Source organism: Ptychodera flava, chromosome 3 (assembly GCF_041260155.1).
Source record: "Ptychodera flava strain L36383 chromosome 3, AS_Pfla_20210202, whole genome shotgun sequence".
NCBI lineage: Eukaryota > Metazoa > Hemichordata > Enteropneusta > Ptychoderidae > Ptychodera > Ptychodera flava.
The window spans coordinates 45,012,698-45,084,786 of NC_091930.1; the positions used below are offsets into that span (position 1 = coordinate 45,012,698).

Sequence of the window (72,089 nt, forward strand, 5' to 3'; positions counted from 1 at the left end):
CTCGCCCTGCAGTGACAACATTGACGCTGAAGTCCTCCTGCTCCCATTCTCGTTCCTGTTTAGGTGCGGATGGTTCAAATCTATAGGGTTGTAAACCCTGGACATCACCTATAAAGTGCTGTCCGCCGTCTTCTTCATCGACGTGGGCATTCTCAGTCACACTGACTTCACTCAAGCAGTCATCACTATCATCATAGTCATACGGAGCATTGTCGCTCGAACAAGAGGCCATCATTGGTTCAATTAGTGACGTCACAGCTACTTGCGCCTGAAACGAGGCAATTTCCGGAAAATGTGGCGATGATCGAACAAAAAACGTGAAACTTTAGCGCTTTTTCGTCAAAATAACACGATATAACAATCACGATACCGCTCAAAAATGATTAATTCTGTTTAAAAATATTTGTTTTCTCAATGACATTTTCGATTACAACCAGAGCTAACGTATAGGCCTGATATTAAACGAAAAAAGCCTCAAAACATGGCGGGCCTTGCACTTTAAGTTTCCACATATGATGTATCCTGTATTGTCTGTCCTTTCACCTCCTTGAAATATATCTCTCACTTTCCTTGTCGCATCCACGGTGTTGGAAAAGGCTATGGAGAATATCATGAGTGTCCATTGTCTGGATTCTTCAATGCGAAATTGAAAAGGCACCAGGTTACCTGGCTCCCGTGCGAAATTGAAGCCTTGTGTATCGGAGCGGCCGTTAAACACTTCTCACCATTCATTATCCAATCAGATCCTTCGCGGCCGATACAATGCGTCGGTACCGGCAGTACATTATTGTACTCTGTGAAACTGTATCGTCGTATACAAAGACCATGATTATCGACAATGAACAACATGCTCAAATCCGCAATGCCATTGTTGTCCTGTGTGCTGATTTACGCCCCCTTTGTGATAGCACGCTCCCCATACGTATCGACTGTGGACCAGGACTTTTTGTGCTCTCGATTGACCCAGTACCGGCAGTACATTATTGTACTCCGTGAAACTGTATCGTCGTTTACAAAGACCATGATTATCGACAATAAACAACATGCTCAAATCCGCAATGCCATTGTTGTCCTGTGTGCTGATTTACGCCCCCTTTGTGATAGCACGCTCCCCATACGTATCGACTGTGGACCAGGACTTTTTGCGCTCTCGAATGAACCAAAATTGAAGACACTAGGCATTGAACTTGACCTTGGTAATGTAAAGAATGTCAACAAGAATCCTGTCGCTGAAAATGCTATAATCTAGTATATTTATTTGGGGACAGAGACAAGACTCGTGCTCGTGATAGATATCTAGTCACCAGTACCTCAGATAACCGTTGTAAACTTCGTAAATTCACGAAGTCACAATTCCGCTCGAAGGAATACGACGTTCGCATCTCGGGTTGTTACACTGTCAAGCCCGCAACGCTGGAGTAAATGAGAGGGCCGATTCGAGGTCTCCATGACAATGACGATTTTGAGCCTGAACATCCCTCTGCTGTCACCAGCAAAGTACCAACTGCACTCCGTCCTCAGCCACAAATCATTGCCTCACCTACAACCCTGGCAGAGAACATTTCTCCACCAACACCACCACCACTGCTCACTATGCCACTTGACCAAGTTCAGGATATGCCCAGTCAGTTATCACAAAATCAACACAATAATGCTTCTGAGGTTGTTACCGACTCAACTGCAAATCCACCTCCCGATGGTCAGCCTCGCCGTTCCACAAGAATCAAGAAAATGCCTCAGTGGCAAGTTTCTGGTGAATAGATCATGGAATAACTACACCATAAGGCCATAATAATGCCTATATTGGGGTGTGAGCCAAGCGCCGCTCAACTTTCATTTTCAAGTGCTCACAGATGTCTTCATCCGGATTGCATCTTCCCTCTGGACCTTTTTGTGACTTTGCATGCGTCACTGTTTGTTGTTTGGTACTTGAGTTTTGCCTTTCATGTGTTTTGAACTTTTGACTTTTTTCACACTAGAGAGGAGAGAAAAATGGAGAGATAGTCACGCCAACACACGTTCAATTGTGTTGAGGTTCTATAGACCTTCGTTTGTTTGTTCGTTGTTTGTGCTCTCCCGTTTTGTACTTTCTGCCTTGTCCGCCATTAAAGGTTCGATCGTACGGAATTGGTTTGTCTTTATTGCCGCACCATGTAATGTCGACTTGGTAGCAAATGTATATTTGCTATGTCAGAGTGCCAACTGTGGGCACTTGGCTATGGAGGATACCACGAGTGCCAATTGCGGGCACCATGTAATGTCGACTTGGTAGCAACTGTAGATTTGCTGTGTCAGAGTTACAATTTTGTGGTAACCTGGCTATGTACTTGGAGGATACCTTTGTGTGCCTGGCAATCAAATTTTGTGGTATTGTATTTGTCACTTTATGTTAGAGTGCCAACATTTGAGGGGCACCTGTCTAAAGAAATTTGTGAGAACTTGAATCTTGAGAGTGCCGATTTTTGACACCTGACCTTCGAAGTAAGTTGTATCTTTCAGTACCTCCATTGTTCTATGTATAGTACTTGTACTGGAGTGCCAACATTTGGGCATATGGGTATCGAGATTTATAAAGAACTTAACACTGAAAGTTTCTATTGATTAGCTCCGTGTATTTTTTATTGTGGCAAGGGTTAGCTATTTGTTGCTGTATTAGAGTGCAATTTGGAACATGTCAAATGTTAGCAGTATGTAGTATGCAATTTTGGCATTTTGTCGGCTTAAGCTGTTGTGTTCCGGTTATGGGCTAACTTTTGTAGACAAGTGTAGGCAAACGAGTTGGTAAGTTTTGTTATAGATTAAGTTGCAAGTCGCTAGGCTTTTGATGGCATGATTTGTTGAATGTGACCTCTAAGGAGTTTTGTGTCCTTAAACGTGATGTTGGAGGGTACTGTCAGTAAGAGGAAGTAAGAATACAGACGTGTTGTCCGCTCTTACATAGCCCAACTGGCCATATTCTTGGATTGTTGTTTGACGACCAATGTTAAGTACTTGGTGTCCTTTCCATGGCGTGTCGGTTTGCATAATATCTGAACTCTTGTTGACGACCGGGCAGGTGTGTGACCTAACCCCACCAAGGTAGTATGTTGTGTGTTCATTTCTGGGTAAAAAATAAGTCGAAAACAGTGTACACGTTTAGTGTGTTGTGCTCAATGCAAATATGTTCTCTAAAGATCACCTGACTTTGTTTTTTCATTACGGCACGGTACCTGTTTTACAGGGAGGTTGAAAATAGGCTCTTTGCAACCTGTCATTTACATTGTATTGTTTTTATCGCGGGAAGTATTAATAAATTGATAAAAAAGACGTCGACTCTAATAAAGTTCTGTTTAGTACTGAAGTCTTGCCCTATCATTAGCAGTTTATGCCACCTATTTTAAATATGGATGCTCAGGCAATTTTGAATCATTCTAGACGTTTGAATTACAGTTGGACTACGCTAGGGGCGCCCCTAGACAGCTTGGCATGGTAGATGTTACCGGTAGTACTTCCGACATTTTGTTTCCACATGGAAGACGTTTGCCAAACCGGTTGACCTGTTATTTAAAAATTCAAGCAACTTTGTGGCTAGCGAGCTACAAAAGCATGCTGGTTTTCTGCGATTAATTAACTGAATATATTGTGAATAAACTCTTTGATTTGATAAAGACATGAAATTGTCACATGTATCAGATGTTGAACACCCCCGAAAACTGTCTCGAAGTCGTGCTCAAAAATATTCAAGATGCGAGAGAGCATTAAAAATCTAGATTAATTGATGGGATTTACTGTCGTCTTTGATATCTCTTTACATGACCAATACTGTTTGAGGATGATATTAAAGTCTCTAAGAGTGTATACGAAAATTCTGTCTTATTTTGTGACTTGAGTAAGTTGAGAGCGTACAACATTCACATTTTGACCCCAATAGAGAATACAATGGTAACATTATTATTGAGAGGGGTGATAAGGCTTTAAATATTATATTATTGAAAGACTTAGCACGCGGTGAAATTATTACGCCATATGTAAACTAGTAATGAATATTCATGAAGACATGATATACACTCGGAGGCAGATGGTAAGTAGCTGTCTTTCCTTGGCCATGCTGCAAGGAGGAGGAGAAGACGGAAAGCCTTTGTGTTCTGGTATATTCTAAAGTATAATAAATTTCGATGACCATTTGAACAGCCCGCCCACCCTCCGACCTAGCTAAAGAATATTGGCTCATTCCGCTGAAGTTACCAACACTCACATCCCGATCTCGATACTTAATACAATGGTAATACTATTGAGCGGAGTTATAAAGCTTTCAATAAGTAACTGACAATCACAATGTTTATGCAAGTTTACTGGGCGGTCATCAAATATTAGGTCGGAGATTAAATTAGCACCTGTGAAGCCTTTACTTGTGAGCATAGAGACCTTGCACGACCAACTGCCATTACATGCTTACACGTATGCAGAGAGAATGTTGAAACTTAGAAGATGACTACATAAATAATGAAAGCTTCTTGTGTGGGCATATTAAGGACTTCTAAAACATTCTCATTTTATTTGCTATTGACCAATCGCAGGGACAGCTCAATAAGGAACTTTAGGTGAGCCTAAATAGTGTAAAGCAGGGCAATAACAAAACTTGGAACCACACCATTTTTGAAAGAGGTACGCCGATACATATTTAGGGAAAGGCAACTATAAAATCGGCCAAGATGAGCCTGACATTTTGAACATTTAATGTTGCCTGTTTATTAACATTGTTATTTTTAAGACAAGATAGTATAATGTTTTTGTCCGTGTTTCATGAACACCAAAGAAGGAGTTTAATTTGAAATATATACACGACATAGCCACACAGGACTACGATCTGTGTATTATATAAGTTTATGCTGATGTCATATCCGACAAGACGGTCATAGTTTGGAATACCAGATTCAAACACATACTTCACTGAGTAATAAGCAATAACTCCTGCTGCATGTGGATATACACCAAATTTTGTTACATTTCGCTCCATATAGCACTCGCCTATCGGCTCGTGCTATATTGAGCGAATCGTACCGAAATTGAGTGTATACCCGACTGTGGCGGGGGTTAATGCTACTATATTATATCAACATGTGTATCTTTGATGTCTTATTTGGGTATTCTCGTCACATTAAGGCCAAGAAAAATAAAGAGTTTGTTCCTCATCCTAGACATAGTGCAAAAATGATGCGTTGACGTTGGGATTTTTCTTCTCATTTTTTTATTCTTTAACCAACAAGAACGCACAAAAAACATGAAAACGACATAGCAGAGATAAATGCACAGCAGTGCTGCTTTAGCATTTTTTGTATAGCAACAGTTCTGTGGTTTGACTTTTAGTACAGCAATGCACAGTTTTGACAGCGTAATATAACAGTGACAAATCGCATGCATGATTAATAGACGTGATGGATTGGTCGAGTTTGGACTAAACTTGGCCAATCCACAACCTCAAAATGAGCATTGGAAATTTTTGGAATGGAAAAAGTGATTTACACAGGAAAAGCAATCATTCACCAGTTATTTCATATTACTACTCACCAAAAAACTTTAAGTTTGCTTGATATGATGATTTTTTTTGTTTTATTTTGGGGATTTTTTTATTTGCTCTTCTACAGAAATACTGAAACCACTGAGTACTGAAACTACACAATATTCTTGACTAACACGCCGAGATAATACCGTTCATTTGCGATGTCAATAGAGGCAATCTGTTCACATATTATTTATCAGTCTACCGTGTAGCTTCTCTTCTGTACGTGTACGCCAAAATAAATATTAGAAATCTCTAATGCCAATACACCAACCAATCTACCAAGATGTCCGGCACAGTAAACATTGTCAAGTGACCTTACATATGTAACAGCATGACACAAACAGGGCCCAGCTACATGAAGTTATATTAGTGTGTTTCACATTTTCGCTCATTTTTACAGCACCAACGTTCCATATTCATTGCTTCTGTTCATTACCTTTCTATTTGCTGTGTTTCGTTCATTCAATCCTTTTTATGTATGATATTACACTTCGTTTCAGTATTCCTTATGATCCTATTTATATTGATCATCTTATTGATTTCGTGATTGTACTATTTTCGGGATAGCTCTCACTTATACTCTTGCTAAATAGGACCGCTTATTCCGCTTTCGGGACCAGCTATATCTCTTTCATTCCAACAGAAAATTTGATGTCATCTCAGTTTGTCAGTGCCTCTTGTCTTTTAACTTCAATCAGATCACTGACGGAATTAAAGACTGAAACGCGAGATTAAAGACAACGCCTTAACCCACAGGGGACACGTGCTTGTTGTTTATTTGTGTCTGTTTGTTTGTGTGTATGTTTGTGTTTGTTTATTTGTTATTTTTAATAAAATAACAGCGAAAAGCTGTTTTGTTAATATTTGTCAATAAAGAGCAGTTTATTTGTTTATTTGTTTGTTTATTTATTTATTTATTTTATTTGTTTGTTTGTTTGTTGATACGTATTTCCGATGGTTAGGGTTAGGGTTAGGCTTAAGTTAGGGTTAGGGTTAGGGTTAGGGTTAGGCTTAAGTTAGGGTTAGGGTTAGGGTTAGACTTATTCACTCCCTTATATATTGAGACAAGGGGAGCAACTGGGATTCCAACATCTGTATTTTCAAGTCAAGAAAAACACACCAAATAAATGCCGGACAATTGAAATATTGGGTTTGTGGCAGCATCATGTCCTGTACTTACCACACCTATCCTTTAATTCGATGGAAAGGGCAAAAATCGGCGATATTTAGCATCTTCCTCCTTTGATTCGTACAGTTTGTACGGCAAAACGTAAGTGTCACACTTTGGCGGGTTAGTACGTCAGTGAATTTCAATTGGACCAATCAGATAGCTTGTTAGCCCTGCCTTGGCCCGAACTGGAGACGTTACCGTTGTGGGGCTCGAACCAGGATGATTTTACTTTGGCGCATTTTGCCATGTTCATTTTCCCTTTACGAATCGGTTTTCGACAACTTTGTATGCCGCAACATTCACTTTTGTCTTATGAGAAGAAGGTTCCACTAGAGTACTTCAACTATACATCTGTGCGAAACGCACTCATTCTAATCAGTTCGTGAGATATACGAGCCTAAATGGAAAAACATGAGCGTAAACCCGGAAGTAAACAAATACAGAGAGACCGTCGCCACGCCACGGTTGAATTTCCGCGGCTTGAAAAGTTGTTCTTGGTATTGGTTCAATTCTAATAGTTTTCTAGCAATCGAAAGTAAACTACGCGCAGTAACCTTCCAACTACGAACAATACTGTACTCGTCCGAGTATACTATAAGCCCCTGTTCGGCAACACTGAACGGTGGTAAAAACTATGGAGGGGCTCGAGCATCCCATTTTTTTCTGCCACGACGCTTAACTTATGCTAATTTTATGCACGATTTTTTCGACTCCTCTTGATGTGTCTATCGCTTTCCAAATCAACTTTATCCAAAGGTATTGATTACACAATCTCTGAATACAGAAGTGACATTTTGGTAAAATTTCAGCGTCGAAAAAACCCCAAACTCGAAACAAAGACGTCATGTACATGTATGCTGCTGATCTGAGTGTATGTGAACTGGCATGGCATGCATATTGCCTACACGGAAAGGAAACTCAATATTCCTGTATCAACCGTATACATCTTGTGAAAACAACAAGATAGCAGTGATTGTAATAGTCACCAGGAAAAAAGCTTCACAAATGAAAGGATAATTGCTTCAAACAAAGCAACTGCATGTTCAGAGATGAAAACAGAGATCGTGGCCGTCAATGAAAATAAACTATGGCAGACGTGTGTGAGATTATTCTATTTAGGCGACGGGGGTGAGCAGGGTCAAAGAATCAAGAAAGTACTGGAATAAAGGTGTCATTTTCCTTACGTTGCTGTCAAGGGAGCTCGAGTTTCCCATTGTTTTTACATCTTTTAATGGTTTCTTTATTATTTTAAAGTATGATCCGTTGTCACGAACAGTGACTAAACGACTTTTTTGTTGCATTCTCGATATCTGCGAACACGTATTAGTCACAGGCACGACTGCATCTTGCTGTGGTATAGTCGCTTGAGAACTGGCGTTCGCGTAGTGTTGTGAGTCTAACAAGCTGCCTGATTGGTCCGATTTGAATTTCTCTGACGTACTAACCCGCCAAAGTGTGACACTTACGTTTTGCCGTACAAACTGTACGAATCAAAGGAGGAAGATGCTAAATATCGCCGATTTTTGCCCTTTCCATCGAATTAAAGGATAGGTGTGGTAAGTACAGGACATGATGCTGCCACAAACCCAATATTTCAATTGTCCGGCATTTGGTGTGTTTTTCATGACTTGAAAATACAGATGTTGGAATCCCAGTTGCTCTCCTTGTCTCAATATATAAGGGAGTGAATAAGCCTAACCCTAACCCTAACCCTAAATTAAGCCTAACCCTAACCCTATCCCTAACCCTAACCCTAACTTTAACCTAACCCTAACCATCGGAAATACGTAGCAACAAACAAACAAATAAACAAACAAACAAATAAATAAAATGCTCTTTATTGAGAAATATTAACAAAACAGCTTTTCGGAGTTATTTTATTAAAAATAACAAATAAACAAACGCAAACATACACACAAACAAACAGACATAAATAAACAACAAGCATGTGTCCCCTGTGCTTAAACAAGACGCTGAGTAGGTGTATTTTGCTACATGCCATCACCATCGATTTAGAGATAAACCATCCTTCTCCCAACTCGGCTCAACACTCATTGCCTTCATAAATACTGATTAGCTTAGATTGATTTTATTACATGTCTCGATGTCAGTGCAAATCAGTGCACTAATTTGAATAGGAATATCCGGGGAGTTAATGGGCTTTGTGAACCATTTACTAACCGGTTTCCATAGTTACCCGGTCCGATGTAGCCCTTCGACGTTTTCGACGTCGAAGCAGACGTATAATGCTGCTGTTTTGACTTTCGTCAAAATCTGTTTGTTGTCGGTTGACAATGTAACTAAATGTCATACAGAGTTAACTGTGAAGATGCATATATTAAAAATAGTATTGTCTAAATACATGGGTTTATGTGCCATCGCAGCAGGAGACAATTTGTCCTCCTGAAGTCGGGCAAATTGTCACCTTCTCTCGGGCACATAAACCTATGTATTCAAGCAATAATATGTAATATTACATCTAATGTCAGGCAAAGTTGGCCATATATTTGCCCCAGTCGACCATGTGCCGAGGTTAGCTTTGGGAGTTGTGGTACTTGGTGGTATTACGGCATGATGCGCCTGTGTGACAAATATTTGGACTCAAAACCTATACTATTCTTTTGTGACATACCGTTTGTGGAACTCGTTTGAAAGATTTAGGATGGAGAAGCATTATCACCTTCTCAGTTTTTCGAAAATAGGAATAATTTTTATCACGATAGAGTAAACACAGGGATAGATTTCGATTATCGATATATGTTAAGTAATTTGTTGAATCTGTCACCAAATGTTGCACTATGAACCCTGACCTTTATTCTTGGTTTTAGTAAACTGTTTAAAGGTATACAGTCACCTGTAATCTAAATATGCCCGTATATGGTCAAAGGGGCGTTCCTTGGTATTCAAAACGCCCATGTGAGGGCGTTGTTTTTAAAAAGCGGCCACCCACTTAAAATCTGTGATTGGTTAGATTTTCTCTTTTCATGGTAACTGCGGCAAAATTGGAACAGGTGACAGTATTCCTTTCATGGTTCCCCTGAGGAAACATTGAATAAAAGCTTTTGAGTCTTTGACTGTCGATTTGCATACTATCTTAACGTTACCAAATATTACAATTATGCTCATTCAGAAACTATTATGTATGTAACTTTCTACTTTGGTGAAATTGTGGTACAGTGTAACATCTTGAATGCATGAATGACCGTATGTATTAAGGATTGTGTGAAAAATTTATTATACTTTAATAACATATTTGTCAAAGAATGCTAACGCTCTAAATGGTCACATGTCATAACTAATCTCGCATCGTAGATGTCACAGACAGGTGACGCGCTAATCCACCCCACGCCTCTGCGCCTCTTCAGATCTTCGCAAACGACCGAAAATTGAACACTGCTAACATCTGCAACTTTTTTCATGACGACAGGGAGAAGGAAAACACGAACTTCTATCAAACGATGCGTGCGTTCAGTCGTTTAGCTGTTTTGAGCCTATTTACCTTCGGCTATATCTGGTGGCAGTTCCCCCTGAAAAATCATGGCGGGCAACTGAGGAAGCCCAACATCATCTTCATCCTCGCAGACGATCTAGGTAAGTGGATTAAATAGTGCGGCAACATACATCGCATATCCAAACATGCTAACCTGTTCACTGTTATTTCATTTATCCAGACGAAAATAGAGAAAAGTTTATTCGGAAATGATGGGGCACCGTGAGGCAATTAAAGGGTACCCGACTCACTATCGGAGGATGGTGAGTCCGGGACCCTGTAAGTCCAGAGCAACGGACTCACTGTCAGAGGATGGTGAGTTCGAGACTCCAGCATGGTCTTCTACACTGTACTCCTCATTGCTCCATTGGTTAGTGGGTTATGGGTATCTCGTCCTGTACTTTGGTTCGCCTGTCGGATGAGTAATAAAATAAAATAAAATGTTCAAACAATCACAATTCAAGTTTCCATAACATTTTCATTGGAGTTTATTGTGATCGATTTTACATAGTGCAAACATCGTCAAAATACATACAGATATCCCCTTTAGGTTGAAGTTGTATTTATATTCAGAAAGCATCTCTCTCTCTCTCTCTCTCTCTCTCTCTCTCTCTCTCTCTCTCTCTCTCTCTCTCTCTCTCTCTCTCACGAACGATATATTGTTTCAAAGTACAGTTAGAAAATTAGAACATTGTTAAAAAGTGACAGCTGAAATATAGTCCTAGTGATTGAAGTACATTTCAATGTTGATTCAACGCTGAACTGTGCTTTGTTAAAATGGTCAAAAATTAAATCGAAAAACATCTAAATATTTTAATTTTGTATCACATCAAATTCGGACGTACTTTTCTCGCATATTCATCAAACGTTGGGTGTTTTCTCTTCCAAAGACTAACAACTACGCCATCATTTAATCTGACGATGTAATCAATCAAGTTTGCTTCGATCGATTACGTTATGTGTCATTTTAACAAAATTAATGTTAGCAATATTGAAAATATAATAATACGCCATGACGAATTCGTCGTAAAGTCTGATCAGGACGGACAGACAGACTGATTTGTTTTTTTATCAACAGCATTGCATTTTTTTTGTTCCTGCAACCCTTTCGGTAATCTTAGTTAGATACATGCCATAGTTCTGTTAAAATATCCTACACCCGCTGCGTAAGGTAGTCTGCGCCTCGAAAGAGAAAGACTTTAATTTTTGCTCAAACTTTCCTCGATGAAACTTTCAACCATTCTCTTAGGAAATCTAGAACAAAAAAAAACAAGGGGTCACCGTGCAAAGTTTTGAACTAGAGAAAGAAATTACCAAATATACCGATATTTGAGTTGCGAAATAGCCGACATCCCTGTGTAGACTCTATGGGGGAAAATACAATTTTCGAATTTTGAAAAAACTATAAAGACACTTCTACATCAGAAAAGAATTGCAAAATTTGAGAGATAACATCTGCTCTCGACGCGCATTCTACCTCGGTGCAGTCGGTGAGTGGACCGGGAAAGAGTAATTTGATGAAACCTTGTATTGCATAACGTTTTCAGTGCGTTTTTACAGGCATTTGGGATATAAGCTGTGATATAAGACTGGAGGCCTACTACTAACGATATTTCGATAGTTTATAGGTGCCCGAAAGGGTGTCAGTTCTATAAATGGTAGCTTATTATCTCAGTGTTGATTAATCAAGGCGATACCTGTAGTTTACGTCCATTTTAAAGCAGACTGTCACCTGATTTACTGCATTTTGTCAGATTCCTTCGCTGCTGGTGTGAGCTCACTTTTATGAGAATGCATTTATTATGTGGTACCCTCGGCTGTTTACGATATACTAGCTATGCAAGCACAGCCTAGTATATCATCCAGCGGCACATTGTAACGGCAAAAGTGATGTCAGTGTACCTACACTGGAGGTAAGCGTACGGGCAACTAGTCTGTGATGAAAAAACTATTGCTACTATGGCGTGCATGATATGAATACGAGGCATCGCGTGTTGCCAACAAGTCTGGAAACGATTTCACGTACATTCACGCGAGACAAGACAAAAGACGTGCAGTGGATCGCAACTTCGCAAAAGTTTGTATCTGTCCGAATTACCATGCATCACTTTTCAGTGCAGTTTACGAATTGATTCCTAATCAAAACGCAACCTGGAACGCTTCAAATCGGGTCGCGTCAGTGTTTTATGACATCCGTCAGAACAAGGAAGAATTGAAATTTCAAGGTTGGTGTGGGTTAGTTGGTCACCAACAACAATGAATAACTCGGCACATCGACTGGCGATTCCGAGCTATTGTTATTTTTATTAATGCACCATACTCGCATACGCCTGCATCGTGATATGATATACTGTACTGTACTTGTGTACTTATACTAAATGGTTCTGCAACGCTTTGTTAAGAGCATGTCGTGTTGCATAGCCATTTTGTTAACCTTACACGATGTGACCCTCTTACAAGGATAACGTTTCCACACTTCTATCCGCTCTACTGTCCTTGTGTAGGTCTGCTGTCAATTATTTCTTTAAACACTTCAAGGCAAATTTAGGCATTTCGTTGCACAAAGTACTCAAACTGCAACAGCTGCGGACAGTTTTATCCCCCTTCTCTATATGTTAACCCCGTTCAGTCTTTCCAGGGGTAAACATGTTCATATAATAATAATTCTTTGTATCGTATGTCTGACAGCTCGACGTAAAAAGTTTATCATACCTATTTGTACAAAGGATCGTGTACCGGGATTCTATGCCCGCTAAAATCAGAGCAACTAGGCGAATCAAAAGTATAGTAAGTATTGAAGTATGATATATTAGGATATTTGTAAAATGTCTATACTTTTTATTTTAATCATACTGGCAACTATTCAATCTGCCCGCAAACACAGCCTGATGCGCAGTGTTGCTTTTATCTTTTATTCATAATAAAAATCATTTCCAACATTGAAATTCTTATGTTATGCTGAAAAGGGTTCTCAATTTAGCATACTGAAATGTTCCTGCAACACACCAACACACGACAGCTGCCACTAACGGACACCAAGAGTGCTAGATTAGGTTACCAGACAGGAATCATTACCTTATGAAAAGTTGTTCAACAGTACCGTAATGACTAAGGTCTGTGGACGTTCATTTGTAATTACTATTTAGGTGTATGTTTTCCGTAACCTTAACACTAATCTGCAATTAGTCTGCTGCACCAGACCTTACCTGGCTTAGTATTAAAATATCGGCAAAATCAGTATGTTAGTGAAACATACATTCAAGCGTTGTTCACCGTCAGGTCTTTCCACTACATTTAACGGCTATCAGTAGACAACGCCTGCGAGATTTTAGTTGTTTTCAAATTCCTGGCCACTGCGACGGTGTGGGGAAAATCGATCCCAGATTCTCAGAAATCGTCCCACATTCTGTAGTATATATTACACGAGCTCTGATTGGATGATAAACAGTCTTTTGTTCCACGTGCAAAATATTATCCAACGGCATGATGAGTAACAACAGACCGGAACTACAAAGTAAGCAGGTCAGAGTACAGTGGCAGACGACAGCATTGTCAAGAATTTAGATAATTTTCCAAATAACTGGTGGACATAGGCCACTTGCATACCCATTTTTTTCCGTTTGATATCTCGTCCGTATTAAAACTTTATGTATCGGCAGTGGAACTCGTCACAGAGTTCGCATTTGTGACGTCTGTGGAATGCTAGATGGCCACGGAGTAGGATAGTCGTTGATACGCTTTGTCATTCACTGTTTCCAGTGTGAATTTAACGCAGTTTGTGTTCATGTGAGAAAAAGAATCTCACACACCAGGTACCTTGGGTCAGATTTCTCACACTCGTTTGGGATACTTTGTCTCACATTCCGAGTCGTCTGCGCCCTTGTTAGACAAAATATCCCTAATTCATGTGAGAAATCTGATCCCAGGTCCCTTGGGTAGTTAGATTCTAGTATTATCAATGTATGATAGTGTGGAGTTATGTAGAATTATAGTTATAGTTATAAAAGTTTTTTATCATCATTCAACTTACCAGAAATGCAGTTTTAAAACCTACACGAGAACCTTTCTTTTCACTGATTGAATTGTTAACACAGGTTATCTTTTGGTAATCAAAGTTAACATCTTCAGTCATGAACAATAGCTGGTGATTTGCATATCTGATCCCCGAAATAAAAGAGTTCAGACAAACCCATCGGTAAATGCATATAAAATAAGCTGGTGAACAATGATTTTCACGTGTTGAAACAGTCTCTGGCCGGACAGTATCTTGCGGCAATACTCGGCATGGACCCTCTTGCACTGCTACGTTAATATCATTAAACTATTATGGTATTGTATGCAACTGCTTGTGGGTGACAGGTATACAGCTGCATGACCATTTCGTACACTGCACAATAATAATAATAATTTTATAATAATGATGATAATAATAATAATAATAATAATAAGAAGAAGAAGAAGAAGAAGAAGAAATAAATAACCTTTTTGACAACGTTTGTCAATTGATTCGGGCGAGAGGGAAGCCACCCCAGCAGGGCAAAGTCTCGCAAATTAATAACCTGTTTTTTTCCGATTTTGCGAATAATTAAACGTAAATGTTTAACACATTGCCCCTTTATATTATTCATGCTACCAATTACCAACAATAACCACTTAAACCAGATAGTAAACTTTCGATAAACAAGCATGTCCGCACGTAAGGTCATGTTTAATTATTCTTGTCGCTTTGTATCGGCAGTGGAACTCGTCACAGAGATTTGTGACGTCTGTGGAATGCTAGATGGCCACGGAGTAGGATAGTCGTTAATACACTTTGTCATTCACTGTTTCCAGTGTGAATTTAACGCAGTTTGTGTTCATGTGAGAAAAAGAATCTCACACACCAGGTACCTTGGGTCAGATTTCTCACACTTGTTTGGGATATTTTGTCTCACATTCCGAGTCGTCTGCTGCCATTGTTAGAGAACATATCCCTAATTCATGTGAGAAATCTGATCCCAGGTCCCTTGGATAGTTAGATTCTATTATTATCAATGTATGATAGTGATAAAGTTATGTAGAATTATAGTTATAAAAGTTACATAGAATTATATCATTGTTTCAAATTTGCTAATGCTTCGTTCTGATTGGACAAGGGGTCGCGCCGTCTATGATAAAATTCCAGACTGAGCGCTAAAGGGCCATTTAATTTGCATGAAATGTTACGTTTATAAAGGTGTAGCTGGAACAATCGGCAGCAGAACTAATTGAATAGTTAATCACATTATTATAATGAAAAGAACAGTATCAACGTGAAGCAATTGCTTTTAAAAATGCCTTAGTATAAAATTAACCTTGCGCCTTACTATATTAATTTTATTTACGTCACTGTCATAGCCGAGCACGCTTGAAGCGTATCTCTCTCGTTATAAATAGTTGGTCTCCGTCGCGGCACTTGCGTTCGACGAGGGCTCATCACATTTTACTGTGCTTTTTACCAATTTCACAATCTACAGAGAAAAACAACTTTCAAATCATAATTCAATTATAATAGCAATAAGTCCTTTGACAGGCCGGTTGTGGGTGTAAATCGCCCAATGCAGCTCTCGACTTGCGATTGGTACCATATGTCGCGCATTATGCCATAATGTCGGGAATAACCAGCTGCAGCGGGATTTATTGCTTAAGCATAAAACCAACGGATACTCAGTGTCCCCAAATATTATCAATATCACATGTTTGCAAGCCAACAAATACATATTGTGTAGAGAAGGTTAACCTTTGCAAAATTGGATTTATTGAATCCCATGCAATGAGGCTTTGTCTGTTGCCATAAATCATAGGGTTTTAAGTATGGCGTTTAAGTAATTACCATCACAACAGCCTGGCAGTGGAGATGATGTTCACATACACATCGTTACTCTGCACGGTGACCAAAGTGAAAAGAGTGCTATACTACCAATCTTACGTAAAACAGCGAAATATTTCTGTGTATGTAAACAATTTGTGAAGGCTTTGTCGACCTTCCAACATCTAGGTATTTTATTTGCTCCTTGCTTGTTCATATGAATACACAATCCAAGTGAATGGCCTAGCATCAAACTGATCTGTCACTGTTCTCTCAAATGTTAACTTGTTAATATTCGGCGCTATTCCAGTTTCTCCCATACATTATTGTCGTAAATAAGGAGACTTTTATAGGTTTGTCAGAATTAGAATAAGTACAAGAATACGAAGCTAAAAAATTTACACTAGTGCAGGGTCTGGTCTCTTATTCATGTTACTAAAATGCTGTGATACTCTTATATATTTTGTCAAATGATGATTCAATCGTCACTTTTTGTTAACCTGCAGAATTTTATATCGAACCATTGAGTAATAACGATATTGAGAATGGAAAAAGGTGAACCGTCATATATGGTTGAGAATCCGGGTGAATTGAGAATTGGCAGTATCTACTTTCAAGATGAGGCAAGCCTATTTCTTATGACTATTGTAAAACATTCTTCCTTTTTCACCAATATTGGTATACATACATAATATGTACAGTGGATATTTTCCCACAATAAAAGAAAACTCACCATATCGTCCATATCGATGCAACGCATGTTCAGACATGTGAAAAATTACCGGAAGGAATTGTCCTGTCCGTCCGACTCTTTATGTATTCATGTAAATTAGCAAAGTATGATATTAGCCATGACGTAGGACTATCAAGTGCGGTTTTCCTCCATTGCCGGGGAGAAGAAGTTCATGGATGTGCTTACTGATCCTTATCGATTAGGATTAGCTGATGACCAGTCTGGTTCCAAGTCCATTACGCTTGTTTGTTACCAGTGCTGTTACCTGAACAGACAATGAATTTGCAGGGTTTTTTGTCAACGTTCAATATATCCGATTGATACTCCTTCAAATGGAGCCAGATTGCCGTTGGGCAGAGCATCATGGGAAATGTGACATTCCACTCCGAAAATTAATGACAATTGCCCTAGCGTAACTATCATTGGCTGGATACATAAATGATGATGAATTATTTTGTTTTAAACTTGCTGAAATCGTTAGGTTACAAATTGGCCAACGACACCCAAATTTTTCATAGTAGAAAACATACAACCAATTTGCTCTGAACTTAAACACACACGAAAGCTCAGTAATTTGATCATACGTAGAAAAGGTTTCCTTAAACATTACATGCTCATGTGATCCTCAACTTTTACAATAAATTAATAGGAACATCCGTAGTCCCTCTTAAAGTTGGAGGGACAGTACGGCACCCATTAATCGTTATTTTTTGTGTCAATGTTCACATTTGGGTGCAAACAGCCAGCTGTTCTGTTTCTGATACTTTCTGCATACTTTTGCCGTATACATTGTGTTCTATGATGATCTTTGTCGCACGTTTCGGTAACGTGTGCTCCTTTATATCGTATTACTATGACGCACTCTTAACCTCATGGCGTCGGATAAGTAGAATGCCAGACGGTTTAATGTGACGTCATGCATGTCGTTTTGCAAAAACTGTTTAATACTTTAAACTTAAGGCATAAATGACACAACGGTCTTCCGTTTCAGTAAAATAACAAATTTTAAAATCCAATCCTGGTATCTTCTTGAGTCTACGGTTACGTTACAGACCAAGTTTTTTTATCATCATTCAACTTACCAGAAATGCAGTTTTAAAACCTACACGAGAACCTTTCTTTTCACTGATTGAATTGTTAACACAGGTTATCTTTTGGTAATCAAAGTTAACATCTTCAGTCATGAACAATAGCTGGTGATTTGCATATCTGATCCCCGAAATAAAAGAGTTCAGACAAACCCATTCGTAAATGCATATAAAATAAGCTGGTGAACAATGATTTTCACGTGTTGAAACAGTCTCTGGCCGGACAGTATCTTGCGGCAATACTCGGCATGGACCCTCTTGCACTGCTACGTTAATATCATTAAACTATTATGGCATTTATGCAACTGCTTGTGGGTGACAGGTATACAGCTGCATGACCATTTCGTACACTGCAAAATAATAATAATAATATTATAATAATGATGATAATAATAATAAGAAGAAGAAGAATTAAATAACCTTTTTGACAACGTTTGTCAATTGATTCGGGCGAGAGGGAAGCCACCTCAGCAGGGCAAAGTCTCGCAAATTAATGACCTGTTTTATCCGATTTTGCGAATAATTAAACGTAAATGTTTAACACGTCGCCCCTTTATATTATTCATGCTACCAATTACCAACAATAACCACTTAAACCTGAGATAAAAACTTTCGATAAACAAGCATGTCCGCACGTTAGGTCATGTTTAGTTATTCTCGTCGCTTTTTATTTCAGGTTGGGCAGACGTTGGTTACAACAATCCTTATCTCATCACGCCAACGATCGACAAACTCGCCAGAGAGGGCGTCATTCTAAATCAATCGTATGTGTCGCAATCTTGCAGTCCGTGAGTGTAGCTCTCAGTTCATTATAAAGATCAACGCAATCCTTTGAATAGAGTTCATTACCCTGTATGTAAATATCTATAACCATTATAATTTACAAAAAGGTGTTGCATGATATGTAGTTTAGTGTTAGCCAAAGTAACACGTAGGAAAACACACGGTCTAACATTATTTTATCCATAATATTTATCCATAATATTCATGGCATTGTAATGGGTTTTTTTATTGGTTTTTTTACCACGACTGTAGTGTAGTTAACAGAGACTTTATTATTGTATCACAGTTTGTTCAGTTTGAACAGTGTCGCTTCAACGAGCCAAAGAATGTGCTTATTTTTCAATTTCTTTTTGGCTTCAGGAGAGTGCACGGCTATACTTCAAAAAGTCAAAGTGGCTCAATCAACGCAGAGTCCTTCGCATCCGTCTTGCATAGGATCTGAGTGCATCGAGGTCTTACTGAAGAAAATGGCCGCACTTTTTTACTCTCTGTCATTTTGTTTACTCAGATAAACAGAATTAAGGATTTATCGCAATGCATGGGGCAGGTGAAACAGATTGTTTAAACAAATTGAATTCCTTAAAATGCAAGTTGATATAATATCTAGAATGATCTGAAAATTAAAATCAATAAAGACCCATTAGCGGCGAGTCCAATCAGCGACTTATTAGGGGCTTCTAGTACTCATTAATTACATGCTGACTGTGTTATGTGTCATTTCAGATCTAGGGCGGCATTCATGACTGGATACTATTCATATCGTCTTGGTTTTCAGGTAAGAACAGCGTGAATTAGATATCACTTGCTGCTTGAAAACCCAATAATTCAGATAACTTCACATGAATGAGTTGCCTGTATTTTAGTATAATACATGTGAATTCACATGAATCCACATGAATACAGGCTTGCTGAATACAAAAAATGGATTCTTGACTGTATTCATCTGTATATGCACTCTTCAGCTAAAATACAGACAATAATCCATGTTTATACAGTAAGTATTATATATTTTTTAATCAGTGTTAATATGTAACCGGTTTAAAATGCAAAAACATACGAGTTGTCGCAGAATAGAATTGCAGTGATATGCATGTTTCGACAACAATACTTAATTATCGAAATTCCATGAGAGGTTTCAATGTAATATCTATTTTCTGTGTATCTATTTGTGTACATGTATCTGTGTTTGTATTTATTTATCAGTGTGTCATTCTCCATTTTATCTATCTATCTATCTATCTATCTATCTATCTATCTATCTATCTATCTATCTATCTATCTATCTATCTATCTATCTATCTATCTATTTATCTATCTATCTATCCATCCATCCATCCGTCCGTCTATCCTCAATCCATCCATCCATCCATCCATCCATCCATCCACCCACCTACCTACCTACCTACCTACCTACCTACCTACCTACCTTTCTATCTATCTATCAATCTGTTTGTCTGTCTGTCTGTCTGTCTGTCTGTCTCTACTTTATATGACTGTATTCATCTGTATATGCACTCTTCAGCTAAAATACAGACAATAATCCATGTTTATACAGTAAGTATTATATATTTTTTAATCAGTGTTAATATGTAACCGGTTTAAAATGCAAAAACATACGAGTTGTCGCTGAATAGAATTGCAGTGATATGTATGTTTCGACAACAATACTTAATTATCGAAATTCCATGAGAGGTTTCAATGTAATATCTATTTTCTGTGTATCTATTTGTGTACATGTATCTGTGTTTGTATTTATTTATCAGTGTGTCATTCTCCATTTTATCTATCTATCTATCTATCTATCTATCTATCTATCTATCTATCTATCTATCTATCTATCTATCTATCTATCTATTTATCTATCTATCTATCCATCCATCCATCCGTCCGTCTATCCATCCATCCATCCATCCATCCATCCATCCATCCACCTACCTACCTACCTACCTACCTACCTATCTACCTACCTACCTATCTATCTATCTATCTGTTTGTCTGTCTGTCTGTCTGTCTGTCTGTCTCTGTCTGTGTCTGTCTGTGTCTGTCTGTCTTGTCTGTCTGTATGTCTATCTATCTATCTATCTATCTATCTATCTATCTATCTATCTATCTAACTACCTATCTATCTATCTATCTACCTATCTATCTATCTATCTATCTATCTATCTATCTATCTATCTAACTATCTATCTATCTATCTATCTATCTATCTATCCATTACTTCATCCACTATCTCTTTTTCTTACTGTCCGTCCGTCTGTCAATCAATCCATCCATTCATCCGTGGCAATTGTTGGGATTTTAACTAATTTAATGACATTGAAAGACGGCAATTGCATTAAAGTACAAAACGAAGGGTGTTACTCTACCGGTGTGCTTGTGCTAAGCATAAACTCCATATTGTCAAAGTGCTTTGCGCATTATGTGTAAGATGTTATACCTGATCTCTTGATAACAGCTTATCCAAATTCTGGAAGAGAAAATCTATTTTACATTCACGAGAGGAAGTGTGTTTTGAAAATCTAGTGTCATATCAACTTCAAAAAATCGATTATCTTTTTCAGACCGGAGGAATAAGGAACAAATTGCCTTACGGGCTTCCATTAAATCTGACCGCTCTGCCAAGAAAACTCCATCAACTCGGCTATTCAACATACATGGTCGGAAAGTTAGTTCAAGTATATTAATTCATCATAACGATTGACATTTTTTTTGTATTGATAAGCATTTATAGATACCGTGTAGGTAGACACGAGGTAGATAGGTAGGTGCTTAGCTCGCTGGCTAGGTTTGTTGGTTGGCTGTCAAGATTTTATAATAATAATCTTCATTACCCTTAATCATATTAATATTACAATTCAGTAATGAATGTACATCTGAGTTGTGCTGTGATAAAGGGTAAACGGAAATGGGGAAAAGGAAATGCTAGTCTAGTCCGTCCCCAAAGCCATTTGATGTTAAAGCAAGAAAAAAAAGAAGTAACACGAAAACTAAAGTATATCGCGGGTAGGCTGTCTGGCAAGGTCATTTTAGCCTTTTCCTCATGACTTCCGAGGACTTGTTTGATAGTTTTCCACTTACATTGGTATTACCCTTGTTTTCTATAAAAATACTGTAGTAATACATTTGTTTAGCTTTTCTAAGAACAGTAGACAACACATTTCTAAATTTCTTATATCTATCAACAACAATTACCTCAAAGTTTGATTTGAGCACTTTTACTATACAATTTGTGTTTTGTATTAATTGATTTTTTAATTGCCTTAGTGACCCATGGTTTCCGGTTTTTCTTTGTACTGCGAATTTGTACATTAATGGGAGCATGTCTATTGCACAACTCATCGAAAACACTCTGAAAATTATGATATGCTTCATTTGCATCCTTACAGTTATAAACTCGATCCCACGGAGCATGAGTTAGATCTTCACAGAAGCGAGTAGAATTGTAGAATTTGTAATTTCTATATGAGACTTTATACTGTTTTGAAAGATTTGTCGTGATATTTTCTATGACTATAAAAACTGGAAAATGGTCAGAAATATATGTAATCAAAGTACCGGCATGAATTGGATGCTGTATAATATTGGTGTAGATATGGTGAATTAATGTTTCAGATGAGCAGGTCACTCTGGTAGGTGTAGAAATCAACTGGTGAAAACCAAGGCATTCAAGAGATGTAAAATAGGAATTAGCATTAGTTGTATGTGTTCTGGCATATGAATCTATATTGAAATCTCCCATTAAAATACATTTAATTTTATCAAGTCTTAACGTATTCAGCACATCAAGCAGACTAACCTGAAACTCAGAGATATCGGTATTTGGCTATCTATAGATGATTCCTATTATTATTTTAGTATTATTGACTGATACCTCCAACCAAAGATGCTCTGAATGTATCACATTCTTTTAAATCAATTTACAAACTAATGATGAGTGAATGTATGCCCCAACCAAATCCACCATTACCTGATTCTCATGAACTGACGTCTAGTGTGTAGCCTTGTATACTACAAAGACTTAGATTATCTGTGTCCCAAACCTCAGAAAGGCCTGTTATTGCAAATTGAGAGTGAATGATATCTTCATACAGTAGCTTTAAGCTGTCAACATTTTTGTAGAGATCTGATATTGACATTGGATAGGCAGAATGACCTTTGAAATATTGAATTAAAGCAATCATCAAAATCATGTGGTGGCAGGGAGTAGTGGCTTACATTTACTATTTCACTGTCAATTACATCAATATCTTCAAACATGGTTTAGAAAAGTAGTAGTTGGATGTTAGCCATACCAAATAGAGAAAAGGAGTAGATTTTTTTGAATGGCTGTCTCTTAAGTCTCTTGCTTGTACTAAATCATGCGGATGAGATCAGTTTTTCTTGATATAATGATTGGTCTTGAATTGATGTCTTTCTTGATATAGATTTTCTCATTGTAAGTTCACATGAACTGGTATCTGGCTCCCTTTCTAGATATGCTTACTTCGTATAGTAGTTGACGTGTTGCTGGTAGTAGATTTTCATTGATGAAAATTTTTGACGTACTATCAAGTCCGAAATCTCTGGCAGTGGTACCCTTTAATTTTCTTCTGTTGCCGTATATGGAGTTTCTGGCTTTCCTGGTTGTGAATCTAACGATGATAGGTCTAGGTCGAGCGCGGGAAGACCTAGCACTGGATTGGTCAACAGCTTTAGTACGGCGGGCTATGTCAATGTCGCTATATGAAATTGACGGGTTTATCTTCTTAAAATTGACAGCACTTTGGCGGTAACGTCCTCGTTGTCACATTCTAGGACACAAGAGACTTCTAGATTGACCCTACGATGATACTGGTTGAGACTGGCAAGTTCCTTCTCCAGTGCCCGTACACATTGACCCAGTTCTCGATTGTCTTCTTGAAGTTGTAGGCTGATCCGAGACATGATTTCGATACGGTTTGACATTTCCTCGAATTTGGCGTTGGAAAAGTCCATAGAGCGAGCCAGATGTGTTTGTTGATGTTTGACATCCTGTAAGTCCCTCCCTATCTCCGCTAACTGTGCTAAAACCGGTTGTAGTAGACGCTCAAGTTGATCAGAGTCGGCGTCAATGACCTTCACTTCGCTATTGTTGTCGGCCATCTTGGTTGGTGTAGTGACCCGGTCTGTCGAAAGCCTGCCAAACCTCTTCTTATTGAAGTTCTGGCACAACATTAAATCTCCTTGACGGATCTTCACTCCGCTAGTCATCAGGCAATCGTTGCACTTCATTGTAGATTTACATTTGGACAAGTATACGTTAAAAAATTGAGGAGCGTAAGCACAGCCCTGTTGCTTCTAGTACGGCGTCCTCGAGTTCCAATTTTAATGAAGAAGATGTGCCTATGTGTAAGCCGGTAACTACACACGTATATGCCCGTGGGGCTAGTTATGAAGGTATTGGATAGTTAGGCAGGGGCAAATAAATATCCCGCGAGATAGCTAGCTCGCTGAATTTAAAGGATGGTGTTAGTTGGTGGTTCAGAAAGGATTTGCTTTGGTAAATAGCTTGGTGTCTGAGTTCATTAAAAATGTCAGCAGATTTTCTTGTCCATGTTTTACTGTATTTTTATTATATACACAGATGGCATTTAGGATATTGCAAAGAGGCATACACTCCTACAAGGCGTGGATTTGACAAGTTTTACGGATACTACTTGGCAGGTCAAGACTATTACACTCACTTCTTTGGTAAGCAACTATTGTAAACGATTGCCGAGTTCATTAGCTAATTTGTTCCGTTTTCTAGCTTTGTCGATGTTTAGCGATAAATCATCCAGCGACGGGAGTATGACAGGAGTGTGATAAGTTTAACGACATACACGTGAGTCACGGAGAGGATGTATATATGCGTGAACAATTCAAAACCGGTCAAAAAACGTTACTGGGTCGTCGATTGTTTGTATATCTTTAAACGCATGACAACACCGGCAGGAAGAGTTTCAAAGGTATCTTTTCTGTAACTGAAATCCGCAATAGAGTTTATTTTAACATAATCAATCATTCTCATACCCTTAAATTTACTGTTTAAGTATTTTACTGTAAAAACCTAACTCATGTTCAGGGCCACTTGGACTGATATCAAGTATAATAGTGTATCACGAATAAAGAAATATTACTTTCATCTGTCGCCTGAGAAGATCTTCGTATTCTCGCTCTCAGGATGCTACTTTAACGTAATTGTTGTTATCTAATAATAACTGGGAAACACCATGTTCGACCTTACCAAGACTGTAGTACACTGTGCATTTTGACGGAAAGTTTGAAAAAGTATATATTTATGCAAAAGGAAAACGTCCCAATTTCCCGTGTGTTTAGCGTATGTCTATCTGCCAGCTACATTCCTAATTAGGCACTTTATTTTGTTATTATAATTAGTTGATGGCCTAGACCTTCACGACAACTTCAACCCAGACTGGAGTCAAAACGGGACGTATTCGTCGGTGAGTGTTCTAAAACAAAACGGAGGTCACGATGATGCTAAAGAGTCAATGAATGGAAACCCTGGTATTTGTTTGCAAATTTCTTGTAAGCCAATTTTCTAACGGGTAGTGAAAAATGGTTGCAATAGCTGTCCTTCGAGTACATAGGCATACAGATTATCAAGTACATGAAGAAAATGTGTTCTCTCCTTAGAGGTCCCTAAGAGTTTAGCATTGCAGTTTGAAATATCTTAACCGGGAATAAATGTTACTCGGTGTGCCTTTAATGTATGCACCCTATACCTTTATTATTGCTGCTGTCCACTAATCTTGTATTTTCATTCATTTCACTGAAATTTTCATACAGCCACAATTATATAGGGCAGATGGAGTCGCTGTTTAACCATTTCCTCTCTCCAAGAAGGTATAATCGCATACAATCCTTTCATTTTTCAGTACCTATTCAGTGACAAAGCTGTTGATATGATAGACTCCCATGACAAAGCGAAGCCGTTTTTCATGTACCTTGCTTTCCAAAGTGTCCACGCTCCAATGGAGGTATTTAAACATCATTTTTGCTAATATGTGCTTTTACAAAGTGAATTTCAGCCGGGTTTTTCTCATTACAACATGGGTACATATAATCTTGGCCGTCAGCCAGAGAAATAGAAAGATACATTTGCATGGACAGACAAATAGAGCGATTCATAAATGGTAGTTCACAGACAGATAGAATGGATGAAAAACCACAAACCGACTGAGACAATTGGTGGTGCAGTGTGCAGGCAAATACATACATACATACATACATACATACATACATACATACATACATACATACATACATACATACATACATACATACATACATACATACAGACAGACAGACAGACAGACAGACAGACAGACAGACAGAAAATACAGGAACAGTTGCACGTTGTTTTTACTCTTTTCATTACAGGTTCCAAGAAAATATTTTGACATGTATCCGGAAGTGAAAGGTGAAAAACGGCGCACCTTACTAGGTAAGCCTTTGTATCACTACGTTTGACATTAATGAAAGCACTAATCATGATCCTGTAGCCCGTAAATTCACACACGAAACAAAGACAAGTTAAGCATAATTAAAACAAACCAGGGGTGGTAAATGAAATATCATACATTGCCAAGCAGCGATTAAATAATGACTTTGACTTTAAGACGACAAAATTGGCAAATTTGTGAGTGGCATACACCTGCTTTAAGCGGCGTGTCTGACAATGGTGTTCTGATATTAAGGTTGAGAGTAGGAACACATGGTGATAGTAAATTTTAATCACTGCTGTGCACAAGATATAATTGATAAAGATTCATCTATCATTTTAGAGATATAATCTAAAATTTGACTAGAATCAAAAAAGTTGTTTACAATAACACAACGTTATAATTCACTTCCTGGTGTATGTTGCCCCTGATGCAGTACATTTATGCAATAGCATGATTCAATTTATTTCAAGGTCAAATTTGACGCTTCTACATGTATAAAGTTTAATGACTGAATTTTGATTGTTTATGCGCATGTCTTTTACAGTTTTTCTGTATAAATACCAACACAAGTCACTGCACAGTGATTAGGCAAACTAACTTCAGAATCATAAAATATCATTTCCCAGGGAAACCAACTCAAACGTCATAACGTTGATACGCAGGTTTTGATGGTTGATGTCGAAATCAATCTATTCTTGCTTCATAAGGTATGGTAACTGCCTTGGATGACGGTATCGCAAAGGTTGTACGCGCTCTGAAGACAAACGGATTGTGGGAAAACACTCTACTAATATTCTCATCAGACGTGAGTCTAACAATAAAATCAAAGTATCATTACGGGCAGAGTCATCTACAACGAAAACGCCCTAACTTTATAGAAAATATATGCACAATTATATGTCCCCTTGCATACTTATTAAACACACCGTTGTTACAGACAGCTCTACAGTACGATAAAAAGAAGGACCAGATATGAACTGAAAGTAATTAAGTGTTTCAGTATTTATTGCATTTGTCTTTGAATTTAAACTTTTGCAAAATGTTTGCAACTTCATTGAAAGTGTTATGATCAATGTAATGAACAATATTCACCACAGATTAATTGCAAGGGTCATTAAGAAAGAAATATGTAATTGGCTTAAATAAAAATAGTAAATTTCTTTGACTGCTGTCATAGTCTCACCACTCCATAAAGGAAGTGTAATTGCATTTAGTCAAGTCCTTCAAGTTATATATGCTAAATTGTGAAAACTCATTACATATACTAAGTATAAATTAGCTGACATGTATATGCAAAATATCTTTCACGTATACAACATAATCGCGTCATCAATATATATAGCAAGTTTCTTATTCTTTTATAGTCCTTTAAGTCTTATATCCCTAATTGGGAAAATTCGTTGAATACGCAAATTAGTAATTAGCTAAAGTACAAATGCTAAAGGGTACCAATAATGTTATATCGTAGTAACGTCTATGTACATAGCATGTTTTGTCAATTTTGAATAAGCAAATCCAGATATACATCGCCATTTAGGAAAGTTCGTTGAATATCAAATTAGGAATTAGATGTTATAAAAAATCTAAACCAACTTTTGATCATTATAGTTTCTTCAATGTACAGAGCAAATTTTGCCAATATTGAACAAGGCAATCCAGATATATATCCCTTATTATGAAAGTTCATTAAAGATGCAAATTAGACATTGGTTTAAGTAAAAATGCTTGATGACTTTCAGCAATGTTGTATCATAGTATCGATCATGTACATAAGAAGTTTCGTCAACTTTGATCGAGTAAATCAAGATATAGAACCCTAATTAGGTGAGTTCATTAAATATGCAAATTAGGAATTGGCTGAAGTAAAAATGCATAATGACTTTAAGTCATGTGAAATCATATCTTTAATATACAAGTTTCCTTCATTTTGATCGAGTCACTTCAGAAATATGTCTGTTATCAGGAACGTTCATCAAATTTGCAAATTAGCACTTAACTTTAATGTCACACCTTTACGTCATTCAAAGGGCATAAACTCTCATGTCATCAACACTTGAAGCAAATCTCATCAAATTCTGTGCAGCCGTTATTGTATATCTGATCTTTTTCTAAAATCATTAAGTATGCAAATGAGCATGGAATATGCAAGCCACACCAACTAAATCTAATCAGTTCTTGACATAAGCATATGGTATCTATCTACCACATCTGACTTGAATCTGTTCAGGCGTTCTTGTGATCTCGCGCTAACAGACAGACAGACAAACACACACACACAAACACACAAACACAAAGACACATAGACACACACAGACGAACATCGCTGCGACATAGGCGCACATGTGTGAAAACGTGAGCTAAAACGGCAACTCACGTATGAAGATCAAGCATACGCTGACATATTGAACTTCATTGTAGAGTGCACTATTGCCAACAGCAGTTATAATCCTTGCTGATACAGTTGACGTCACATTTTCGTTCGCGGCCATTTGAAATGTCATTTTAATTGCCACATCTTTTTCGTTTTGTCGTGTTCGTCTGCACAGAATGGAGCCCCGCTGCTAAGTAAACACGAGGGAAGTAACTGGCCACTCCTCGGCATGAAACAACAATTATTTGAGGGAGGCACACGAGCCGTTGGCTTCATCCATGGCAATATGTTGAAGAACACTGGATATACGTATAACGGGTGTGTAAATGATACGGTAGTGGTTATACATATGAAATTGCATCTCTAAAGGTAGAATGTGCCTTGGGGACAGACATTCTGACTCTCAAACTTCGTCACCGCTTTTCTAATCTACCATTTGAGGGGACTCCTTCCAAAGCTCATGGTGAAAGACAACTTTTCACCATCTTTGTTTTTTCGATAATTGAAAAATTTATTTTTCTCCTTAGACTTGACACAGGGGTGAATTTCAAATATTTTTAGATCTTGGGTGATTAATATATATACTACCAAAATATGCACAGTGACCATCTAATTGTTTTCTTGATTTTGAAAGAGAATGTTTGAAATATTCTTAAAGGAAAGTCTGAGCAAAAGTTTTAAGTCTCTCAGTTTCGAGAACCATACTACCTTAAGATAGAATGCGCCTTGGCGACAGATATTCGGACTCTCAAATTTATACAATTCTTTTCTGATTTAAAATTTTTGCGAGTTCATTTTAAAGCTATTGGAGTAAGAAAAAAGATAAACTTTCACCGACTTATTTTTTTCGAAAATTCAAAATTTATTTTTTACCCAGAAAGAGCTAGCACAGGAATGGCAGTCATTTTAAATTTCAAATAACGCAAAATGTCGGGTAATTTGTTTCGCTAGTTCCAAATTGCACGGTGACCGCCCAATTTTATTTTCGATTGGTAAGAGAATAGTTGAAAAATTTCATTCAGGAAAGTTTGAGCAAAAGTTTAAGTCTTTAACTTTCGAGGTGCATACTTCCTCAAATGGTATGTTGGCTTGCAATCAATAATGTATCAGTGGCTAATAAATGCTACACTAAAAACCCAGAGTGATTCTGCGGAATATTGCACTGTTAGAATCATCTCCTTGGTCAATTGTAGAATTCTTTTTAATTTGCATGTAATTTTTCACTTTCCTGTATGCGATCAGTTCAAAAAGACTCACTCGATTTATAGTTCATTCGCTTAACACGTGAATCGATATGTAGGGTACCAAGTCCATCTCTAAAAAAAACGATGTATGTCTGTCAAAAGAAAATTATCAATGAGCAAACAACTTCAGAGGGTCTTTACTCCAGTTGCCGTACCCATTCAAGGACCTGATTAAATTATATAGTCAAAAAAATTGTAACCCATCTTCTGTTTTCTTGTTGAAGGATGATGCACATCGTTGACTGGTACCCGACTCTCGTTAGCATTGCAGGTGGACAAGTTCAAGGTTTAGGATTACACTATTTTGCATTTCAATACATGCACGCTTGCATACTATTGTCGGTAACAATGCAAGAAATTGAAATGCATTAAAAAACCCCACTGACGAATCTAAGGGATGTACGAATACTTGCATAGTTTTCAGTGATCAGATCATGTTTAGAATATTGTCCTGTACAGTAGTCATTGATAAGGATAAAAGTGATACAGTGTATTCACCAATTGAAAAGTTGAAATCCCGGATGTTATACAGCGCATTCACCAAAAATAAAAAGTTGATATCCCAAATGTTGGGACGACTGAGTAATACTATAGCTGTTCTCTCTACTACAATTTTTAAGAACAATAGCATAACCAATTTACATTTGGTTAGCGATCAAAGATCATTATCCACACTACCAACAAAACATTATTACGCAGTACGGGTATAACAATTTACGATCCTCCTTATATCATGTGTCTGTTGTCTTCTGAGTACAAAGAATGGAAGAAGAATGTGTACGTAAAATGGGTCATTTACAATTTATTATATTCAGATCCAGAAATAGATGGCATAAACCTATGGGACGCATTGTCTACAAACTCCCCGTCTCCAAGAAATGAAATGGTATACAATATCATACCAGAATGGAAACTAGCAGCGATAAGGTATATGACTTCCAATTTTGTAGGGCCTGTATGAAGCATTATTTGCATTATTTTTTGGTTTTGAAGCACTGGAGTTGTCATGGTTTGCCATTATATACAAAAGTTGAAGGTCAGTCCTCAGTATCCCTGTACTTGATGATTGTGTTCATTTCTACTATCAATTATTGCCAGGCCTTTATAATATAATCAACAGTAAATATTCGAATGTTCCAGTTCGAACGAATTTGCCCTGTCGACGTTTTGGTCACATTTTTTCGACGATTTCCCGATTTGTACCTGTGTATAGAAATATGGCGCACTTCAAAGTTCGGTAAGCCCCATTTACAGTCACAGTGAGACACGGCTTCAGTTTGTATAGCTTCACGTCCGTTTGTTTTTTTGGAAGAGACTTAACGTGCTCGTTTGTTCAAAAAGATTTGTGTTGCCACATCTATAGCCTTTATTATTATTTTTGTAACTTCCTTTCAGGGTTGGAAACTTCAAACTGCTTCTCGGCAAGAACCAACATAACGGTAAGTTCTAAATGAGTTTGTTTACCTGAAAAAGGCATAAAAACCCTGACATGTATGGACCTTCTTATTGACCGCCATTAAGCTGAATCTTCGGTTCTTTATTTAAGAACGAAATGTGGTACACAAACTCGTAGAGCTGCCAACCATTTTCGTAGCTCACACCTGTGCATTCGCTAACGCAGACGTCGTTATCATGTGTTTTTTGTGACTCTGCTGCTTACTTCTTGTCTGCCCTGTACGTTACGAATATCCGATTCAGTCAAGACGATGATCCTTCGGCTTTCCCCAGGATGGCATCTTCGTTTACTATTCTTATCGAATCATTTTGCCGGGGCTAAGTTAGACTTTGAACGACTGTCAGCAGCTTCATACCTGTGTTACCAACCACACGAACACATTCCAGACGGCCGGCCGACTTCTGATCTGTTCTGGTTTGGGCATACGACTCCGCCTAGTCCATACTGTACGCTCTTTCGTTACCAAAGAACATACTATAGGTGATCCATTCCCTTCTGTCTCCGGCAGATGATACCACTCAGAGTGTGAGTTAGCTCCCATCTAAAACATAAATAGGGGAGTCGTTAGTGGTATATGAGCAAAATGATACTTCTCAATTATGCCTAAAATGACCTTCAATACCATGGTCTCGCCGCTGTTCAGTGTTCTGCAAATCGTATGTTAAATATTGTGGTCAAGGTAAATTGGTAATTTCCAATGGCGGTAAAAGTGCTGAATTTACAGGACGATTGGACGTAAAATAGAAAAGGGTTGAAATTTACAAACACGGACCGCATTCGAATATTCGTCTTTTAAAGTTAATTAAAAGCACCAGTAATGATTCAAATTTGGATATAAATGGTTGAAAACGATCTGGTTACTAGTTCGACATTTAAATTATTGTGTTAAAGAAGGACCACTCTTGGTCTGACTGGCACATCTGACAAGAACTGTGAAAGAGGTTACCATTTTCCTGCATTGCAGGAGAACAGAAAGGGAGCCGGATAGAGTCACATGCCTGGACTTTTCCTGCCGCCGACAAAACTAGAGCGCTAAAACATCTATTACAAAGTAAAAGAGGGGCGAGTCGTCGACACATGAGCAAAAAAGCAGTAAAATCAAAGCACGTCCCGATCGTGTATAAATGATTTGCAACATGCTTTATAGCATACATGGACAGATATGGGGCAAGCAGTCGGGAGGGCGTCACAGCCAGCATCGCACTTGGCCTGGATGGTTTTTACGGAACTTTTCAACCTAAAACTCTCCTTCGAGGGACCAAAATATCTATTATGTAATATTCATTCATTCTTTATTTGTCATGTAATAGTTACACGAAATTTTGTGTACATTGGCAGAAGACAAAATAAAAGAAAAAAATATAATGCACAAAGACTAAATACACTTATAATTACCTAAACATACTTTTACACAAACACACAACAGGTTACAACTGATTCAATAGACGGATTGACCTTGGTACAAAGCTATGCTTAAATCTATTTGTACGAGAACGTGGAACCCTAAGGCGACCACTTGGAAGGTATTCGTATTCTGTATGGATGATTCGGATCTTTCAATATTTTCTTTGCCAACTTGATAACTTTATCTTTGTATACCTCTGAGTTTTGCGCAAGTTCATCACGGTTGTCATCAAGCAGCTTTTTACAGATCTTTGTAGGGCGATTTAGGTCTTCTTTGAGATGATTTGACAGCAGATCGTAGAAAGCGGTGCTGGCATAGTTAATAATAGTTGAATTGTTGAGTTGAAAAAAAGAGTAATTACACTTGAACTTACATTTAACTTTCTCATCGATCTTACTTTTCAGCCTAACTGTGAGAAATTAAACCTCTAAAAAGAGTAATTACACTTGAACTTACATTTAACTTTCTCATCGATCTTACTTTCCAGCCTTACTGTGAGAAATTAAACTCTCTCTCTCTCTCTCTCTCTCTCTCTCTCTCTCTCTCTCTCTCTCTCTCTCTCTCTCTCTCTCTCTCTCTCTCTCTCTCTCTCTCTCTCTCTCTCTCTCTCTCTCTCTCTCAGCGTGTTGGATCCCACCGGAAGAAGCAAAAGGAAAGTGGGGAAGTCCCTTTTGTTTTGAGCAAAAGAAGGATGCTGTGTATTTGTTCAATTTAAAAGGTGCTGTACACTTTCCATATCTCTCATTAACCTTCAGAATAGAGTATTCAAACTGAAATGATGATATCTGTATTCATTATACGTATCAGTCAATTCTAAATTCCAAATAACTTGTCACATGTGCGTTGACTTTTATAATACTCAATGCGATACGGCATCGCTTTTACATCATTATAATGTTGAAACAAGAATAAAACTGCTGTACCTTTACTCAATTCATAGAAGAATAACCTTACATAGGATTATTTTTTTTCAAAAAAAAAAATAATAGAAATATTTACAGAATATTTGCAAATATTCACAGAATATATCTTTTATATGTGCCGTGGATATTCTATTATTAACGATAATTTTAAATTCTATCCCATCTGCAGATGACCCTTGTGAACGTACTAACTTGGCAGAAATGATGCCAGACAAGGTGAACCAATTAACAAGACGGTTGGAAGAAAAGTCTGCAAAAGTTGTACCAGCAATTGACAAAAAAGACGTGTCTCTAAAGTCTTTGCCGAGAAACTTTGGGGGAGTATGGTCCCCTGGATGGTGTTGATAATGTTAGTTTTTTTCATAGCTTGATTATTTAGCACCATCTGTACATTTATCATAAGGTCAAAATAATGTTAAAGATTGGGAGAATAATCAATATTAGCAGACATCGATCAAAACTAAGAATACACAGTTTTATCTGTGTATGTTGATTGTGACTTTTGAAATTAATAGTGCAACCGTTACAATCAATTAAATGTGTCTTTTCCTGCAATATCCTTGGCACAATTCGTCGATGTAAAGCATATCACTAAAAGTCTTTCGAGGATTAAGGCTGGCAACTCTGTCCTTTCCTAGTGGGGAAATTCATGAAAAATGAAGATATTCAGTGCGTGGCTCAAAAGAAGAATGCAAAGTTTTTAATAAAATATTGACATTGTATTACTTACCAATATGTGTCATTGTGCATATACTTACATAACCATTATTTACTGTAGTGTTTTTTGGGGGAGGGGGGTCTTATAGCCGAAGACTCGCAACTTGTTGTGGATATTCTACTGGGAGTAGGTTAAGACTCAGTGTGACGCACAAACAGAAAGATATCGTATTGAAAACAAAGACATCATGTCTATGAAAATCTGCCATTGATCACAAGCGTCATGAAAATTTGGCCATTTGTCGTCTGCGCCGTGTCATCAGGATGGTCGATACTTTTGTTTACTATACTTTATTCATTTGATCATACTATGACGAATCGTTTAAATAGTCTAAGATCACTGTAACATATAGATATTACAAACTATCAACTTTATGGCGAAATGATTAATTCAGCTACTGTGAAGTGAAGAGGGCTGTACTCGATTAGTATAATACTATTTTCTAGTCCCTACCCAATTTACTAAACCTTTAAGTGTCTGTATTTGTTTGTATTTTTCTTTTCGATCATTATTGGGAAATAAAAATATAATTGAATTCTATCCTTAAATCCTTACTTCAATAAATTGGTATACTTTTATGAAACTTTTTGTTTCAATTTAAACACCTTTAATTGGTTTCTTGTGGTTCTCAACAAGAAAAGACAGCATACAGCAGAGTAGTAGTGTGCTATCATTATAGTTTAATGGAAGTATCAGGCTCTAAAATTACAATTTTTTCTGTTCATTTCCATACACTCAGCAATTCAGTTCTTAAGAAAGCTACCATAATATGAGAGAGAGAGAGAGAGAGAGAGAGAGAGAGAGAGAGAGAGAGAGAGAGAGAGAGAGAGAGAGAGAGAGAGAGAGAGAGAGAGACCTGGTGTTACAGTTTTAGAGATTCTATAGCAACCCTATTATTCTAGGCTTCTATTGAACCCTCAAATACTCGATGAATTATCTTCGTGCAATAACGAGAAACCATTGCACATCCCACTTCCATTGGCTAACGTTAAAATGCACCCCGGCAACAGGCCAGTTAATACACAGGCATAGTTAGTCAATGTCCACCGACTGCAGTCTGATGGCATCAAAAATCGTACGACTTAAAATTAATGATTCCGTTGACATATTAACTCCAACCTAAAGTTAGAGTAAATTTATATTACTGGCGAATAATACCTACTGTTGGAAAAACCTTTCCTGTTAGGCATAATTTTAAAGGGACGACGTCTGTAACTTTTTTGGGTATATTTTCATGTTTCTTCCCAAAAAGACAAGTACATTCTGTCTTCTTCTCACAGATATACCGTGACATACAAAGTGTGCCACCATGCATTGTTTATTATTATAAAAGATTCCTGTTGAAAATGACATTTACTGAAGATTGCGATTCGTTTGTCAAAACAACGTCGAGTATTGCACACACACCAGCTGAGTTTAAATGTTGAAAATCATACATTTTGATGTCAGATTGTTAGGAAAAAGCTAAAAGTTTTACAAACTGAACTAATGTACTAATAATAATATGTGGAGGAAACGGTTCTGGTATTGGTATGAAAATTAGGCACTAAAATATAACTGAAAACATCACTATCAACCTAAAAATGACCATCACACCGTACTGTACAATATTTTTTGAACATCGCCCTCAAGAGGCGAGGATCTTCATTCTTTTTCTTTACATAAACAACTGGTGCCTGCTCTGCACTGTATGACTTACATCACTTATCCATGCTAGAATATCAAAACACCATTCATGTTCAAACAGTCATTTAGTATATAAGAGGACTGACATTCTTAATGTCAGCGTCATGGCGAATATGTTTGGTGTCTGAGATATACGAAACAGACTCTTGTTGGAAATATTTTGAACAGTTTTGATTAGACTACCATTTGCTGAACCCTCATCTTTTGTTACATTTTGATCCCGTATGCACCAATGTTAGCGAGGTATACTTTCGTTTAGCAATTATTTTTTATCTACCATCCAAAACAAAAGTTATCTTTTAATTATTGCAGATTACATCTTTACTTTATATAAACAAAAATACATAGTTATATCTATTGTTAGCTACTATTATTTTACTATATTACTTTATCTTTCTTGGAGAAAGTTTGAACTTATTTTGCATTAAACTTTTATTTTCGACTGCGGGTCATCCGGGTACTTGCGGTTTTTTACGTCATTTTTGCGTCACAGCACCGTGAAGGGGTTCGGATTTTTCAACCACCAAAACAATATTCAAAGTTTCAATATAACTTTTACTTCTGCTTTTATCCACACAATTTCTGTATCATTCGCTCTTCTGTATCGTCTGATCTCTCTGTTATTGTGTTTTGCAGAATATTTCAAGGTTAACTATATCGATGTTGATACGTTTCCCTGAAACGGGCTTTTGTTTAGTCTATCTAGGATGTCACAGGAGATGATGCAGCCTTTTCCACTGTAAAATCTCCCATTAGATGTGTGTGTGTATTATGCTGTTTTCTACAACAACGAATCGGTTGATCCCTGTCAAGGAAAGTCCAGTTTAAGTGACGAGGACCTTCCTTGAAAACATCCTCAAAGATTAAAATTGTAATTTGCGTATTGCAACATTCGCCGAGAACAAAAGAGACGTCGACACTGCATTTCTTTTCAATGAGACAATTTCATATAATTATGTCATGTTGACTAGGAAATGCCTTGTGATGCAACTACACGAGATAGCTTGAACGCGGCGGTGTGTTAGTATTTCGTCCACACGCACGTGAAAGTCGTTTTGTGATGGACGCATGGTGTAGAATATTCTTCATCAACAGTTTGAAAACCCTTAGCGCTTTATGACATGTAATTTTTTTTTAACGCAGTTGCAATAAGTCACAATTCAAAGAATAAACTATAAAAGAGGTGATCGTGTTCTCCAGGAAAAACTTCTTTGTTTTTGCTTTGGACATAAAGTTCTCATCGTATTTGTTCAGCATACACAGGTTATTTTGTCAGGGTAATTTTAATTGGGCTGTCACATATATTTCCTGGCCTGCCAAAACAGTTTTAGCACAATTTATTAATCGGTTTGTCGCTAGATGAATAAGCCAACCAAAATATATATGTTATTTTGTGACATGCGCCTGTCACGAGCAAGACCTCACGTTCGGTGAATTAGTATGGATAACGTCTGATCATGACGTAACGTCTGGGGTACTATGAGTGAAGTACAAATGGCTGTCTGTAGATCTGACCTAAATACACCTTAAAGGCTGACCTTCGACCTCTTGGAGGAGCTGCCACTATTTCCCTGCCGACAGCGCCACTTGGGAGTCTGAAGAACTGTGAGACAACAATTGAAATAGCAAATAGACAAACGCTGCAGGAAGAAATATCAGAAATCGGTAAACATACAAATTCATAAGTAAGGTTTTTGGAATAAAATAGAGATTTGTAACGAAATTTGGCGCAATGTACTATTTTAAACGGATTCACGTTGCCAGCAGAAGCACGGTTTTGTTTTAATTGTTTGAGTACATGTTACTTGCCATCAAAAGTCCTAACCCTACTTTAGTATATATTTACACCTCCAGAGACAGACGAAGTCCTTCCAGCTTGGTATGACAGTAACTTCAACTGTGATGTTTCTGTGACATTCAAATTCAATGGTAACAAATTCTTGAGCAACTTTCATTGCCCTTTAAAACAGTCATTTGGCATTGCCCTTTCGGGAGAAGACTACATATCGATCCTACATTTCATTTTTGCCCTCCCTTCAGACAGCATCAATCGAATCCTTTTGCCTTTCTCTCAGTTTGTAGTTGTGAAATTCTCCACCTGTCATTATTTAGTGGTTTGACCTTAGGATTATGATGAACTCGAGAAATAATAACTAATGCCTTTTTACTGTCGGTAAAGCTTAATATTTGCAAGAACTATATGATTATAAAATGATAAAAACGAGTTTGATTTGATATGGTGTCAGTATAATTTTCTTGGCACTTTGATTTTTTTCATAAAAAAAAGAAAATTGAGGATATTAGTAAATTAACAAGTTTTATACCATCATATTAGGTAAATCATGTTAATTGTTATTTGTTGTGGTATGCTTACACAAAACACAACGTGATCTCTATTCGTACTGTCTTCCAGACTCTCTTTAGGTCTACATGCTTTTGGAACTTTGCAATAATCTGTGTGAACTGTTTACTATGTATTTTCAATACACTTTATCTAAGCTAGGCGCCTCCTTTCGTCAAAACTGCTAGGATTACTGCAAATTGCATCTTCATCACATTCTTTTTCAAGTATACTTTTTGTGATATTTGTGTAAGCTACGTTAGGGTATTCTAAAATTGCAAAAACCACAACACCATCTCTCTCTCTCTCTCTCTCTCTCTCTCTCTCTCTCTCTCTCTCTCTCTCTCTCTCTCTCTCTCTCTCTCTCTCTGAATTTTCCGAAAGCAAGGAACGTTAATATGCAAATCTACATTATGCTCTATAATTTCTTTCAAGACTGACGATAGCTTCGACTATGTTTACTGTTTCAAAGTTGCGTTTGACGTGCAATCTTAGTTGCAGTTGTGAAATGTAGCAGTTGTACACTTTGTTCACAGCGTGTCTTCGTCAGTAATGGCTTTAAATAATCGACGAAGAGATCTTTGTATATTATACACTGGTAGACGAATAATGTTTTAATACTGTATATATTTTTCAAAGGCCGAACATTAATTGTCTCTATAATTGTCTTCAGTGTATCTGTTCAGATGATTTATGGTTATCTAGTTTTCGCCTTTGTATCGGTTTTCATTGAGATGTTTTTACTCGTGCAATCAGGTGATCAAGACTAACGCTTCTCGAGTGACAAATTTCCGATTCGGTCAGGAACCGTAATAACACCCTTCTCCCGCAGAAAGCCTTGCCTACGCTTAGATTATATACATGAAAATTCACATTTTCTCCGTCGATGCTACCTTCAATAGTGCACATGATGACGATTTACAAGCCCCATGTATCAAGTAACAAATGAAACGTTACATGCTATTGCTGAACGTTCTCTGTTTATCCGCCATGAACAACCGCTACGTTAAGCCAGGAGGATGTATACCGGGTCAACTGATGCAGTGCCCCGCCGTGATTTTATTGATGTCACGCTGGGATTTTACCACCACACCTCACAATTTTTCACAAAGAGGTGGTCATCACTTTGTTCAATGGAAATAAAATATGGCTTTGTTGTTGTTCCAGAAGTGATTAAATGCACAGCGTTTTCAAGGGTACAAACCAGCGCCCGTGATTTAACAAGGAATTACATCTTCTGTTACAGATTTCTTTCAAGCATAAATGTAAAGCTCTTTAAAGCAGCTCAGATCTTTTCTGTGAGTTAAAACGACCAGTTATATATTTCAACGATTCCAATCTACTGTCACAATACTGACAAGTGTTGAAACACAAGTCCTTTGATTATGACAAATTATCAAAATAGTCATTTTCCAAGACAATGCTATTTAAAACGTACCAAGAGCTAACGAGACGAAAGATTTCCCCGAATTAGAATTAACATGCTATTCTTTTGCCACTCCATTTTGAATTCGTAAGAATGTATTCTTTAAGCATATGATGGAAGAAGATAGACACTATCAGTTTTTCAAATTTACATCGAGTGACCTCATCCATATCCCTGGTGGTACTTTCAATAAACTAGTATTAACTATTTTCGGTATTCTTAGAACAATTTAACTTTGACAAAACGTATTTTTTAGATTAGTCAATGCTTTTGACACAAAATGTAACTATTTTGTAACGGGTAGCAAGGGATTTGTAATATGTTATGAAGTTTATTTCATGTTTATGGTCATGTTTATTCTGGCCATATATTATCTTCACAATATTTACTTCAAGTTATTAGCTTGGGCAGAAACATCGTAAACGCCAAAGCAAGAATTATTTATCCTATGTGGAATGTAAACTTATGTAAATAACCAACAGAGTGACGATTGCAGTCATTACAGACATTATTCATATTTGATGTTTAATTTGTTTGTTGTTGTTGTTGTTGTTGTTATCGTCATTGCTTGGCGTGTTTTGAGTACTTTAAATGTTTATTTGAAAGAAAGTTAGCATTGGGGTTGATTACTCACTTGGGTACTCGTCATTAACACACAAACGTTTGCATCGTATTGAATTTTGTATCTCACACAATTGATGGTGATTGAAGGCAACTTTTGCAGGAAGATTTGACAAGTATCAGTAAGAATTGGCACCTCTCATGCAGTATATGAAATAAAGTCAACTTTTGTAAAAGTGGAGATTCTTTAATCTTTTTCTGAAAATCGTTGTCCCTTTGTTTGAGCTACTATGGTCCACTTTTTCATTTTTCTGTCATATATTCTCTGTTGAATGTGTTAGTAGTTTTACAATTATGGTTTGAACAACGATGATGATAACATGGTGTCTACAACAGGGAGACGGACTTTATAAACAAGATTTACTGAGATTTGTTTGCTGGGGGAGAGGCATCAGATTTTTAATAAAAAATCAGATATCGCTGCGGTCCATTTGAAACCAATCAAATTGTCAACCGATAGTTGAAACTACTCAAAGAGAAATGTCTACCATTAAAGGTCTAATCATGTTTGGTACCAATAGTGCTTTCTCGACTTTAAACATCATTAGGTTGCTCCTGAAAGCTATCGCGAGTTAAATAGAACTGTTTAATTGGTCAGCGGGGCAAAGAAAGAGCCGCAAGAAATGGCGGATGATATGACATTTGTACACGCCGTTGAACCGCTTCGATAACTTACAGCACAAACGAAGACTGTCGGAAGAAGGTCTCCCGCAGAAAAATGCATGTATATGACGCTGTCTTCCACCTGCTACACACTCCGAGTGTGGCGCCATCTTGTAATGAATGAGTACTCAGGGTCTGTGGAGTTTACAAAAGCATTGAGAGTGTAATTTTCACAACTTCTTAGTTTTGTGAACACGCTGTTTAGGATACATCGAGACAATGGTTTTGCCCACAATTTTGCGCATTATTTCGAAAAGGGGGTTTTGCATAACATCAAGTTCATGTCGACTTGGTAAACTTGTAGGTTACAAATAAATAGAATGGTTGGCTTCACATTTCACTAAGAAATGCATTTATTCCAGTTTTACAATAACATACATGGTACTGAGAGACAAACGTAGTGCTAAGCATTTGGCGTCTTTTAAGTGCACGTAAATTATTATTTTGTCGTGTCTGTCTTAATATCTTTCTGCCATTCAAGGCTGCTGGTTCAAATGAAACGACACGGCAGCGCATTCAAAATACAGACCGGGGCAAATTTCGAAACATCATCACTTAGATTTTCGTCTGTCTTTTGAATCCATTGACATTTCGTTTCATTTGAACCAGTGTTCGAACTCTTTCACCTTTCCCTGTGATTTCATCACACTGTGAGTACATTATAGTGTTGCAAATATCAGCGAAACATCCGACAACGGTGGCGACAACTAAGATCATTAATTTACTATGTTCAAAACGTGTGTTCAGGGCCGAGGCACAGTTGATTGGTAGACTCTGTGAAGAACACATAGCACAGTAAAATAAATTCCAACGGTGGAGTATTGTAGACCTTTGGTCTTAGATTTGCTATCAACATTAGGTTATGGAAATTATCATCGACAACATGTGAAGTTTAAGTTTATGATTGTAAGATGTTCAGTCACACCAAGCTGACACTGAACGAATATGTAATATGTGACATGGCTGCAATCCGATGACAAGAAAACAACCAAGTCTATTTTAAGTTATCGACAAGTTTTCAAGACAGTGGAAAACATACCTTGGACGATACAAGACATTACAAAAGGTAGCTAAGATAATGCCGAAATTCGAAAGTTTATAGCCATAAGTATGCTAATAAGATGTATCAGTATCGGAGAGAGACGCAACTCTTTAAACAACTGACTGGTGAAACCCACGAAGTAATGCAACCCATTTTCGATCCCTTTTGCCTATTTGAGTATAACTACAAACACCAGACGATAGGTTTTACAACATGCAGACTTTTGATGCTCTTTCAAGGTGCGTTTACGTTTTCAATGTTCAGGAATAAACTCTAAATCCTTCACGGTTTATATTCATATAGGTTGATTAGATTATATGTGTTCGAGAAATTTTGGTGAATTCCGTCTTTCCCTTGTGTGTTGGTTTGTCCGTCTGTCTGTGATGAACTTCATTTGCTTTTGGAAAGAATAAGTGTGTTTGCGATTAAGGAGCCATGAACTGCGCTCATGGGTTAAGAAAAAAAATGGTGGTCTGAAATTGCATTCATTGAGATGTTTTCGTTCGGTCACGGGTCCGTCAACAATTCTGCGACAGCCAATATGTAACCCGCCGCGGCAAACTAAAATTATATTCTAAATTAAAGTGAATCTGGCAGTGCTTGACGAGTGGCTATGACGGAATAAAAATTGTGCTATCTATCAAAAACTCAAAAACGTCTTTTCCTGTACTATTCCGCCGTGTGGTGTCATAACACCCTTATTCGAATCAATGTTTACGGTTTTAACAGATAAATGATTCAAGAACTTTGTATTCCGAGCTAGTAAAACACTGCAAACCGTGTACACAGATTTCCAACATATTCGTATCGCTCCTTTTGATAGCTTCAAGGGAATCAGAGACAATTGTCAATCGGGACAACCAGTCAGATTCGCACGTCGTTTATCCACTATCTGCCTTTTTGTATCAGGCGTACTTATCATAGGACCACTTGACATCGTCTGTGTCAGAAAGATAGTATTGATAATTATTTGCTTTTCACTGCGCATGTCTGAACACTAGTTCACCTCACTAATCATGGAGCAACCACAATATGCTTTTACAATATACCCACTATAACGAATGCCTGTCATTGCATCTATTACATGGACGCTTGGAAACATACCGGGAATATTAAAACAACTACTGAAATGAGCAAATAAATTGACGTGATAAATCTATTCAAAAGATCTGTATAGATATACAAAATAATAGCACCAAAAAAAACTTTATCCCAGGACTTGATGGAAATTCACAGTTTTTCAATTGGCTTTTTTCAATTCCCGTGTTCAGTAAGGGTATTATGTGATGATATTTGTGCAGGTGTTTCACAATTTGAGAAACTTTTCAAGGTGAACCAATTTTGATAATCGCCAACTTATTGTCTGTCTGTCTGTCTGTCTGTCTGTCTGTCTCTCTCTCTCTCTCTCTCTCTCTCTCTCTCTCTCTCTCTCTCTCTCTCTCTCTCTCTCTCTCTCTCTCTCTCTCTCTCTCTCTCTCTCTCTCTCTTTCTCTCTCATGAAAGCAGCAATTATTTGCAAAACTTATCGAATCAGGTCTAAGAATACAGTTTACTCTGTTTCCAAGCACAAACCGAGCTTCAATCACGATTGATGGTAACGTTGTCCATAGTCTTTCAGATCCACTGATGATAATAATATTTCAATATGATCACTAGCTTTGTACCCTACATTTATACAAATCAGCATGGACATAATGAGGAGGCTGGAACAGGATAAGATATCTACGTGCTTCTTCTCACGTTTTCAGGTCTGCAAGCTGTACTGATCTCCAGAATCACAAACAGATTAAAATATTTATTCATGACTTTTAATTTATAATCGTTTCTGAAAATCTGCCGTGGAGACATTTTCTCGTGGGATGATATGTTTTATGTCCCTCTTACTTTAGCTGCTCAAAATGCTCTTCGTAAACTCATTCATTCAAATCCCTTGTGTTACTTCTTTTTTGTATCCTATATTGTGTACTTAATGTTTTATGTTTATATAAGCCATCTGTCAGGATAAAATCGTCATTTCATAATTTTTAAAATTCCTGTTTTCAATCTCACAAAGTCCTCGAAAGTGGTAACTTGTGAACAGGAAATACCGGAGACTGAGACAGTAGGAGGTGAGAAAATTGTTTGATAATTCAACAATTTTTTTTTCAAATTTCATATCACTGTTAAATGGATTGTAAACGGGAAAGAAAAATCCATAGTTCACCAAGAAAACGCCTCCGCGGAGGCTGTCTTGACCATGCTAAGGTTAATTTAAAGTTTAGACTGCAAACAGGGCCGAAAGTTGAAACAATGCCTGCTTTGATGTGGATCCTCAGTGATAGTTTCATAAAAGTACACAATCATAGACAAGAAACAGAGTCTGTGAACAAATGCCTATAACTTATGCCGCCCGTTGATAACAGATATAGAAAAAATTACGCACTATAGAGCGACACATGTGGATTTACACGAAGAGCTGGGAAACTCGAAATACACGGATTCGGAGTGATTCTTCTCAAGTTATGTCCAAGTTACCGAAAAGCGACTGGTAATTAGTATTACTCATTGTAATCTGTCTTTTGATGTACCTTAATGTCTTCTAACTAAACTACTACATATTAAATTATTCTTTCTGATACCATGCAGCTAGTTTAAGCATATATAAGGCTACATTTCATTCTCGTTTGCTACAGTTACGTACGGTTTTGTGTGAGTAGTCAAAGACATACACATACATATATATATATATATATGTGTTTATCAGACACCAATTTAGTAAACTTAAAGCCAGCACTGAATTTCAGATGGTACCAATTGTTTCCTAAGATATGTTAAGATTATCTTAAACGGTAAAAGATATCTAGGTGGAGATTTGGGAACCTATCTTGAAACGTTTTCCCTATCGCCAGCCTGTAGCAACAATTATTTGTAAAGGTCGACCAAAGGATATTGAAATCCTTTCACAAAATTGTAACTCACGCTGTCCTTAGAAATATGACAGAATGTAACCACAAAACTATATAAAAAGTATAACTGATGGTATATTACCTAAGTTATTTCTAATGAGTACAATTAGGGAAGGAAATCAATGAACTATCAAAGGGTTAAGAAACGCTTGTCCAATCCCTACTAATAAAGTCGATCTCAACAACGGTACCACACCAATTGTTGTGTTCACATTATTAAAGACGACAGACTGTAGGTAAATTTCGAGGTGAGATTTGAATAGCTTGCCTCCATCGTTCAATTAGCTGATGTCATCTGACAACCATGAAATTTCCGACGCCTTTTCGGCTGGTCGTTGGTAACCCTCCATCAAACTTGTGTTGTTACTTACACAAGTACACATTTGGCCTAAAACGGTACTGGAGGATCCACACACCGGGGGTACCTATTGTGTGAATAAGTAACCAAAGTACGGGTTTGAAATAGCCAGCTACAAACTGCACCATGTACCATGTACATATTACCTCTGTAAAAGTAGATTGATAGACTTTGTGCCTTTTCAAATAATACAGGATATATGGCCTATCTACCTACATTTTGGCATTAAGTATCAACAACAACACATTTTTTTATTTCAAATAAAAATCAACTGACTAACTGACCAAGAGAGCTGATAGATATTTAAAAACAAAAGAGGTGAAATGAAGCAACATGTGGTTTGAGACTAATAATTCTCCTGAAACGCGATAATCTGTAGGCATAACTTTATCCGGCAAAGACAGAACACTGTACGGGATAACGGGAGTAATGTTGAATATCTCATTGAGAAATGACTTGCCCGATGTAGTCAGTGGGCATATAATGAAAAGCTGATGCAAGTTGATATATATATATATATATATATATATATATATATATATATATATATATATATATATATATATAAATTATAATAAATACATAAACTCACATACATAAACTCACACACATAAATACATACATACATACACACATACATGCAAACATAGCTACATACAAACATACATACTGACATACTGACATACATACATACATACATACTGACATACATACATACATACTGACACACATACATACATACTGACATACATACTGACATACATACTGACATACATACATACTGACAAGTATACGAGAAAATTAAGAATACGCTAGTGAATGCATGCATGCATACATACATAAAATAATTGCACTTTTGCTTTGAACTTTAAAGAAATTTCGTTTGATACAATAACGTACATTTATTGTAGATTTAATAGATGCAAGGCAATTGTTCGTAGTATGAATTGAATGTGATCATTGGTCGGTGCAATTACTATCATCATTTATGTTATAACATTTTTTTTCAGTTTACACAGATTCTACTTTTTTAAATTCGTACGAAGAAGTCATCCCAGCAACGCTCTGTTTTCTAACTTGACAACGTCTTAACAGCGTTTCAGGCGATGGCTACCATATGCAGTGATGCATTCACTTCGCCTTGACATATGATAACAATAAGTCAGGCAACAGACAAATAAATTTACAGACATATTGATTCCGGGTCCTAGGTCATACAGTGACAATGTGCGTTTTTCCCTTCCTGTACATAAAAGTCAACAGATCCATAACGAAGACAAGTTACACCAGATTTAGACTTATCTCGTTCATGACCTGCTTGGGTTTTTTGCATATTCAAAGCCGGCGAGAGCCAAGATCGTTCCATATCTAAATTTTCTGAGATAAGAAATCTACACATTAAAAATGTGTTTGAAACGACTCGTGTCAATATCAGTATCTTACTCTAGAAATTATAACAGTCTTAAAAAGTTCAGAGCAGCTTGCCAAAACCAACTTTAGCTGTACTCGGATATGAGAAAAAAGTGTGAAATTTAGAGAGATGTGGCTGGAATTATAGTGTTAAGAAAGCTGTGACCTGGTGGAACAAAATTAAACTTGGAAATTGCATAATCATTTAAAGATATTTAGAAAGGGGCGGCAAACGTTTGCTACGTCAGTCTGAATAAATTATGGTGGTTTTTATTTCATTTGCTTGTCGTGTAATACATTTGGATGAACATATCAATAACAATGTCTTTGTGTATCGTATTTTAAGTTGCAATGCCAACGATTTCGCGACAGATAGGATGAGCAGAATGCATCAAATCCCGCAGAAAATGACGGATTCATGCAAGACATTGACGCATCTTTCATGTTAATGTTATTTTTATTGAAATCACATGTTTGAAATTAGCTGCCAATAGTTGTATTCCAACTTCATCATCCGGTGAGTCTGGTTTTAATTCTTTCCCTGGATGGAATGAACATGTGCGTAATCTTCACAACTCTGCGCGGGATGCGCTTAAACTTTGGGTGGTAAATGGTAAACCAAAATCAGATCCACTCTTTCATCTTATGAGTAAAACACGTGCTAAATTTAAATCTGTCTTGCGATCTTGTAAAAGAAACAAAAACAAAGCTAGGGCGGAGTCCTTGGCCCATAATTTAACACGAGGGGGTACAAGCAAGTTTTGGAATTCTGTTCATAATGCAAAGGGTGGCCATGCCGCTATTCCAACCAGTGTGAGCGGTTGTACTGGTCATGACAATATTTTTGATATGTGGAAAAATATGAAAGTTTGCTTAATTCTGTCAAAAACTATTCGTGATAAATCATCTGTTATGTCTTCGATAGACAGAATAGATTTTCATAATCAAATGGTGGTTACTGTCAGTGAGATTAAAGAATGTATAAACAAACTTGGAAAAGGTAAAGCCTGTGGTAACGATGGTATTGCTGCAGAGCATTTGATCTATGCTGATCAAGTCCTGTGTGTCATTTTGAGCCTTTGTTTTACTAGCTTTTTCGTCCATGGTTATTTACCAGATATGTTTATTCATGCAGTTATTTGTCCAATTGTTAAAGAAAAATCTAAGGATCTTACTTCGGTGGATAATTATAGGCCTGTGGCTTTGGTGACAGCGATTTCTAAACCTTTTGAATTGTGTATCTTATCACGAATTGAAACTTTACTTGTTACTAGCGATCTCCAGTTTGGCTTTAAAAGAAGTCATTCCACAGATATGTGCATTTTCACACTTAAAGAAATTGTAGATTTTTATAAGAGACATAATACACCCATATTTTGTGCTTCATGGATGCTACACAGGCATTTGACAGGATAAATCACTGGACTTTGTTTAGAAAATTGATAAATAGGCGTATACCATTGTTTATAGTCCGTATTTTACAGTATTGGTATTCAAATCAGTTATTTTTGTACGATGGGCTCCTGCTTTGTCAAACGCATTCAGTGTTATTAATGACGTACGACAAGGTAGTAATCTCTCACCTATGCTCTTTGCTGTGTATGTAGATGATCTAAGTACAAAGCTACAATCAGCCTGTATTGGATGCTGTTTGGTAAACACAGTTGTGAATCACCTATTTTATGCAGATGACTTAGTTTTGATTTGCCCCTCGGCAAAAGCATTACAAAAATTAATTTACATATGTGAACACTATGGGGACAAGCATGATATTGTTTTTCATCCCACTAAAACAGAATGTATGGCTATATTCCCGAGGTCTTGGAAACCTAACAGAATTCCTATCGTATTTTTATATGGAAAATCTCTTAAATTTGTTAACACTAAAAAATATCTTGGATATATAGTTTCTTCTTCGGGGAAAGACAACGCTGATATGCACAGGCAACTTCGATGTGTTTATGATAGAGCCAATTGGATTGCACGCAATTTTAGCTGCTGTTTACTGATTGTGAAATGTACCCTTTTTAAAAGCTTTTTATATAGTATGTATTGTCTTAATGTTTGGTGTAACTACAGTGCTAGACAGATGTCAACTCTAAAAGTGGCTTATCATAATGCATTGCGTATAATTTTTATCTTAAACGAGATGCGAGTATCAGTCACAATTTTGTATCAAGAAATATTTGACTTTTGCTTCATTGCAGCGAAAGTTACTATTGAACTTTTGCAAAAGATTAACAGAAAGCAAGAATTCTGTAATATACAGTTGTGTTAATTCTGATTTTTACTTTAATTCAACTTTCTGGCAGCATTGTAGGAATGTATTGTATTAGTATTTTCAGTAGTTTTTTCATTCTTTTAAAAAATTATTTCTCGCTGTAATGCCTTCATTTTAATGTTATTCTTAGTATGGGCCTATGGCCTGAAATAAAGGTAATTATATATATATATATATATATATATATATATATATATATATATATATATTATATATATATATATATATATATATATATTATATATGGCAACAAATACATGAAAAAAATTGTGTGAGCTAAACTGATTGTACTCTTCATCCTCAAAATTGATTCGATTCTTGTTATTATTATGAGTATATATATTAATCTCATAGCCTTTCATGTAATACTTGTACAGATTTACAAGAAGTAATTAGGAGACTAGTTATAAACAAAACAAATAATCCATAACCTACAATGTGGCATGTCTGCATGTCGCAATCGGACCGACACTCAACGACACCTTTCGGTTGTGCAACAGCACTCTCTCTGGTCCATGGTTTTTTTAACGTGGTTACGTATGCTGACCTTCGTGCCCCAGGTCTCACTATAGCATTCTACCAAATGTGAGCGAGAATGAGAATTGGCGGCACAAGTACGGCTGTTGTGATAACTTACAGCGATTTTTTGGATCTTTTTTTCTTTTTAATCCATCTTTTCCGCTGTCTGGAATCGCCATTATCATTCTTACAATAGCATAAACTATTCAATTTTTAAGGAAACTTCTAACTTGGTCGTACCAATTCATTAGGTCCATGCAACAATTGTATATAACTTCAAACGTCGTTCTCACCATTTCACAGGCAAACCATACAGACATTCAACCAAATGTCGACAAGAGAGTATTTGAACATAACTTGAACTAAATTTGGATGAAATGGAAAACGTTATATCTGGTTTAAACTGTTCTTTGCTATGGGAATGAAGTCGCCATTTTGTCCAAATAATCTAGGCTGGATAGGATAGAAGAGAAAGTTTGTAGGTATAGAGTTCGTTTACCCTTCTTGCTATTTAGCAATCCGCGACTAGTACTGATAATTTTTCAAATATATCCCATATTCTTCTTAATGTAACGACAGAGACAACAACAAAAATGAAATTATGTTTCAGCAGCCAACTTTCCCTGGCGACAGGGAAATGAGTTTTGTTCCACAGAATATGTGCAATATCCTCTCTTCCATCGAAAATTGTTTCAAGTTAATGTATTTGCCTCAAAAACACAGGGAAATTTGTAAAGTATACAGTGCAATTATTTATCTATGTACGGTAGTCAGCATCGCGTTTCAATCAGTGACAACAATATTGGACATAACATATAGTCCGTTTTGACATGTTCAACTGTTGCCATTTAGATGGGGTTTGGGTTGTATTTCCACGCTCTTTCTGGTAAACTTGACAGAAACACAGTTTTATATGCTTTCAGCATGCACTTGTCATTTTCGACTGCACGGCAATCGGTGATCTTATGCAATGTTACCACTTCAGGCAATCCAAAATGAGGGATTTTTTACATCATTAAAAAACGAAGATCATGACGATCTGTCATTTCTCATTTTCGATGTACATTTCTCGTGGTATATCAAAAAATCGCTCATTTTCCAGCATTACTGAATGTTTCGTTATGAAGAGTACGGAACACCGGAAGTGATCAGTGCCAGTGCCTGACGTGGTCTCTTTGGTAGAGCCATGCTCCTCTGAACTGGACAATTACCAAGGACTGAAACAAGCGATGATTTAAACTATCAAAACACACACTCTCTCTCTCTCTCTCTCTCTCTCTCTCTCTCTTCTCTCTCTCTCTCTCTCTCTCTCATATATCATATATCAATGCTAGGTACAAAGTCTATCGCCAAGAAACCCTGCTTAATGCCCAGTACATTGGCCGGAGGAGGGATTTTTGTCTAGCTACGTCTGGAGTAATGTCTCCTATTTTAATGAGGAACAGAAAGGGTGAGACATAACTGCATATAACAACTATGTATAAGACAGTGCAGTGAAGGGTTACATTAACAGAGTTATATAGACTCAATTTCGATAAAACGTGTCACATTGATCAGTCACATTGGCCTATTAAACTAGGAATAAAGGTTCAAAGTTGCCATTGCCAATAATTTTGTGATTATCTATATAATTAAATGCATGACGGGAAAAATGTAAGCCAAAAGTAATATTTTTCTTAAAACAACTTTACGAAACTTTACCTTGAAATTGAAGCTTTCTTCATATTATATATTATTTCATTTGATATTGTTATATATCATATTATTCATGTTATTATATCAATGACTACAAACTAGAAATATATCCCATTTAATTACAAAAATCAATTGGAAGTTAATGATTGGTCTAAGTGGGTTAAGATGCAAGCACTATGTGGTTCAAATTAACATAAAAGGCGCACTGCGAAAACTGCATTAGTTGCGTGTCAAGGACTTATGCGAAAGCTCCGCTATAACACCAGTTTCAATATCAACGACAAGACATGCCGAAACACGTGAGATTCGAGACTTTCATTGAAAAGTATGGGTGGGCTTTCTTTACTGAAATGAGGACCTAAGCGGAAAAATACGGTATCATATAAAGTGATTGGTTCCTGGGACAGTTTGTCAGCTCTCTTGAGAAGGCAACCAATGTATTGTTGAATCAAGGAGAAAATGTCTCCGACATTGTCTTGACTGATTCAAAATTAGTTTGCTGTTCTAAAATGTTGTTGTTTTGATCCTCCAGATAGGTTGCTATCTTGATCGTGAGTTAATGCTAATAATAATAAACATTAAGAGAGTGACTATTGGCCTAATTCAATGATTGTCAAATATCAACATGACTTCACCTAGGAAGCAATTATATGTATTTCGGTGGCAGATTGTCTCAATGGTCGTTTAATTAACACTTTAAAGAGATTGTGAATGATTTCTGTGGTTATAAGGTGACAGAAACGGTATTTTAGCGTTCTTGAGACTTTCTGTCTCTTTATATTTCCCTTCGGTAACACATGGTGAGCAATACAAAAAACTATGTAGTATTGTCGCCAACTTGGCAGAACTGCAAGAGGTAGCACCACTACGGGCATGCTTCTGAAATGTTGCTGGGCCAAGGCATGTGTCAGCCGTGTCACATGAACATTGTTGACAGATTTTAGAGGGGAAACATGTAGAAGAATCCATATGGCAAGTGTGAGAACGGAGAATGCTGAAATCGATTCATGTTGATGCTAAATCTCTACTACCGCATGAAACTACACTTTAATTCAAACACAAGAGCAGTTTGTTAACAAACATCTGTTTTACCGAAGAATCGCTTTATTTGTTTATGCTGAAGCAATAATAAAAGATTCGCTAGAAAACTATCCCAAGACATTTGCGTAGATTCAAGGTGCACTATCTTTAAAAATTTCAGAAACATGTCACGCAAATAGAGGATGATGCAAAATGTTTTCATGAAGTGTTTGATAAAAATTACTAAATGATATAGGAAAATGACATCAAAACAATTCCAGTAATCAGTATTATAGGTTACGATTTACTGTGTCCAAGAAACAAATAGAAAATGGCAATGACGATAGAGTCATCTTGAACCAGGCCAACTATCGAAAGCGATCCTTACCTTTTGACATTAACGGATAACTAAGTGTACATTTTGTGACGAAAATCATATTGTAGTGAATGTGGAAACTGTGTTAAAATTCTCTCAATTCGAACCCATTCCTTTGGGATGGGGTTGGGTTTACAGATTTTAAATTGGTGCTATCACATGCAAATTTACTACAGATATTACGAATTTTGTATTGTCTGCCACGTTCCTCTAAAATATTGATTGTTTAGTCATTTCATTACCCTGGAATAATGATATATCATAATATACGTCTGTTGATTTATTAGACACTCCTTCTGGGAATCCATTTGACCTGTGATATAATGTCCCATGAAAGATCATTTATACCAATGAGACAATTAATTTGGATTTTTTCAATACAAAACACATTTCTTTACTCATATTCTTTCGTTCTAGTGCCTAGAATCTCTCAGGTGTCTGAGATCCCCAGCTGCAGAACATGTAACAACGGAAGAGGAAATAGGTTCCCTTTCAGATAACGTCCTAAATGTTACAGGAAGTTAATTTTACTTTTTAAACGGGTAGCCGCAAATTCTGTAATAATTTCTAAATAACTTATTTGTTTAGATACATAGCAGTAGCTCCGTACTACCTTATTAGTCTGCCATGATGGAACCAGGCAGTCGGTTTTCATTATAGCATACTTTCCCCAGGACAGTTTACTCACTGAAACTATTTTTTGCCAAATATGGCAATAGCTGTCAGGACGCGGCGCGTTGATTGGCAGATGTGAACGCGCCATTACAACTTTTGGCATTGTCAATCACGATGCAGAATGCAGGCGTCTGGTCGACCGGCGTGTCTGTACTGCGAATAGACGGCGAGGCAAGCAACAGCGTGCAAGCCGTTTCTACATTCATCGTACAAGGCATGTAAGTAGGAATCGATCGCGTTAGATCCTTTGGTAGAACTAAATGTAAGACTGACCGAACCGACTTAAGCGCTTTCTTCCTGTTGATATATAAGGCCAGTCTGTAAAGTCAGATTTCTAGCTAACACGCGGTTCCAAGATAGACGGTTGACATTTTTGAAGTTTGAAGCCCAGACGATTAGTTTTGTCGATGTGTTTGAACCCACAAAGACGTCCAGATATAGATGTACATTTACTCAACAAAGTATTATTGATCAAATGGCTGTGATGGTGGGCCACTATTTTGAAATCTCAATGAGGATTTATTCGCCCTGAATGCTATGATGAAACAACTCTGCCTGGTCTTATGACCATAACCTGATAAAAGAAGCAGGCAAGCAAAATTTGGGAAAATTCTGTGCTTACTCACAGTCTTTCTGGCCCAAAGTTTTGAAGTCGCTTATAGTTGCAGCGTTACAAACTCTAACCGCTGATCCTACCTATGAAATCGATGAAATCTTCATGTAATATTACAACTCTTCTGCTAAGCTTCCCAGGGGCCAAGGTTTTGTCCGGGTGGTTATTTGTCTGCCGTTTTGTCCCTCTATCTGCCACACTACTTTTCTCTGAAACGACACAACACCAAAATCTCGTATGCTCCCTTCGACGAGACGACAATCGCACCTGGCTAAACTATCAACACTTCTCGTACTAAGGTTGGCGGGAAGGGAGACACCCTAGCTCAACAGACGATACGTCCCAGGGCAGGCAGCAACAACTGATACTCGAAGACATCGCTCGAGAATACGCACTATATGGTAAGTTAAACGTTACAAACAAAACGAATCGGTAAGTTGGAAATATTTTTGGTGCTTTCGGGGTCGGTTATTAATATTGCTAATATTTGGGGAGTCAGCAACGACCGGATGTTTTGTCAGTAAACCTAGTCGGAAACCAGAATTTCCGGGACTGGACGTTGGACTATGTCACGGCAGGACATTCAGGGACAACCTTACTACTTGGCTTTCAAACTGGTTCTGCACACCAAGAAAAAAAACCTTTATTGTCAGAATTGTTTTGCAAAACTTTATATGATATTGACAGACGAGTTGACCGGAACACTACTGACACTGTGATAAAAGCGACAAAAAATCTATGCAGTTATGTTCTCCTTTAACTTGATTCTATCTTATGGTTCAATTTTTTCTGCGTCAAAATTTGTTATGGGAAAAATTGTTCTTCCAAGTCAGGAAATTGTCCAACCATTGTACCAGTTTTGTTCGACAATCGACATTTTTATTAGAAATGCACAGACACCTTTACTTGGCTTGGGACACATACAACCCAGAAATACAGTATTTTATGCTATCATACCAGTATATTGATAGTGCAAAAACTGCGATCTGATTGTTCGAGACGTGAAATTAACCATGCTATATTCGTAATATTGCGCGGTTGGAATGGTTCAGCAAAAGAAAAGTACCCTGTTTAACGTATCATGCAAGAATTTCAATTTAATATTATGATGTAATAGCAAGAAACCAATTCAGCAATAGGCATTACCCCTTTGATTTTGACCAGTTCACATATGTCGTGAACTGGTCAAAATCTAGTGTTATATCGTCGCTGGAAGTGGTCTATTGCTTGAACATATTTAACTTTAAGATGACATCAAAAAAAATAAGATCCTGGCCATACTTTATGATTGGTATCATTCGAATCAGATTCAGTGACTGCCTGAAGAGGAAGCATATGCACGGCACTGCAGATCTACTTAATAATTAAAATCCTTTGATTGCTGTGATTTTTCACAACTAAACTTTTAGTGCAACATTTTACCAATTGTCATGAATTTTTCTGTGACCTTTTTTCTATAATTTTAGACCAAATGGATGTTACTTTATGTTGGCTGCAGATTTTCATCAACGTTTTTGGGAAAAATCTGAAATAAAAATGTTTCTGGGTTATATTTTATGAAGGCGACAAAGGTCGACTTTGGCGCTCAAGGGTATTAACACATTGCCAGTCCTACTACTGGACGTCCATACTCACCAGGCCCTACTCTTGCACCATTTTATCCAGCACCCCTCTGAAAACGTTGTTTATATTTTCCTTGGGAGTTTGCCACTTCGACAACGTCATATGCTTCCTAAAATCCTTTAAAACACTTGCATTTCATATTCTGTCGCTGATGTCCTGTGTTTTCTTCTGAATTATTAAAGAAGGCAAGCAAGATTGGGGCGTACTTTACCTGATGTCAAGATTATCGCGTGGGATTCGCTACTACCTACTGCTGTCATAGTGCGCGGCGGATTTTGTGACGATATTAAATTTGAATTTAAATTAAAATATATTGCTGTGTGTGTTTCTTTCTTTCTTTTATACCTACTCGTGTATTGTACTTTAAAATTGCCCTTGGTCTTTCATTTTCAAAGATAGCTTTACAAACTGTTTCTGTAAAAATGTGTCATGCACTATGCCAACTGAGTGAACTCTTGTGTTGACATCAGAAAAACAGGATTATGTACTGTGAAAATACTAGTGCATCATGACACGTGACGGCAGTAGTCAGGTGAGAGATAATATTGTTGAAAATTCAGGGAATATATTTGAATACCCAGAATGAGTAGCCTGTTTGTGCGGACGAACGTCAAAATTTTCCACGGCGTGTAACACGTCTATGTAGTCGCTCAATGGTACAGCTGATCAAATGTGAACGGTAGAGAATATACAGAAACCTTATAATTAGGGAGTTATATAGAGGTACTCTAAGACGCAGACGTATCCTTATTTCCAATGATGGAAAAGTGGCTTTTGAGAATTTCGTTAATCGTTTTATTATCAATCGAAAGTCTTCTCAAGGTCAGTTCTTTACTCCCGAGTGCAAGATGCCGTTTCACTTCTTAAATACGTGCGCACAGATTCTACAGTGCTGACACAAAGATACCGCAGTCGACAAAGTTTGTTTCAGTGCTTATTTGGAGTTTTTTAATTGAAAATGACGTAAGATCTTTAATTTTGTACGGTCAGGAAAATACTATATTAAAGGTATATTTTCATTATATATGGTACCATCGATTAAAATGACTAATCAAGACAGTGATATTAAGTCCAATCACAGAGCCCGAATCGTTGGCTAACAGACGTTCCTATCGGACATAGATGTTTCCTTTCTCATGATGGCGAAATACGCCTGCATCAAGCCACTTTTGGCAAAGCTCCAGTAACTGTAACTTTGACGTGTTTGACAATATTTCTTTCTTTCTGTCTGTAAGTATACCTTCATCTTCTTTCTTTCTGTCAGTAACTATACCTTCATCTTCCTCGCTAAAAATCATCGAATGTCCAAGCGTCCTGAAACTATTCCAGTACGTGTTTTGATGGTTTGGCTGACAAGTGAACTTTGGTAACGACTAAAACTTATTTGTCAACTATTACACAGTTTAAATTGGCGTTAGATTTGCTTAGTGATAGCCGTGCATTGCATAGGTAAGGCCAATAATTTGTGTCTTAACATACTTTAACGAGACTGATAAGAAATGTTGTTGTTCACACAACAAAAATATAATAAGGTGTCGTTACAAGTTGCAGCTTTTGTCCCCGTAATGAAGGTTACAACAAGTTTCATTCAGACCCGAAACGGGAAGGGCAATTTATCAGCTGGGTTATCAAGGTTACAGGAAAGTGCAATCTTTGCCTGACAGCGGTCGGCCTAACCACTAACCGCTCCTCGCATGCTGTTCGTGCCTTGAAAGTGAAAACGGCGGTCGGTGCTCATAAAAAGGCCAAAGTCATAACGAAAGCATCGACCCTATAATCAAAAGTGATAGTTTTGCGGTTTCTGCGGTTTTCGTCGGTCATGAAGTAGCTATGAATCTTCTTTCCATCTCATTGATGCCGAGTAGACGCATGCAATGTGGACACTTCACGCAAGGACGTTGGGAAAAAATAGGACAGCGCCGCGCTGATCCCAACGACGGTTTACGCCACTTTGGAATTCGCCTGCTGTATTGATCAACAGTTGCAAATGTCCAATGAGAATCTCAGATCCACAGACGTTTCGTCGATTTAGCGTTCATGTTTAATTCTGTTACTGATTTTCATTGCTTGGTTTTCTCTCGTTTCTACAAAGATATTCCCAAATGGAGTAAAAAAATGATATTGCTTGGTAAATATTTGTAACAATTCACTTGCTTTTAGTTTACCTTGTTGTAATTATATTTCTGTAAAAGAAGCTAGATTTCTTGCAGTCTGTTATGCAAATACTTAGCAAAATATTCCAATTTTTTCTTCCAAGAAACAATTGCATTTGAAAATAAAAGTATCAACATTTGCTGATTAAAAAGGACATAATTCAGCCAATCTCAATTAATTAAAGCCCCACTAGCTGTATCTTTTAGCATTATTTTTTATGATTTTACTTTAGAACTAAAATAAGTCTGTGAGAATGTATTAATTTAGGTGTGTATATACGTTTATTGTTGCCCACCCGCTGAGACTGTATATGCAATTTTGAACAAGATAAAGATTACACTGCGATTAAATGTTTGCTCAAAGATTAAATCGCAGCTCCATATGAAAAAGGAAACACCGTGGATACCATACATATCTGTACTGAACTCTGCACACAGACTGAACAGACTAGTCCGATGCAAGGCATAGGGGTGAATGTTTTCAACTGTGACATTTTATGTTCTCTTTCCTTCGTAATATTAAAACTTTTTAAAAGGGCGGAAAATCAATATGACCATCAAAATTTCGATTTATTTCTCAAACTTTTCACAAAGAAATTGTTTTTTAATGCAGTAAAAGCCCACATCCCTTCAGAGGGTAGAATTCAGAGAAAACCACGAGAGAATAGGAAGATATTTCGATGTCAAAATTTTTAAGAGATACAGCTGGTGGGGCTTTAACTAACATATAAAACCGTCATAACGAAGGAGTGATGTCAGCGAAAGGAACTGGGATGACACCCACAGCACAATCAAAGATAACTTTATCTAGGTGTTGAATAACTGTTATTTCTGCATTTGCACAGCCGAATTCCTAAAACTGTGCGTAGAGAATGTCGTTAAAATATGACCGAGTGTTACTCTTATTGGTTTTGCTGAACCTCTCAGTTAAGGACAAAATAAGATTATCACAAGTCGTCAATCTGGCAGGAAAGATTGTTGGTATACAACAACGGCAACTTTCAGTAATATATTACCAATCTTTGAAGAGGAAAGCCATTCAGATCCATCAGGATCAAACACATCTACCCAGCACAGAATTTAAAATTCTCCCGTCAGGTCGACGACTTAAGGTACCTTTTGCGCGTAAAAACGTGTACAAAAAGTATTTATACCTTCAGCTTCAGCAGTTTTAAACTCGGAATTTTATACGTAATTTATTGATTTTCCCCAAGACTGTGTATATATGTGTGTGTGTGGTGTGTGTGTGTTTTTATTGTAAGTAAGGAGCTTTGTGGTGCCGAAAGAAAATTTTCCATTTTTAGATGTGCGTGTTTTATTAATGGACAATAAAGTAATTTGAATTTAATTGAATTGAATATCACATGGGTAGGCAAGCCTTGTGGTATTTTGTCTTACAGTTGGTTTCCAAACGCCTAGCCTATCACTGCCTGTAGCGATCAAATCATATAAAGGATTGTAAATTTACAACCTTGACTAAAAGTCAGATTTATATTTCTCCGACCAATGAGTGGTAGACGAACACGGCAGCTGTGTCTGACATTATTTGAGCAATGTATAAATGTGTTAACGTCCACTGACACTGTTTTCAACTCCGTCCTACCAAGTGAGTCAGAGGTGATCTGATTCGTTTGTTTAAGAAGTAGGGAAAAGTCAATACTAAAGATGAACTCAGTATTGTGTAACCATGGAAAAGATCAATGAGAAAAGTGCAGATGAGCACTGTAGAAAAAACGATGTAAAGGGTTTGCTGGGAAGATACATGGTCCAATTGTTTGTAATCCGGATCGAAATAAGTCCATGGACCAAACTGTATTCAACTAATGCCTGTTTATCGTCACAGCATTTCTCACAACGTACTAAATGAGAGACACGAGAAGCTAGAGTCGAAAAATGTGTACATATATAGTATCGGGGCGGTATTATATCAGCATTTGGACGATAAATGCCAATTTTTCTTGGATATGGGATAGGTTCAACAGAAAACAATCACATGTACTTGGGGTATGAGACTTTATTGACATTGCAATGAGCCAAAAGTGCAACCTCGGAACAAAATCAACCCATGACAAGAATAAAAGTCTACTGAAAATCGAATAAATTTCTTAAGATACGTACTTGCTTTGACAAACGAAATTTTCAACTGCCAAACGCACAACTACGATCATGCGACGGACTGTTACTTCGTACATAGTACTTTTTTAACATATTCAGTTAACTTTCGAAGGAACCCTATTATCATATAACAACATTCTAATTTTTTCAACCACACTTAAAACTTGACGAGTGCTACTTTAAATGGTCACTTCCACGTTCGCAAAGTTAGACGAATCGCGCAATACTCAAAAACAGTCAACATTTTGATCGTTATTATGTATGTATACATCATGGCGTCGCAAGCGACTACATCATGCTGTCACATTCTCCAAAGAAAGTCATTTTAGAAAACAATGCGTGCCAACTCCACAGGAAGGAATGGACCGATCGTCTTTGTAATATTCAAAATATTTCACAGCGTTCGTGGTGCTTGGATACTAAACATCAATAAGAATATTTACAAGTTTACAAATTGATGAACTAAACATGGATTACATATCTAATGATCATCTTTTATTCTTTATTTCACATTCCTCAACGGTGTCATTTAATTTTAAATGTCATTGCTTCGTTGTACTATGCTAATCCATTTAGCATCTCTCAAGATCAAGACAGCACTCAGGTGCAGCATTATGTACCCGCGCCAAATAATGACATATGGATTTCACGAGAATATCTCTTTGAAGCCAGTTACGAGACAATAGTTCTAGCAACATGTCCGTCTAGGTGCGAGCTTGAAAACGATTTTTTTCTCCATTTTTGTGTAAGGGATTGATAAACAAACAAACGAAGATTGTGATTTTTCCAATGATACTCGAAGCTTGATCACATTCGAAGAAACGAAAAACACAGGCTTCAGACAATAATCTCCAGTTGGTTCGCTCTTTCGTTCTGTAAGGTTTAGAGTACTTTCGTTGAGTAATTTCTTGGCTGAAATTGAAGTTCACCTGAAAACGAGTTGGCCTTCTAAGTATCATAAACACTGTCATATACCACATCAAATAAATCAGCAGTCACATCTAGAGACTGGGATGTTTTTGACTTGTACTTTATGTTTGGGACGCGCAAAATGGACCCGCCTTATTTCATGGCAGAGCCCCAACGCCCGAGGGAATATATATTCCCTTGAAATTTACACCATGATGATACCTCTCACATGAGATTACTGACCGCGGTACCATGCGAGACAATGCTCGGTTCGTGACCAGGCCCTTACTTTTAGCCAATTTTTTTTATCAGTTTTCGCACAGAAAGGTACTATAAACGTATAACGACTTGTCTTGTTTGAAGTTTGTTTCACATCTTTTATCTTTTAAAGACTTCATTTTATTGTTCTCTTTAAACTAACCTACTCGACAAGATTAACCAATGAGTGAAGTGCTTCGGTACATCGGCATTTTTCCCGAACCTGTTTTGTCTCAAGAAGATTTCATGGATATTTTTTAAAAAGCATGGGCAGAACGAAACATTCAGAGACCATTGCGTTTTGAAAGTTTGCAAACTTTGTCTAATGGCGTTGGTATGATATTTTTAGAGGCCTCTTTGTTTTCAAATTCTCTGTTTGTCAATCAAAGTCAATCCCGCAACTCCCTTGAAATAGACTCACAGTTAAAATTTCATTTTTTTATCAATCGCACTTGAGGACTGATTTCACATCGTGCCATGCAGTAACTTTTTTATCGTTTATAGTTCCCGATTGCTTTGTTTTTGATCGATTTTGTCCTTGCTGTTGGTTGTATAAGTCGCTTTACGTGTATTTAACGAACAGTGTATTCTTGTCTTGTTTGGGTTGTAAGGTTTTAACTGTGTATTTGCAAAAGATATTGTGCACATTATTAAACTCAGTGCTTCGCCTATTCGGTGCAGTATGATAAAGTGAAATAAAATAAAATTAAACAAAATAATTTTCACATTGGGAAGGTAAACAATCCGCGGCCCATAGATGACTGTAAGACTTCGATACAATATAGGCGTGGGACTTTAATCTGAAGCTGTTATAAACAGGATCACCATTATCAAAGCCGATTCGAAATTTGTCAGATGATTAGACGCAAGGGGAAAAAGGATTGAAAATGCTTCTGTCACACCTTGTAGGTTGTGAACGTGGAGACTAAAAAATTGATTACAACCACACGTCGGCACAATGGCTATCCCATAATATTACCCTGAGCCAGTCCGTCGATGAAGTAAATAGTAGACTGAATATCTTGACTAGTACAGAGTTGATTACGTTACGTGTGTACAGAGGATAACAATTTAATAGGAAAAGAGAATTGCTAATGTCCCCGGACGCTGCCAGTTGTTCAATGACGAAGCAACAGGTATTCCACACGAACCTGTCACACGGCGGTTGTTTCAAATGTCTACCGCTACGCTTACCCATGACCCGCAGGGGAAAGTAATGATTGCGGGGAACAGGGACGCCCGAAGTTCCGCGTCGTGTGGGATCGGTGTTGATGCTATTTTGTTTGGTTTTTTCCGACCGGACATTTCCGGATGGTGGTTTTGTAGGATTGCTGAGACTGAATTAACATATGACTGATATACAGGAATGCAAGTTCCGGCATTTAATGAGTCATTTTCAGTTTGAAAACCGAGAAAGGTTTACTGTTTACATAACCTTTAACTTCCTGAATAAAGGAAAAATCGGTGTGGTAACCATTGGCCACTTTTGATCGATTGACAACTTGTGTGCGTCTCTGTGAAGTCATCTCTCTCTCTCTCTCTCTCTCTCTCTCTCTCTCTCTCTCTCTCTCTCTCTCTCACATACACACACACACTCAGAATTCTTGCACAAACTAGTGCTTTTTTCTAAATTGTTCTCTCCAAAATCACCAATCGAATACTTTCACAAATTTGACCAATGCTGGCATTAATGAAACCAATGAACGGTGCATAAGTCCTAATATATTCTGAGAACATGATGTGTTCAAGTATATGCTTCTACCATAGGAGTCCTACTGTAAATTTCTTCTCAACACATTTCCCCTCACAACATGCTTTATCTAAACACGTGCCTTCTGTTTCTAGACACATATCCACGTGAAGCGCTGAAGCCGGCCCTATGAATAAACGGCAGCCGTTCAAACTAAGCAAAGCCCGGATCGCCTGCACGTGTCCACAGACAGCCCTCTTATGCCGTTTTACTGGCTGCAAGGCACTCAAAGTCCCATTTAATGGCCGCCAAGCAGCTCTCTGAATTCGTGTCTGCTGTTTCGTTACCAAACAATTTACACCCAGGTAGACAAACTGTTCGTAAACTCGTCAGAGTTGAGTGTCCTTTGTGTGAACCTGTGATCTATCTCTCTTTGACGACGGTACATAGCTCCCACCATGTAGAATAGATTGTCACCGCTCTCATAGATTTAAAACAATTGAGTAAGATAAAACACTAAAATAAGTAGATTCAAACAAACACTAATATATTGATTTATAACTCTGGCGTTCATTATAAGGTAGCACTACTCCAAAAACGATCCAGAGCAAATCCCGACGTAATTATAGATTATTATTTTATCTGAAGCCCTTCCCGTTTGTCTGCAACGCTGTGCCGAATCGTATGATCCACACATAGTGCCCTTATGGCTCTCCGACGCCAGGAACCTTCGCCTCCCAGGATAGCAGAGTCCACACGCACTGCCCAAGAGGCCAGCCATTGTCCCGCCTGCCGCCTACAAGGCAAACCATGTACCGGCACGATACAAGAATACAGAGAACGTGTCTTTTCTAAAATTGCTGTGAAACATTTTTTCTTTCTATAAAGGGACAGCACACGGCAAACATGGCATTTTGCCACGTGTGTTAGTTGAGATTACATATACCTAGCGTATCATCAATTCAATAACCAAAGTTCTGATGGCTACTATCCAGTGGTTAATACAACGAATATAATATAAGCGAGTAGGGATATGTTGTTCTTCCATCCAGAAATACCTACCTATCATCTATCATATATATATATATATATATATATATATATATATATATATATATATATATATATATATATATATATATATATATATATATATATATATATATATATCGAAGAATACAGATGTCCTTGTGGAAAACTACAGTGCTCGATGCTAAAGCAGAGCGTTATAAACACAACACAACTTACTTCAAGTACAAATATTATTACTTGTACATGAAGTAATTTGTGTTATAGATATATATATATATATATATATATATATATATATATATATATATATATATATATATATATATATATATATATATATATATATATATATACATCCTCTGGTTACACTAACATAAGCAGTCGGTGTAATCTTTGTATATCAGAAAAGCTACACATAATCACATAATCAGTGCTGATAAGTCATCGCTGTTAAACAAACGCCCCTAGTTGGTTCAAAAATGTCACCATCAATAAATATTATTTGTCAGATTTCAAAACCATCTAAAACATAGTAAAATGGTACGGCCCAACCATATAAATGAAAGCGAAGACCGAAGGAAAGTTTAGTTCTGTCTGAGGATTGCAGGATGCATGAAACTTAGGTAACACACAGGTGTTATTACATTGCACTTGAAGTAATCTCTGTTATATGTATATATATATAATATATATATATATATATTATATATAATATATATATATATATATATATATAATATATAGATAGATAGATAGATAGATAGATAGATGTGACAGGGTTTTGTGGTACCAGTCATTGGGGTTTCTAACATGTCTTCACTGCTCAAAACACTGTTAAGTCATTTCCCAAACTTATCTCTCATGTTTTTGTGACTGGCCCGAATCACGTTTGTACCAACAAGCAGCGGCACCTCCATTCTATATTCAGTATCTGGTACCACGAAAGAAAATCAAGGAAGAAAAAGAAAGAGGTCCAATAAGTTGCATACTCTCACAACAACTCGCCCATGTTCTACTGTACCTAGGCTTCTTCCAGTCACAATGTTATCAAGGTTTCCACTGTTTCTTGGTCCTTCAGCCAATGCAGCCATGTGTACGTGTATTACTTGGACAGTATACTTTCATTGTGCCACACCTCAGTTTCTTTACTAGTTTGTGATATTTAAACTGTGAGCCTTGCCCACCATTTTGTGTCTTGTAGTGTTTTTGGCGGCCGTCTGTAATAAATGTAATGTGCGACAGCTGACAACCACAATTTACGAACTCTCGGTGTGTTTTTTCAAGACGCCCATCTCAACGCAGTTCCCAACTTGCACCCTCACCCTGAATGCTTGTTGGCGACCTTCACATATATAAGGTAGTAAGTGAGGTTGTACAACGGCAATCAGCGCATCATTTGATCTCCTGTACCAGACTGGTCCCAAGTCACTTGGCTTTTCTCGTTAGAGCAGTTACTTTGTGGGGCAAGGCGTTCACTCCACCATCTTACCACCAGCCTACCACCTAGCCTGACAATCTGCTGATGTTCATTTCTTCAGTTTATTCTGTTTTGATATTTATGTTCCCACAGACTTGGAGCAAGTCGACTTCTGTTCACCATTACATCCAGTACTAATAACCCTAGGACGACATCATAATACTTGGTGTGTCGTATATATAAAAATTCACAACTGTATGTCTCGTCTAAACGTTGTGACATGAATATAGATAATACTCTAGAGAACGTTTTGGGATCGTTAGCTCATCTTCCTTCACTATCTGACAGAATGTCACAATAGCAAGCCACGTTTAACTTTCCTGACATTGGTGTCTGAAGACCAGACCACGTTAAAATGTAAAATGTCTTCGAATATACAAATCTGTCATGTCTTTTGAAATATTCGATTTCTTACCTTCAGATTTCTTACTCCTTTTGTGAAATATTCTACGAATATGATACTAAAGAGCATTGACCACATAAACAGTTTAATCTAAAAATATTATCGAATGGTATTTTGAGGGGAAAGAGGCCAAATATACTGAAACTACACATCTGTTTTCCAATGAAGGCGACGAAAAGAACTTTAGAAGGAGACTTCCTTCTGAAATTCCACAAACGACTACAACCAATCGGAGAATTTAAATGTCTAAACAATACAAAAAAATCAACAAGAAATAAAAATGAAATACGATTAGAAAGTGACAAGTACCGCTTGTCACTCAGTGGAAGTAGAGAGATATGTCTACTAAGTAGTGTGGACCAAATTTACGATGGGAATGGTTAGCTCCTTTCAGCTGACAGTACCAACTTGTCCACTTAGCCCTGGAGAAAATCAACGAAGAACAGTTTCCTTCGTGAGCCAATTAATTCCAGGATGATTCGGTTGAAACAGAATTTTAAGACTTGTCTTACGACTTGTTTAAAGAGGTTGCACACCCCTCAATCAGGTCCAAGTGTTTGCAACTAGAGGAAAAGGACCACTGATGGTCATTTTCATTCAAATCGCATAGGGCCGAACAAAAAATTGTGCTGTTCCGATAACCCGACCTATTTTTTACCTGCCGACCCTAAACTTTTTAGAGCTACGTAAACACTGAAGTAAAAAAAGAAATAAAAACCGTAAAATCACGTGTTCGTAACTTGGCATTTGATTTTTGCTTGAACGAGGATATCTTTCATGATTTTTTTTCCGTTCATATGCATAGTACATTTTTCTGAAAATGTTGTGGCCAGTGTTTGACCGCTCTGAAACCTGAAAAATGCAAATTTAAAAATAAAAATATTTTGGAAAAAAAAAATCCTACCGACCTACCTACCCTATTTTTGAAACCATGTTGTCGGAACAGCACAATTTATTATTTTTTTGCCCTGAGCAGCAACTAACTTTTCATATTTTCCCGGCGGGCACGTGCACTTTTATGTCCTTTTCTAAAACACTATCTTGTCTAACCTCTAAGTCATGCCAAAATGCCTTCTAGTCAACTTGTCGGCACAGCTTGTACATTTGTACGTGTAATGTCCGATATTGTTGTCGACAACTTGATTTTCGTCCGGACTAGAATTAATGTGTTTAAATAACACTTCGTATTGTACATAAAACGTTGCGTCTGTCAGGGGACAACACGGTGTTGGAAGAAAAGAAAGACGATGTATGTGTTTTCCAGAAAAAAATACTCTAAATTTCACTAGCGTCAGTTATTATTTTACTAATTTATCAGGCTATTACTTTTATGGGTGTGATTGGAAATATAAAGCTACGCTACCGGTATTAACAGGCGACTAATCTGTTTCTCTATAGACATTGTCAGCAGATCAATGTATGGCTGAATTGATTTGTCTCTTAGGGCGTGAGAACGGAAGAATTGGTCTCTGTCCAATGCGCTGGAATTCCTTCTAACCGCAGAGTTTACTCAATAAAGCCGTGATTGGCCTCTGTACAAGCTGCGATACAGGCAGTTGTGTGGGATAGCCTTGCAGTATCATAGAGACGCGGCCAACGAGACGCATGGGTGACACGTCGCTGCTGGCGCTGGGCCAGCGATGCCTGAGGAGTAAAGCCGTGCCGGCCGCTCGTGGTGCGTGGTTCCTGGTCACTGTGTAAGGGCTGTCGGGGCGCCGTGGGCGCAGTTGCCCGGTTTCGTGAAGTGCTTCTTCGGACGGCGATGAATGCCTGACAGATATACATGCTCCTGTCGACCTCAATTCACCCTGACTCTGCCAACGAGCCCGCTGTCAACTCTGAACACGATGTTCCGAAAGTCGTTGTTTCCACTAAAAAAGTCAAATGTAGCATGAACTTGCCAAACTATGGGTAATAAAGATGCGATTAACATTTGCTCGGCGCGGCACATTACACTGTTTTGAAACGGTGACAAAAGCATCAAGCTCTGAAGTGACACCAATCTCCGGAAAGCTCTTTTAAAGTTGTACCAACGAAAATCTGACTGAGGTATTCCCAAAGTTACGATACATAATATAACTGACATTATCCCCGTTAGATTGCTTTACGGAGATATAATCCCGTCCAAATTCTGTTCAGCGAATAGAAGCACTATTTGAAGGAATATCTCTGTACAACTTTTCGAATACAAACCTCTGGTATAAATTATACTGTCTGCCTGAAACCTACAGCGTTCAATTGAATGGGAAGTTTCGACAAAAACCTGGATGTTAGATCGAGGATCAACGTACCGTTTTGTCGGCACTTTTATGCGGTAATATTCTCAGTGAATTTGTGTGACTTCGTTTGACTGCTTTCTGTCGCCCAGACGTTGTGTACATAAAAAGTTGTCCTTATACGAAGTTCAAGGTATAGTAATAACTCCCCAAAGACAGAAACGAAAACGGAGAAAATAACAAGACAGAATCGAGGAGAATTGCCCCAAAAAGTTCAAATAATTTAATTTTAGGCCTGTAAGGCTTTCTAGTGGGTCTAAATAATTGTCATGACCTGTGCAGTCAGGTACAGGGGATCGGCAGTTTGTGTCTGGGACAAAGTTTGGTGCACTGCGCAACAAGGGTCTTTGACCCGACAGTTATAGCCTGCAGACGGCCTTACGTCATAATTTCTGGCTTACACTTGTTGGCTACGCTGTTGCGCCCCTCTGTCCCGCTATTGGTAAGGTAAGTGTCGACGCCAGTGTACGAAAATTCTCTTGAAATTGCCTGTTACTGCCAAGGTTTAGTATCCTAAACATTAAACCCTTGAAATGAACTGAATCGCAAAAAATTTCAAGACGCAACGAAACATGTAAAATTGTATTTCATCGTACTATTTGCATTCAACAAACACTGTAGCGACAAAATCTTAGCGTTAATATATGCACCAAAGCACAAATTATTGCGTGGATATTCTTGTCACGTGAATAACCAAAACGGGCTTTTCATTCAGACTGCATAAATCATGTGACAAGACAATCAAAATCGATGCTATATTACGGCACTGTTCACGGACTCGTAATGGGGAAACAAAATGGCGGCTCTATGTGGGTCTATGAATAATCAATATTCAGACAACCCAACAACGAAATGTTTTGGAAATGTCCCGTATATTAGAAGAAATGGCGCATTTCGCTCTGCGGGATCCACAGCGGAAGTCAACCGTTGATGGCCGAGTGGCAAACTCGCCGAATGACGTTGAAAAGTTACTGTCGATCGCTATATGACCAATCACTGATACACCGAGGAGCACGCCAATCAACACCATGTCTCGTCCCTGTTGAATGTAGATGCTTTTTTACCCTAATATAAGTTTCAATATTCAGCTCTGAGTAACGAATATGCCTGTGACATTGGTCTTAAGTGGGTACGTTTGTCAACAGACGCTTGTACTAGGCTGATATTTTCGAAACTCTTTCAAGTGAGTGTCTCGTGGATTCTCGGTGTGAAGAGAACGTATTACATGACATGAATTGAGAACACCGAGCCCTCACGGCACAATATAACATGTGTATTTGTCTGCATCTCTGTCTGTCTCTCCTCCAACCGAAATGATTTCAAACAGTGGGGGGCGTGATAATAACTAGCCCACGTAGCCTGGATTTTTAACGACGTGGGGGGAAGAGAATTGAGCTGTTCGGATCAGCCACCACATGACACCCGTTTGTGTCCGTTGGTCTCGGCGAAATTCCGGGGGAGACCCGCGCTGCCTCGCCGGCTATCGAGGGAGGCACGGTAGAGCAATCAAAGACCACAGCAGATATCGCGATGGCACATATCTTCCCGGCGTTTTGATTCAAATAGAAGTTCCTTTCAAAAAAGTAGTACAGACATGCTTTTGCCTGTGTAAATTATGGGTAATTTCGAAATACATAAGAGATTAGAGAGAAAATAGCATTGCCGCGTCCTACACGAGAAAGCTCCGCGACAACGTAACAAATTTTCACTGGTACCAATTCTTCCGAGCATGGGCAAAAGTGCGTGGATTGAATTTACAATCCACGCTACCAGCTTCATGCTCATACGACAGAGAAGACATTGAACCATATCGCATGTGTATTTTTGTAAAGACAGAGTGATCGGTGTTGGAACGTTGCTAGTATGAGGGGCTTGAGGGCATCAACAATAAGTAGTCTTTGATCATCGCATTATCATAAATGTCCAGTAGTAAATGATTTTGTCGATCCATATCATTTATTCCACGATGCTTGTCTGCACATTTTCGCATTAACTTTGCATTTCTGTCCTCGTCTTTCGATGAAGGAAAGATCTATTCGAAAAAGTCACCTTGCAACTCTGTTTCTGTGTGATGTCCATACGCATTTGGGTCTTACAGTTGCTATTTCAATATTTGTTTGAACTCTTTTTGGTGCATACTCCAAAATACTCTAAATATTGACCCTGTTTACGAGTACCGAATCACAATTACAGGTAAAAACGACTTTTGACTTTATATAGAAGTCTGCGATCATTTGTAGAAGTTTGATAAAGTTGCCGCCTGTAAAAACTATAGTACACGGTAGAGCCTTTGGAAACATTCACTAAAATTTCAAAGTTACCCTTACACGATTGGTTTAATGCTTGTTTACGGTAACCTAAAGCTTTTCGTACTCTATTTCGACTTTCTTTTCCTAGGACTTATGAATACGATGGACAATATCACTTATGTCTCCTTTTCAATAGCCACAATTCTGCCACTCTCACAATTTACTCTTCGGGACCAACAATCGCAGCAGCCTAAATCCGATGGCATTCTTTCGTCGCTACGGATGTGTTTGAAGTAAGCATTCGCTTTACGACCCCAAGTTAGCCAGGCTTCAGACAAACGCTGCTGTTGTGGGGGGGACTCCTCACAACATGGCAACCAAAACTATGGCAGTCTTGTGACAAGTGACTTTTACCTAAACCCCCTCCTTCTCCTCCCCTTCTTTTAATTGTCGTCAAATCAAATGAGTCAGTTGCAATAATGCAAGAATGAATCGCCGAAAGTGCTGAAAAAAATACATACGACGTATGGACTACAAATGTGCAATGTTGACTCGAAGAATGGCATTCGACAAATCAATGACAGATGAACATATCTGTGATACACGTGATATTCTGAAAACATATTTGCATTGACAGCTTCTAACCAATTACACTGTTTGTTTCCTTGGGGTTTTTTGGTCAACTTTGTCCAAAGGAGTAACGGGCCTCTCATAATTTCAGAATTTGTCCTGGATATCTGGCAGCCTAAAAGAATTCCAGTGGGTAGCTGCACTACGAGTGTCACTAATTTATCCTTTATCAGATCTTATGAATAATATAAAAGATCCATTTTATGTAGATAAGGAGAAAATTGATGATTTTAGGTAAAGACCGTCGTCCTATTATTTTAAGTCAATATCGCAAGATATCTGCTGTTTTTATATAAACATCATGCATTGCCAGGTGAAAGAAATCCCAACGACCAATCAACACAGTGACAATGTATTCTGAACCCAGCAGGTAGTTGTGGGACTTGGTGCAAAGCTACTGTGACTTGCTGATTGGACCTAGTTACAAAATATGAATTTTAGCCTTCAACTTGAAAGCCTAGAGTTTATTCTTAGAAGATCCCTGGGACCGAAGAGCTACCGTATTGTGGTTTTCGAATGCAGAAAAAAACCACATCTGATCTCCATAGACGAATCTCGCCTGACAATAATGCACAGACGTAGTTTTTGCACTTCCAGCAGTCAAATTTTGCAGTGGGAAGGAGACACACTTGTAACTCTTCAAGAAAGCCAAACAAAACTGTAACCCAATGAGCAGATATGGACGACGGTTTAAGAAAACTTTTCAGAGACTCAGTAATAACACAACACATGTAATGCTATGAATTGCAGCTTTTTCTCTCTGTTTTTCCTCGATAACAGCTCCTCAACTGAAACGTCTCAAACATGAATAATTAAATGATAATAACATAAATAAATAAACAATACATGAAAAAATAAACAATACATAAAAAACTAAACGAAAAATAAACAAATGTCAAGAAAATAAGTAACAGAAAAATCTGTAACTAACAAAGTTCCCTGCTGTTACACAAGTATGAATTGCTGCTATCTTCCTTAGGATGTCAAAATCATATTGTTTTTTGATATTTTTCTTACGAATGCTAAAAGCAATTACAGGCCTCCAGACACTGAATCAAATATGTTGTACGGACTGGGAGAAAGTGCTTCCTTTTCTCGTGTGTTCTAAGTTCACCTTGACATTAAAACACTATTTTCATGTGAATATGTAGGCTATTTATCGACGCTTTTCAGTAAGAATGTCCTCCGATACACTTATAAATGTCTACTATGTCAGAAAAAAAGCATTTTTAGATTATAATAATAAAACGGAAAATCAGGAAAAAGTCAAGGTTTTGCCTTTTTTGCGGCGAGTCTTTACCAAGATGGACCTCGAGTTTTTACAGAGAAAGTTATTTTTCACGTGATGCATAATAATCGGAATTCCAGCTGAAATGCTTGCTT

The 72,089-nt window shown here is 37.6% G+C and overlaps 1 protein-coding gene across 3 annotated transcripts; it reads left to right on the plus strand.

Moving 5' to 3' along the window:
* The first annotated feature begins 10,018 nt into the window (after positions 1-10,018).
* LOC139130124 (arylsulfatase J-like) lies at positions 10,019-34,800 on the plus strand. Of its 3 annotated transcripts, none has more exons than XM_070695842.1 (15): positions 10,019-10,304; positions 18,528-18,639; positions 19,358-19,409; positions 21,199-21,302; positions 24,240-24,346; positions 25,034-25,098; positions 25,534-25,635; positions 26,039-26,102; positions 26,811-26,908; positions 28,650-28,792; positions 29,943-30,004; positions 30,534-30,645; positions 31,114-31,157; positions 33,202-33,297; positions 33,672-34,800. In XM_070695842.1, the coding sequence occupies exons 1-15, from the start codon at positions 10,172-10,174 to the stop codon at positions 33,845-33,847; spliced, it is 1,470 nt and encodes a 489-aa protein (XP_070551943.1). In that variant the 5' UTR covers positions 10,019-10,171; the 3' UTR covers positions 33,848-34,800. The 3 variants fall into 3 exon arrangements, with proteins under 3 accessions (XP_070551943.1, XP_070551944.1, XP_070551945.1); XM_070695843.1 differs by having other exon boundaries at positions 10,059-10,304; positions 18,528-18,615; positions 33,672-34,764; XM_070695844.1 differs by lacking the exon at positions 10,019-10,304 and having other exon boundaries at positions 18,623-18,703; positions 33,672-34,764.
* The last annotated feature ends 37,289 nt before the right edge of the window (positions 34,801-72,089 follow it).

Bases quoted from the DNA above. Each gene is read 5' to 3' on its own strand.
- LOC139130124 (XM_070695842.1), top strand. From the start codon at position 10,172: ATGCGTGCGTTCAGTCGTTTAGCTGTTTTGAGCCTATTTACCTTCGGC. The intron at 19,410-21,198 runs GTAAGAACAGCG...TATCTTTTTCAG, and splicing joins CATATCGTCTTGGTTTTCAG to ACCGGAGGAATAAGGAACAA. The intron at 30,005-30,533 runs GTTTAGGATTAC...TATTATATTCAG, and splicing joins TGCAGGTGGACAAGTTCAAG to ATCCAGAAATAGATGGCATA.